This window comes from Mauremys mutica, chromosome 16 (assembly GCF_020497125.1).
Source record: "Mauremys mutica isolate MM-2020 ecotype Southern chromosome 16, ASM2049712v1, whole genome shotgun sequence".
NCBI classification, from domain to species: domain Eukaryota; kingdom Metazoa; phylum Chordata; order Testudines; family Geoemydidae; genus Mauremys; species Mauremys mutica.
Window position 1 is genome coordinate 30,375,341 of NC_059087.1, and position 60,948 is coordinate 30,436,288.

General features: G+C 55.2%; 2 protein-coding genes across 4 annotated transcripts; one reads left to right on the plus strand and one right to left on the minus strand.

Annotated features, from left to right (window-relative positions):
* The first annotated feature begins 25,626 nt into the window (after positions 1-25,626).
* On the plus strand, positions 25,627-43,927 carry DDX54 (DEAD-box helicase 54). 3 transcript variants are annotated; one of them, XM_044989877.1, is made up of 20 exons: positions 25,627-25,786; positions 26,965-27,094; positions 27,548-27,618; positions 28,003-28,191; positions 29,412-29,461; positions 30,148-30,189; positions 33,381-33,476; positions 34,031-34,152; positions 34,661-34,722; positions 35,574-35,705; positions 36,442-36,652; positions 37,372-37,506; positions 38,442-38,663; positions 38,982-39,070; positions 39,641-39,826; positions 40,180-40,322; positions 40,416-40,529; positions 40,879-40,983; positions 41,525-41,622; positions 41,959-43,927. In XM_044989877.1, the coding sequence occupies exons 1-20, from the start codon at positions 25,685-25,687 to the stop codon at positions 42,198-42,200; spliced, it is 2,541 nt and encodes an 846-aa protein (XP_044845812.1). In that variant the 5' UTR covers positions 25,627-25,684; the 3' UTR covers positions 42,201-43,927. The 3 variants fall into 3 exon arrangements, with proteins under 3 accessions (XP_044845812.1, XP_044845813.1, XP_044845815.1); XM_044989878.1 differs by having other exon boundaries at positions 26,968-27,094; XM_044989880.1 differs by having other exon boundaries at positions 25,629-25,786; positions 38,997-39,070.
* A 147-nt stretch (positions 43,928-44,074) lies between these two features.
* On the minus strand, positions 44,075-59,352 carry CFAP73 (cilia and flagella associated protein 73). The gene is made up of 8 exons (XM_044989881.1): positions 59,026-59,352; positions 54,821-54,926; positions 52,970-53,074; positions 50,543-50,743; positions 48,229-48,450; positions 46,522-46,680; positions 46,000-46,136; positions 44,075-44,489 (listed from the first exon to the last, which is right to left on the minus strand). The coding sequence occupies exons 1-7, from the start codon at positions 59,310-59,312 to the stop codon at positions 46,038-46,040; spliced, it is 1,179 nt and encodes a 392-aa protein (XP_044845816.1). The 5' UTR covers positions 59,313-59,352; the 3' UTR covers positions 44,075-44,489; positions 46,000-46,037.
* Between the last annotated feature and the right edge of the window lie 1,596 nt (positions 59,353-60,948).

The window sequence follows — 60,948 nt, forward strand, 5'->3', positions numbered from 1 at the left end:
ATAAGGCTACATTTTAGTCATGGGTATTTTTAGTAAAAGTCATGGACAGGCCCGTGACCTCTCCATGTCTTCTACTAAAAATATCTACTGTGACTAAAACTTGGGTGGGGAGGGGGCAGGATTGCACTGGGGGGTGTCTGGGGGCACCGCGGGTACTGGGGGAGGGTGTCAAGGTGACCCGGGACCCACTCTGGTGCTGAAGGAGAGGGGGCCCAGGCCGTGGGTGCTGGGGGAGGGTGGGTTGGCGGGGCTCCCTACCCGGCTCCGCATCCTGCAGCTTTGGATGGCCAGATGTCCCAATATAATCGGGACTGTCCCAATATTTAGGCATTTGTCCCAACCGCAATTTGTCCCGATATTTCGCACTTTTTTTTTTCTCCGCCGGTGTCCCGATATTTTCTTCCTCTCATCTGGTCACTCTACTGCAGCTCCTAGGCGGCGGAGGCACTGGCAGGAGCCAGGGCAGGGGCTTCTCCGCTGTTCCTGCCACAAGCGCCAGCTGCCGCAGCTCCCGTTGGCCGGGAACCACAGCCAATGGGAGCTGTGGGGGTGGAGCCTGCAGGCACCAGCAGCACGGAGCCCCCGCTCCTACACTGCCTAGGAGCTGCAGCAGGGGGGCCCCCATCCCAGGTAAGCATCCCCCCAAACCCCTGCCCCTAGCCCCCTCCTACACACCCAAACTGCTGCTGCTGGCCCAGGGGCTGCCTGGCTCTGTCAGCCCCTGGGCCAGGACCAGCTGCTGCAGAAGTCATGGAGGTCATGGAAAGTCACGGAATCCGTGACTGACTTGCAGCCTTATTTAAAGCTATGACTCTACGAATCTATGTACATAAGACCATAAGAATGGTCATGCTCAGTCAGACCAATGATCCATCTCACCCCATGCCAGATGCTTCCGAGGGAATGAACAGAACAGGGCAGTTATCGAGTGCTCCATCCCGTCATCCAGCCCCAGCTTCCCACAATTAGAGATTTAAGGAGCATAGGGTTGGATCCCTGACCATCCTGGTAAATAGGCATTAAAGGAGCTATCATAGAATCATAGAAAATTAAGGTTAGAAGAGACCTCAGGAGGCCATCTAGTCCAACCCCCTGCTCAATCCTCCATGAACTTATCGAATTCTTTTTTTAACTTAGTTATACTTTTGGCTTTCATGACATGCCCTGGCAATGAGTTGCACAGACTGACTGTGCATTGTATGAAGTACTTCCTTATGTTTGTTTTAAACCTGCTGCTTATTAATGTCATTGGGTGACCCCTAGAGCTTGTGTTATGTGAAGGGCTTAATAACAATTCCTTACTCACTTTCTTCACACCGCTCATGATTTCATAGACCTCCATCATATGCAACAGGACAAAACCTCAGTCAGTGTAAATCTGTGGGGATCCATTGGTCTCAAAGAAGCTATAGGTCTCTGCACCATTTGAGGAGATGGTACATTGAATACGAACCCTTGTATTGCATATTTGTGATGATTTCTCCCATGTCTGCCTTAATGCAGGCTTTCCTCTGGTTTTTAAAATGATGTTTAAGGTCATAATCCCCACCCGCAAATGTTAAATAAAATTAGGGAATGGGACCAGCTGGTTTAAATGCACATGCCTGCATGGTAGAGTCAACGGATCTGCAACACTCCACACTAGCTGAGGATTTAGCCCATAAACGTGGCAGTTCTGGAGGGGACCTGTAGTCCATTTGTGACATTAAACATAATTTAAAAACCAGAGGAAAGCCTGCATTAAAGCAGGCAGAGGGAAGAAATAATCAGAAATATGCAGTACAAGTGGAAGAGGAGACAGCCTGGGTACAGATCAACAAAGGGAGGAATACACCGGAAAGAATGAAAGGATATTGGGCAACACAAAAGAATTTGGTCTCAGCACAACAGCTGCCTAACTCGGCTCAGCATCACGTCAGGCAGGTTTTACAGCTGGCTACCATGGCTGGAGTGTTATAAAAGAAACCGTGTTAGCGGCTGAGGAAGTTCCCCCACAGATGGACCACAAGAGGGTTCTGTTTTACCAGCCACTCACCCAAATGCAGAGCGGTCATTTCACAGCCTGCTGCTTCATGTGGTCCGATTCCCCCCGCAATTTCTCCCCCTCCCCTTCCTCTCAGACACCGTGCAGGAGCCAGGGAGCCTAGCTGAAGGGCAGTAGCAGGCTGCTGTGTGGTTAGCACCGTAGGCACTCAGCGGAGGAGAGCTGCGCCACAAAGAAAGTGGGTGGATCTATATTTTTAAGACATCTTTCCCCACTCCTCTTCACAGCTGGGGAAGGCAAGGGAGAAGCTTCCCTCTGCATGTTGGGGACAAGGTTCTAGCCCACCTGATCCCTGGAAGATGTTCCTCACCTGGGTTTCAGTTGTTGCAATATTTTACACACTCGGTGAGCAGGATTTCAGGTCTATTGGGCCAGATCCTCAGCTGGTGTGAATTGTCACAACTCCATGGAAGGCAGTGGAGTTACAAGTCCCATGAGATGCAGAGTTAGCCCTAATTTCTAATTTACAGGTTTAGACGTTTGGAAGGTAGATAAACATCCCAGGTTCAAGCCAAGAGCCGTCTGTATGCATGTGATATTTTATGTTTGCCAGAAAAGCTAATGGAGAGCCAGTGACCCAACCTGATGACAGAGTGACTGTATCCAAAGGGGAACCAGTGCTTCTGAAATGCATCTATGACCCTACCCAGTCTCCAACACTCTGGTGGTACGAGCACTACGCAGTGCAATCTGCAAGGATGGGCCGTATATTGTCCAAGGTAAATGAACACACATAAACGTGGCAGATTCAATCATATTCCTACATAAAAATGGTTAGCCTTGTCTAAAGAGAAAAATACTTAATACATTTCAAACAGTAATTATCCCATATTAAACTGCTGTCCAAGAGGGGCTTAAAACAGGTCTTTGAATAAAAAAGTTGTCCAAAAATTGTCACACAGTGCTTGTGTCCGTGCCACGGAGTCCCCGGGCGATGCTCTGGAACTGCTCCCCACAAAGCCAGTCAGGACTTTGGGGAGCCTCCTCTCCCTTGGAGCAGACTGTCTTCAGGGCAAGAAGCTCCCACGGCTTCACCTCCTGGGTCTCTCCTTGGAGCATTCAGCATCCTCTGCCCCTCCGTGCGCTTCCCACAGCGAGTCCGTCCAGACAGGGTCCTGAGGAAGCCACAGAGTCCTGCACCCCCCACTGCGCAGTCAGACGTGACTCTCAGCCAGCCAGTAAAACAGAGGTTTATTCGATGACAGGAACACGCTCTAAAACAGAGCTTGTAGGTACAGAGAACCGGACCCCCACTTCTGCCCTCCCTCCTCGTCCCCAGCCAGCTACCAAACTGAAACCCCCTCCAGCCCCTCCTTCTCTGCTGAGTTCCTACCCGAGCCAGGAGGTCACCTGACCTTTTTGTTCTCCTATACCTTTAGCATCCCCTTGCAGGGGGGAAGGGCCTGGCCATTAGATGCCAGGCGACAGAGGGTCGGTCAGAAACTGAGGCACCCACACAGTATTCAGAGGAAACATTAAAACCAGTCCCACTTCGTCACATCTCTCTCGCCTTCGAGACCGAACTGAGCAAGGTCACTTTAGTCAGTGACCTGGGGAAGTTCGAACCCACCAAGGTTCCCATGGATGACCCAGCATCTCTCCTATTCCTTGGAGGGAGTTACACCAGGACAGTCCAGTTTCAGGCCCTGTGTCTGAGGTGTCGGTGAACACCGCAAAGGTCTGGGTTTACCAGATTTACCAGGCCCTGGATTAGAGCCTCCTTCAGTATACAGAGAACCCTCTGGCACTGCTCAGTCCAGACCACCTTGTCTGGCTAACCCCTCTCACGCAAGGGCAGCTCTAGGGATTTTGCCGCCCCAAGCACGCCTGCGGGAGGTCCACCGAAGCCGCGGGACCAGCGGATCCTCCACAGGCAAGCCGCCAAAGGCAGCCTGCCTGCCGCCCTTGCGGCGCCGGCAGAGCGCCCCCCACGGCTTGCCGCCCCAAGCATGCATTTGGCGTGCTGGGGCCTGCTCTCATGTAGCTCAGGGATGGGGGAAGCTCCGGTAGTACCCCGCCATCCTGATAAAGGCCTGGACTTGTTTCTTGGTCTGGGCCAATCTCTGATCATCTCCACCTTGCACTTTTCGGCTTTTACCATCAGTCCTGCCTCCTGGAGGCAGCCCAGCACCCTTTTCACCTGGGACACCTGTTCCTCCCAGGTCTGGCTAAAGACACACATGTCATTGATGTACGCCAGGGCCACGTTCTCCATCCCCCTCAGCTTGTCTAGAATCTCCCCAGGCCTGGGCATGGGGTAGACATCGGACACCATGATGGCTTTAAGCTTCCAATGGTCCCCGCTAAACCAGATAATCCTGTCTTCCTTGGGGACCAGCCCCACAGGTGAGGCCCATGGGCTGTTGAATGGCTGGATCACATCTAAAGCCAGCAGGTCCTTGACTTCTCTCTCCAGGTTCTGGGCTGCTTTCCCAGTGACTCTGAACGGGGAACACCTGATGGCGAGATGGATCTCTTCCCTGAGGTGGAAGCCAACCAGGGGGTCTTCCCCCTTCTCCTCCCAATCATCCCCTTCCAGGTCCAGGGGTCCCCTCACTCTCCTCCCATCCAGCAGCTCGAAAGGGAAGAACCCTGTGGATTCCTGGGGCATCACCAGCTACCTCCCGATTCCCCCCAGTTCTACTTCCCCTTGGGGAGCCCATTCCCGGTACAGGAATCCCTTCTCCCACAGGACTCTGTCCCTGCAGCCTTCCCAAAGGGGGTTTGCAGTGCGGTGGCCAGCAAGTTCCCTCAGCTTCTCCAAGGAGGGATCCCTCTGCAGCTCGGTGTGGAATTCAGCTGCTGGGGCAGGGAGTGGGACCTACTCCCTCTCGCTGGCTGGGCCTGGGGTCACAGCCCCCCTGAGCCCTGTCCCTGGTAGCTCCCTCCCTGCTGTGTAATCACTTCCCAGCAGCACGTCTGGACCAGGCAAACCTGGTTGGCAGCCGACCTGCCCTGCCTGGGTGTCCCCCCACTCAGCTGGGGTCTCAGCTCCCCCCGTGCTCAGCGCTGCCCTGGCTGTCCCAGTGGGGGCAGGCAGGGAGCTCTCTGCTCTGGTCACAGCATCAGAGCCAGCGTGAGCCCCCTCTCCGGTGTGCAGGGGGGTGGGGAGCATCTCTCCCTCCAACTCAGCCCCAGGGGGCTGGTTACAGACAGGCAGGCAGTGGTGAGCTGGAGCCAGTTCCCACAGGTTCCCAAGAACCGGTTGCTAAAATTAGACCTCCATGGAGAACCGGTTGTTAAAGGGCCAGGGGGTGGGCAAGGAACTCCAGTCCGTGGACCGGACCATCCTGTTGCTCCTAGGAGTCCCAGCTGGGGAGGCTGAGGCTCCCCCGGCCCTTCCCCTGCTTCCCCCCAGCTGCAGCATGGCCAGCCGCTGGCACCAGCTGGGCAGCTCAGCTGAGCTTGGGAGTCGTCCTGCTGCTGCTTTTTGAGCGGCCGGGCAAGGTGTGTCTGTGGGGGTGGGGGGTGTCCTGCTGCAAGCTGCAGGGCTGGCTGGAGGGGAGGGGGCAAGTGGGGCAATTGGCCCGGGCCCTGCAGGGGCCCCTGGCCCCACAAGGATGTCTCCCCCGGGCCCTCCTCTGTTTCCCCCCACCCCGAAGAGCTACAGCATGGCCAGCAGCTGGGCAGCTCAGCTGAGCTCCTGAGTCATCCTGCTGCTTTGAGCTGCCGGCAAGGGAAGGGGGGAGGGGGCTGCAAGCTCTAGGGTTGCCAGGGGGGCAAGTGGGGCAATGTGCCCCAGGCCCTGCAGGGGCCCCCGGCCCCACGGGTATGTCTCCCCCCGCCCTGGCCCCTCCCCCACTCCCACCCCCTTAAATCAGAACTTTTTATAGGGAACCGGTTGTTAAGATTTTGGCAGCTCATCACTGCAGGCAGGTATCCTGAGCCCAGCAGCCCCTCCCCCCTGCCAGCCAGCTCATTTGTATTTTCACTGACCATTTCCATCCTAGCCAATTGGTTCCCTGGATTTGAATTCAAACCCTCAGCCCTTACAGGAGCAGGGCCTGGATCCTGTCCCAAAGAGACATAGTCACCCCCGAACAGGACCTCACAGCCAATATCCTGGAAAACCCCAATGACCAGCCAGCCCGATCCCTCCTGGGTCTGCAAAGGGATCCGGGCCATAGACAGGGCGAGGGGCTTCACCCCGGGGGGCTTCACCCAGGTCCCACAGCCCCTCAGCATCTGCACCTCCAGTTCTCTCTGTCCCAGGGTCTCGCCACCCCAGGCGTGTCTAGCCACTGACCACCACCTTCTGCTCCCACTGGGGGTCCGAGGAGCCTGAGCCCAGGATACTCCACGCAGACATATAGGCCAGAGCCAGGAGTGGGAGCCTGTCCACCACCCCACCCATCTGGCTGACAGCGTCTATGGCCTTGGGACCCAGAAAGGGAGCTAGATACCAGGGCTTTTCCGCAGGGTCCCCCTGATTCAAGTCACCAGCCTGCTCGAAGGAAGTACGGTGGGCATCCACATCCCCCCACCCCTTGACCAGGGGCAGCAATTTAGTGTTGAGGTTCCCTGTGGAACTGGCAGCCCAGGGTCTATCCCCACTCACCCCTGGGCAGCCCCCTATGCCTCTCCACTCCACCATTGCCAGTCCATGCTGCTGCTGCTGCTTCTCCTGCAGATTTTCCTCGGGCTCTTGCTCTCTCTCACGGTCCTCTCGCTCTCTCGGACTCTGCTCCCATCCCATCCGTCTCCAATCCCCTGATGGGGAACCTGATCGTGAAGACCCTCATCTGATTGGGGACCAGACTCTCGGGGATGCCTGGCTGCTGCTCCAGCTGCTCCCAGATCCTCTTGTAGCCCCATCTGGGTCAGGAATCTGCTCCTCAGAGCAGTCCTCCTCCTCCAACTGCATGATTAACTGGGCCTGGGTGAACTTCCCCATGCGTAACCCTCTCTGTGTGCACAGGATCACAATGTCCTTCTCAAGGAGATGGTGATAGGCCATCACTTCACTGTTCCCAAGTGGCTCTGGACTCACAGGCCTGTGTGCTCTTGGCTCCCCATGGTTTCCAGGGAGAACCCCTAGTGTGCCAGCCCTTCTCATGGTCACCACCTCTTTGCCAGGGTCGAGCTGCAGACTCCTCCGCCCCGGGACTGCTCCTGCAATCCCCAGGGGAACTCTGCTACTGCAAAAGTCCTTCTCTCTCCCAGGGTTGAGCGGCCAGCACCTCTGCCCCGAGACTGCTTGCCGCAGTCCTCAGGGGGACCCCGTTACTCCAACCGTCCTTCTCGCTGGTCACACACTCCCAGAGGTTAATCGCCCCCTGAAACCGTCCCTCTCTGAGCCTTCAGCACGCCTGGTCCTCATCATCCCTCCTTTGTTTTACTGCTCCCCAGTCACTTACTGCAAGAAGCGCCATTCACGGGGTGCAGTACATCCCACCTCTGCCACCAGTTGTCATGGAGTCCCCAGGTGATGCTTTGGAACTGCTCCCCACAAAGCCAGTCAGGACTTTGGGGAGCCTCCTCTCCCTTGGAGCAGACTGTCTTCAGGGCAAGAAGCTCTCACGGCTTCACCTCCTGAGTCTCTCCTTAGAGCATTCAGCATCCTCTGCCCCTCCATGTGCTTCCTACAGCGAGTCCGCCCAGGCGGGGTCCTGGGGAAGCCACAGAGTCCTGCACCCCTACTTTGCAGTCAGACGTGACTCTCAGCCAGCCAGTAACACAGAGGTTTATTCGATGACAGGAACACGGTCTAAACCAGAGCTTGTAGGTATCGCGATCCGGACCCCTCGGCCGGGTCCATTCTGGGGCCCAGTGAGGCAGACCCCCACGTCTGCCCTCACTCCTCGTCCCCAGCCAGCTCACAAACTGGAACCCCCTCCAGCCCCTCCTTCTCTGCTGAGTTCCTTTCCCAGGCCAGGAGGTCACCTGACCTCAGGGGTGAAAGTAACTTAAAGGACTTATCGGTACTGCTGGAGTCCTGAGGGGGCGGAGCCTCAACCAGAAGAGGTGGGGCATCAACCAGAAGAGGCGGGGCCTATCAAGATTTAAAGGCCCTGATGCACTGGCTGTGGCAGGGAGCCCCCGGAGCTCAGGGGCAAATTAAAGGGCCTGGGGCTCCAGCTGCTGCGGAGCTCCAGGCCCTTTAAATCCCCACAACCCCGAGCCTTGCCGGGCTGGGGCTGGGATTTAAAGGGCCTGGAGCTCCTGCCAGTGCGTGGTGCTCTGAGCCCTTTAAATCCATCCCCAGCCCGGCCACCAGAGCTGCGGGCGAGATTCAAAGGGCTCTGGGCTGCCCGCAGCCGTGGGAGCTCTGAGCCCTTTAAATCCCGCCCCCAGCCCGGCCGTGTTGTACTTAAAGTGCTGCACAGGATCTTTTCAGGAGGAATAAGGCAAAATGCCCCATTTATTAGTAATACATGTATTCATTAACATTTTATCATATGCATATGATATATAGATATATAGTACATTCACACACACACACACTCTGTCTTGTTACCACCAACTAGTTGCTCCCCTTAACTGCACTGGCCAGGTGAGTTAGCTGGGGGAGGGGTGGAGCCGGGCTTCTGCCGATCCGGATCGATGCTCCGATGTTTAACAAGACGAGACCCGGGGTCCTCTGCAAGACACCTCACATTAATAGCAGCTTCCCTCTCATGCAAATCTGTACCAGATTCAAAATCAGTGTCTGTGTCCGTTGGTCCTTTGTGCTGCTTGTCTCTGGGTTGTCACACTGCTGTTCAAAGAGGGTGTTTTCAAAAGAAGGTGCTGACTTCTAACCCCCAAGGCCGTCAATATGTCTGATAAAAGCAGCAAAGAGTCCTGTGGCACCTTATAGACTAACAGACGTATTGGAGCATGAGCTTTCGTGGGTGAATACCCACTTTGTCGGATGCAATATGTCTGATCTTCTTTAATGAGCCCACTTTTGACAGGTTTTATTGTCCTTGGGTTTGGCTTCCATCCCCTCTCCAAGGGTTGCAGCTGTCTGGACGTGCTGCCTTCCTCATTTACACCTCGTTCATTCAATAGGGCAATTGATTAAGGGAGTGGGGGGAAGATCTTATTCTACTCCTAGCAAAAAGACATTTTTCTTCTACTTTGGGCTTGGCTACACTTACAAGTTGCAGCGCTGGGAGTTACAGCGCTGGTCATGCAGCTGTGTAGGGCCAGCGCTGGAGTGTGGCCACACTGACAGCTACCAGCGCTGCAGTGTGGCCACACTTGCAGCACTTTCCAGCGCTGTATTGAGAGGTGCATTGTGGGCAGCTATCCCACAGAGCACCTCGTCCCGTTTTGGCGCCGTTTTGGCGCTGAGTATTGTGGGAAGGGGAAGGAAGTGTGTGGGTCATTCCGCTTCCTGTTCCAACGCCCCGTGGTGCATCGCTTCACATCCCAGCATTCTGTCTTTCCGGCAACGTTTGGCGCCATTGTGAGTGTCTTTCTGTTTTACTCTGTGTGTGAATCGCGATTTCTGTGGGAAATGGAGCCCGAGCTGCTGAGGACTGTGCTGATGAGTGTCGCCAGCACAACACGTTTGGCAGTCGAGCTATTCCTTCAGCTCCAAAGTGACAGCGAGGAGTCTGACGATGATATCGATTCTCCTGCCGCGTGTGACACCAAAGTGCTTGTGGCATTCACAGAAATGCTCAGCACCGTTGAACGCCGCTTTTGGGCTCGGGAAACAAGCACTGAGTAGTGGGATCACATCGTCATGGAAGTCTGGGATGACGAGCAGTGGCTGCAGAACTTTCGTATGAGAAAAGCCACTTTCATGGGACTGTGTGCTGAGCTCGCCCCCACTCTGCGGCGCAAGGACACAAGATTGAGAGCTGCCCTGACGGTGGAAAAGCGGGTGGCTATTGCAATCTGGAAGCTGGCAAATCCAGACAGCTACCGGTCGGTCGGGAACCAGTTAGGAGTGGGAAAGTCGACCGTTGGAATCGTTTTGATGCAAGTTTGCAAGGCAATTAATCGCATCCTGCTAAGAAAGACCGTGACTCTGGGGAGCGTGCAGGACATGGTGGATGGCTTTGCACAAATGGGTTTCCCTAACTGTGGAGGGGCAATAGATGGGACGCATATTCCTATTCTGGCCCCCCCCACCTGGCATCAGAGTACGTTAATCGAAAGGGGTATTTCTCTATGGTTCTCCAGGCGCTTGTGGATCACCGCGGGCGTTTCATTGACATTTACACAGGCTGGCCTGGAAAGGTGCATGATGCAGTGGCCTGTTCAGTGAAGATGCAGGCAGGGACTTTTTTCCCAGACAGGAAGATCACAGTAGGGGACGTCGAAATGCCCATTGTGATCCTTGGAGACCCCGCTTACCCGTTACTGCCTTGGCTCATGAAACCCTATACAGGGAAGCTTGACAGGAGCAAGGACCGGTTCAACTACAGGCTGAGCCGGTGCCGAATGACTGTGGAGTGTGCTTTTGGCCGTTTAAAGGCACGCTGGCGTTGCTTGTATGGGAAGCTAGACTTGGGGGAAAGCAGCATCCCCGCGGTTATATCCGCTTGCTGTACCCTCCATAATATTTGTGAAGGGAAGGGTGAAACATTCAGTGAGGCATGGACCACCGAGGTTCAAGTCCTGGAGGCTGAATATGCACAGCCAGAGAGCAGGGCTAATAGAGAGGCCCAGCACAGGGCTTCAAGGATTAGGGATGCCTTGAGGGAAGAATTTGAGGCTGAAAGCCAACAGTAATGTTTGCTGACTTGCATGGGAGTGAATTGCACTGTTTTCACTGTTATTCTATTATCCCTAAAATGATTTGCAGTGCCTCTTTCTTTACTGGGCTAAGGTATCTTTCACTATCTGCTATAATAAAGACTGTTTTCAAAGCCAAGAATTGTTTTATTGTAAAGAAAAAAAATTCCTTGACAGACAGACAGACACACAACATTTCATGAACACAAGAGGGAAGGGGTGTGGGTTGGTGAACTGTACAGTCACAAGTTTGCATATGTCCTGTCTGGAGTGCTGTTTAACGATTCCTGCACTTCAGGGTGCATATACTGCATGGTTATGGGGGTTGAGTGCAGAGGGTAAGGGTGGTAGGTATCAGGGCTGGTTGGTGAACGTACAGGTGTTGGAGGCAGCTGGTGGTGGTAAGAAACTGAATGCTGGGGAAAGGCGGTTTGAGCTGACATTGGGGCACAAGGAAAAAAGCTTTGGGACGGGGGGGGGGCTGTGGGGCAGCACGGGACTGCTCTGCCTGCATGGCTACGATAGCCTTGAGAGAGTCCGCTTGGCTCGACAGGATCTCTAGCAGCTGGTTTGTGCTTTTCTTCTTTGCCACAGCGTTTCTACGCCAATGTCTCTGGCGGATCATGCTTTCCTTCTCTCGCCACTCCTTCAATTCCTTTCTCTCTGCAGCAGAGTGATGAAGAACAGTCTTCAGCATGTCCTCTTTGCTCTTTCGGGGATTTCTTCTCAAATTTTGTAGCCTCTGTGCTGTGGAACATCTGCCCACTCCAGGAGTCAAGGTCACTGTAGAAACCCAGAAATGAAACATTTAACAGGGGCAGCATTGTATCCACTATCTCCAGACATGAATTGTTACACTGAGGGAGTTCGCACTTTAACATTCTTTTCCCACACGCATAACACAACAGAAGCCACGAAATGGTGAGTGAGGGGTGCTTATAGAAGGAGAAGTGGGGCTTGATTGATAGAGGGGGGCTGGTTGCTTCGGGTAATCTGGAGTGATAGAGGGGTTGAGTGAAGATGCAGCTGCAGGGGTGATCTTCACTATCTACCTATCTCTTCACTAAAGAGTCTCCCAACATTTTTCACAGGAGTTAATCCTGCAAGATATCTCCCTGCTGCGAGTCACTAGGGGACAGCGGGAGGCTCTTTTACAGCAATGTGGATTCCGCCCGGGACCCTACGCGGCTTGCCTGTGTTCAGAAATGATCCCCCCCCACTCGCGGAACAGTGGCGCGGACGCGTCAGCGTGACTGGGACAAGAAACACAGTGGCTCTCCCTATAAACCTGTGCAGGCATATTGCCCACGCTCTGGCTGAAACTTTTGCTGAGATAACTGAAGCAGATTACCGCGACGTGATAGACCACATCAACGGGCTATTCCACATCTAGAGGCTGGCATGCATGCAGCCATAACCCCCCTTCCTCTCCAGAAACATTTCCACCCAGAAAATAAAAGCCGCTTACCGTTAACCCGCTCCTCTGCTTGTCCTTCTGCAACTGCTGGCTGCTGCGATTGGGTACTTTCCTCCTGGCTTGAGAAGAGCTCCTGGCTGCATGCCCACTCTGGGGTGTCTTCCCCCATCCCAGTAGCTTCACTCGTGGTTTCCTCCCCCCCCCCCCCCCGGCCTCCGCCGCCGCCGCCGCCTCCTGTCCCCCAGCCTGCTCAGAAGTGTCCATCGTTATCCTGGGATTGGCAGTGGGGTCACCCCCAAGTATCTCGTCCATCTCCCTGTAAAAACGGCAGGTCGTGGGGGCAGCTCCGGATCGGCGATTCCCCTCGCGGGCTTTGTAATAGGCACTCCGCAGCTCCTTAACTTTCACCCTGCATTGCAGTGCGTCCCGATCATGGCCCCTATCCAGCATGGACCTTGATATCTGCTCAAAGATATCGTAATTCCTACGGCCGGAGCGCAGCTGTGCCTGCACTGATTCCTCCCCCCAAACACTGATGAGGTCCATCAGCTCGCCATTGCTTCATGCTGGGGCTCGTTTGCCACGTGGAGGCATGGTCACCTGGAAAGATTAACTGATTGCACTCCACACCTGGCTGCAGCAAACAGGAAGGAGATTTTTAAAATTCCCGGGGCATTTAAAGGGCTGGTCACCTGAGGCAAGAGCAGTAGAGTGCAAACTGATGAGCAGAGTGGCTGAACAGGAATTCTGGGATAACTCCTTATTCCCTGGAGGACACTTAAAGCGCTGGTGAGTGTCCACACCTGCTGAGCAGCGCTGGATCACCAGCGCTGCACTCCTTATACCCCTGCCGGGATGGGTTTTCAGCCAGCGCTGCAACCAGGGAGTTGCAGCGCTGGTTGTGCCCTGCAAGTGTGGACGGGGTGTAATTGCAGCGCTGGAAAGCCTCCACCAGCGCTGCAACTTGTAAGTGTAGCCAAGCCCTTTAACTGTCCTTAGGGGCTATCACATTATACCAGGGCTTAACACAAAGTTTTCTATAAGTTTTTCTACATAGGGATCTGATACAAAGTTCCTATATCTAAGGACTTGATACAAAGTGAAAATAGCTTAATACAGGGTTATACAAAATAACTTAATACAGAGATTTATCTACAGCCGCTGGAGCCGCAGGCGGGATTCAAAGGGCTCAGGGCTGCCCGCAGCTGGGGGAGCCCAGAGCCCTTTAAATCCCCGCCGTGGAAGCCGGTGCGGTCCGGCACGGTGTACTGGCTCTTGTACCAGACCGGACTGGTTTACTTTCACCTCTGCCTGACCTCTGTTCTCCCACACCTTTAGCATCCCCTTGCAGGGGGAAGGGCCTGGCCATTAGTTGCCAGGAGACAGAGGGTCGGCCAGAAACTGAGGCCCCCACACAGCATTCAGAGGAAACATTAAGAACAGTCCCACTTTGTCACAGCTCTCATGTGCTTTCCACTTCACCACCACCGAGATGGACTCTGTCCCCACCCCCCAACACACACTTCTTTTCCCTTGGTGCCAAACACACCGCAAGAAGGAAAAAACAAAGTTCATCACAATCTGCCGTGATGGCTAGACTCTCCTTCTCACACCCCTGCTCCACTCCAGCCCCACCCCCACCCCACCACTTTCTCTGAGCAACAAGCGCCCTGCACTCACCAGGCGGCGGGAAGTGGAGCGACCCGGCACCAGCCCACCGGTGAGTGCTGAGGGTTTCCCCCCTGCCCCCCAAGCCTGGGGAGGAGATGGGGCAGGGGGGAAGGGGCATGGGATGGGGAAGAGAAGGGAATAGGGGAAGTGCGGGCAGGGGGGATGTGGGGGCAGGGGGAAAGGGGGTGAAATGGGGAGGAGATGGGGCAGGGGGGAAGGGGCATGGGATGGGGAAGAGGAGGGGATAGGGGAAGTGGGGGCAAGGGGGTGAGATGGGGAGGAGATGGGGCCGGGGGGAAGGGGCATGGGATGAGGAAGAGAAGGGGACAGGGGAAGCGGGGGCCCAGCATGCAGATCCCCTTGGCAGCAGCTGGGACTCCCCAGTTAAGCAGGCCCATCAAACCCTCACCCTGACAAATCCCACCTCCCCTGCATCTGTACCACCCCCATGAGCCTCCCCCCAGACATCCTCCCCACTGAGCCCCAACCACCTGCACCTGGACCCCCACCCAAATGAACCCCACCTCCCCTGCACCCAGACACCCCACACACACACACTTTCACTTGGTCCCCCCTGCAGACTCCCATTGCCCCTGCACCTGGAACCTCCCTGTGCATCCAGATCCCCCACTGAGCTGCCTGCACCCAGACTGCCCCCCACAGAACCCTCTTACCCCCCTCTGGATCCCCCCACACTAAGTCCCTCTGCATGTGGATCCTGCTGCCGGGCTGAGCCTCCCTGCCCACATCTGGGGTGCCTGGCACAAAAGGGGCAGGGCCCCAGGGTGTTTCTGTGCCAGGCCTGGCCCTTGTGCCGTGTCAGGGTCAGGTTCAGCCTCACTGCCAAGTCCCTGTCCCGGGGGGTGGGGGAGGCTGCAGGGTGACCTCCCACCTCCATGCAGGCACTGGCCTGTGCTCCCCCCTGCCGTGGTGGAGCTTCCACATTTATTAATTTTAAAATATTCTGCACAGAATTTGTTGCAGACCCTTCCCTCAGGAGTATGGGGCGCTGTACAGCTGTGATGGTGGGACGGTGAAGGGGATCTGTGGGTGGGGGAGCTGGGCAGGGGTATGGTGTGCAGGGTGCTGTGCAGTTGTGGTGGGAGGTCAGCGGGAGGGGTCTCTGGGCAGGGGGTGCTGGGCATAGGGATCCGTGGGGGAAGTCTCTGGGCAAGGGGGCGCTGGCATAAGGGCAGGGCACGGGGGCAGTGTGGAAGGGGCACGCTGGCAGCACAGGGCTGGGCGGGCCAGTGTGCATCTAGCAGTTGTTGGTTTGTAAACAGTGCCCTTGTGCTGGGCTGAGTGGGGCCACTCCCACTGCGCTGCGCCTCATTGCCCCCAACCGGCCCCTCGCTCTGTGGACCACCCCCCATCACAGGCCCTATTTCCCCAATGGGGGCCCACAAATATGTTTGGTGCCAGGCCCACAAAAAGTTAATCTGGCCCTGGTGAGGCCACATCTGGAGTATTGCATCCAGTTTGCCCCCCCTCCCCCCTCCCCTCTACAGAAGGGATGTGGACAAATTGGAGAACATCCAGCAGAGGGCAATGAAAATGATTAGGGGGCTGGAGCACATGACTTATGAGGAGAGGCTGAGGGAACTGGGGTTATTTAGTCTGCAGAAGAGAAGCGTGAGGGGGGATTTGATAGCAGCCTTCAAATACCCGAACGGGGGATTTCAGAGGGGGTGAAGCTTGGCTGGTCTCAGTGGTGGCAGATGACAGAACAAGGAGTCTCAAGTTGCAGTGGGGGAGGTTTAGGCAGGGGCGGCTCTAGGAATTTGGCCGCCCCAAGCACGCTGGTCCTGCGGCTCCGGGGGACCTCTTGCAGACGTGCCTGCGGAGGGTCCGCTGGTCCCGTGGCTCTGGTGGACCTCCCGCAGGCATGACTGCGGAAGGTCCGCCGGAGCCGCCTGCCACCCTGCCGGCAAAATGCTGCCCCAAGCGCGCGCTTGGCACGTTGGGGTCTGGAGCCGGCCTGGGTTGGATATTAGGAAACACTATTTCACCAGGAGGAATGGGTTACCTAGGGAGGTAGGTGGAATCTCCTGCCTTAGAGGTTTTTAAGGTCAGGCTTGACAAAGCCCTGGCTGGGATGATTTAGTTGGGGTTGGTCCTGCTTTGAGCAGGGGGTTGGATAGATACCTTCTGAGGTCCCTTTCCACCCTGAGATTCCATGATCCTCTCCCCCAGTGACCAGTGAGGAGACATTCCTCATCTCCCACTATGCCTTTCCCAGTTTTCTCCTCTGGGCCCCCCCTTTAAGGCACATTTCTCTGTGCTCCCTAGGAAGGGGAGAGGAGCCACCAGCAGGGTTGGCGCTTCCACTAGGCGACCCTAGGCAGTCGCCTTGGGCGCCAGGATTTGGGGGGCGGCATTTTGTGCACTCCCCATGGGGCGCGCGGGAGCTTCCGGTTCTGCTCCCGTCACGCCGCCGAAGGAGGACCTTCTGCTGACGTGCCGCGGAAAATGGAGGCGGGCAATTGAGCAGCTCAATGACTGCCGCTGTCGCCTGCAGCATTTTGGCGGAGGGTCCTTCTTCGGCGGCACGATGGGAGTGGAACCGGAAGCTCCCGCGCACCCCTGAGGAGTGCACAAAATGCCACCCCCCGAATTCTGCCTAGGGCGCCAGAAACCCTGGTGCTGCTCCTGGCCACCAGTGAGGAGAACCTGAGTCTGCTATCCAGGCCCCTGTGAGATTTGAACCTGTGATGCTGGCACTCTACTTCAGGGGGTTAGGGTAAGGTCACAGAGCCAGACTCCATCTCCCCTTGGCCGAGGGAGGAGATAGTTAATGCTGAGGAGAGACAAGCCACTAGCGAGGAGACTGGGAGTCTGAGGCTGCTACCTAGGACCCCGCAAGATGTGAACCAGCCACCCCTGCATTCTGAGATCACTCCTCTTACCCCCCCGAGATACAGAGCCAGGCCCTGAGTGTGATGGGATCCCTGGGGTGCAGCCTGGGACTGTAGGATCGTTGTGCCCCCTTAACTTTCCAGCCTGAGCGCTCTCACAATGCGTTGTTAGTGACAAGCAGCAAACCTGTGATCACTCAGCACAACAGCACGTGTTGCCCCACACCCAGCTATGTTGTATGAATGCTCCTGGAGCCACTCCTGAACCACACAGTGACAGGCACTGGCCGAATCCCCCCAGCTCCCAGCCTCAGGGATACACTGTCTTCAAGTTTATTAATTGGTTCACCACTTCCTCAATGGAAAGTGGACATACACCGGCCTTTGTAAACCAGAGCAGATTTACCAAACACTTCAGGGAAACTCACTGGTAAAGATAAACAGTAAAACAAGTTTATATCTTTCATAGTCAATAATCACTTAAAATCTAAGTAATAGGCAAAAAGTCAGAGTGGTTACCAAAATAAAATAAAATATAAGCACACAGTCTAAATTCTCAACCCCATTAGACGGGGCAACATCTAGATTAAGCAGTTTTTCCTCACCCCATTGGATATTGCAGTTCATAGTACACAGGTTTCACCCTTGAAACCTGGGCCAGTCACCTCTGTTGGAGTCTTCAGTCCTCTCAGTGTCCTTGTTGCTTGCAGCATAGGTGGGGGGAGGAGAAAAAGAGACATATGGGGCCACTGTGCTCTGTTTTATACCCTTAGTCCCATGTACTTGGAGAACACAAGTGCAGGCATGTCTGGTGAGCATTGCTGGGTCCCCAGGCACGGTTGAGCAATTCCCCTGGTGTGGCCTTGTGCAAGTGAGTCATTGCATTGTAGCTCCCTTGATAGACAATGGTTCTTGATGGTTGTTTGACACCTGCCTGGGCATCGGTTACTTTCTTTCCTATAGTCTCTAGGAGATAATATCTGACCAATTCCCCAACTTACAGCATGTTTTAGTCACAACCATACAACACAATCTCATAACTTCATATGCACTAATGACATACATATTTAGTATGTCAAAGACTGTGATTGGCTAGCCAACTACAAAAACAGTTTCTCCTCCATTGGTTTTCATACCTCAGCTGCTAGAAGAGGGCCTCCTCCTCCCTGATTGAACTAATCTCGTTATCTCTAGCCTGCTTCTTGCTTGCATATATATACCTGCCCCTGGAAATTTCCACTACATGCATCTGACGAAGTGGGTATTCACCCACGAAAGCTCATACTCCAAAACGTCTGTTAGTCTATAAGGTGCCACAGGACTTTTTGCTGCTTATACATATTTAGATAGGTTATAATCTGCTGAAAGTCACTGTTCTTTCTCCTGATACCTCACGTGGCATACAATTATATATAAATGAGGAATATGGAGGTTAGAAGGTATAGAATGTCACACTGAGTCTCTTTGGAGAAGGAGGATGTAGGTTAATGCTGAGGAGAAACGAGCTACCTAGGAAGGGGAGACGAGCCACCAGTGAGGACATTTTGAGTCCAAGACCACCACTGAGACCTCTCTGAGCTGGAAATCGCTTCATTCTGAGAGCACTGCCCTAACCCCCTGAGCTACGGAGCCAGGCACCAGAAGCAAGGAGGTAGGTGGGGGGGGCAGTGGGGTGAGGTGGGGGTGGTAATGGGGAAGCTTGGGGTGTGCATGCAGGGCTGTGGCGACTCCCCCAGCCCCAGGGCTGCAGCACGACAGGGTGAGACGCCCCCCAGCCCCGGTGGGGCGAGGCGGCTGGAGGGCACACCTGCTGACTCCGTGGGCCACAGAAAAAAAAATTAGCAGGTGCTTAGCACCCACCAGCAATAGTCAGGGGCGGCTCCAGGCCCCAGCACACCAAGTGAGTGCTTGGGGTGGCATGCCGCAGGGGGCGCTATGCCGGCCGCCGGGAGGGCGGCCGGCTTCTCCGGTGAACCTCCTGCAGGTCCACTGGAGCCGCCTGCCGCCCTCCCGGCGGCCGGCATAGCGCCCCCTGTGACATGCTGCTGTGCTTGGGGCGGCGAAATGTCTAGAGCCTCATCCCTCCATTCCACCCAGCATCCTTTATTCAAAATACTCATTTGGCACTAAAGTTAAATAGGTGTTAACAAAATCAGACAAAACAGAGTTTTTCAAAATATGATTTAGAATCCCTTCCCCTCTCCATTTCTCAATTTTCCATCTCTTGACTTGTGAATGTTGGTATCATTTCACTAGTTCGGTTATCATAGGCTTTGTCTGGACTAGCATTTGTCCTATTGTAATTGATTGCCAATTGCTTATTAAGTGACTACAAATGCTAATCTAGACACAACGGGGTCTCCTAGCCATCACTTTCAGCCCCCAACTAAGACCTCTCCAGCACATCATCAAGGATCTACAACCTACCCTGAAGGATGATCCCTCATTCTCACAGGCCTTGGGAGACAGGCTAGTCCTCACTTACAGACAGCCCCCAAACCTGAAGCAAATACTCACCAGCAACTACACTCCACACAAAAAAACCCTCACTAACCCTGGAACTAATCCCTGTAACAAACTCTGTTGCCGTCTCTGTCCCCATATCTACTCTAGTGACACTATCATAGGACCCAACCACATCAGCCGCACCATCAGGGGCTCATTCACCTGCACATCTACCAATGTGATATATGCCATCGTGTGCCAGCAATGTCCCTCTGCCATGTACATTGGCCAAACCGAACAGTCTATGCAAAAGAATAAATGGACACAAATCAGACATCAAGAATTATGACACTCAAAAACCAGTTGGAGCACACTTCAACCTCCCTGGTCACTCAGTTACAGACCTCAAAATGGCAATTCTTCAACAACAAAACGTCAAAACCAGACTCCAACGAGAAATTGCAGAACTGTAATTAATTTGCAAACTGGACTGGGAGTGGATGGGTCATTACACATGTAAGCAGTCAGGATGAGCTCTACCCTGACATCTGGTGGTGAATTATGGTGAGTGTGGAAAAGAGTTTCAGGCACTGATCATGTTTGCATAGGCACACCCACCCCGCCTAGCATAGCCCACAGCAGCCTAAAATGGTGACTTTGACAGCTGTGGGATCCCCAATTTCTTTGTTATTGAGGCATTTTGAATCCTTTAGGAGTCCATCTAGAGGCTGCTGAGCTGAATTCACCTTGGGCCAATGGTGCACCAGCACTGGGGCTCCCCTACTACAAGCTGAAATCACTAAAAGACCTAAGCTTATTGAGCTGAGATCACTGAGTGCTGTGTTAACTAGTGGGGGAGCCTGAAGATCTATCGCTAAGCGGCTGGCAGAGCGGAGCAGTTTGCAGCGTGTTGGAGCAGCCCACAGAACAGTGAGTGGAGTGGAGTGGTTTGTGGGGACGGCTGAAGCGGCTCACGGGTCGGCTGGAGGAGCGGCACAGCTGGTGGAGTGGAGCCAGTCGTGGTGAAGGCTGCAGCAGAACTTCACGGAGAGGCGGGGCAGTTGCTCCCGGCCCACGTAAGGTGCCCCTTAACACCCTGTGTGCCCCCCCATTTCCACCCAGGCTGGGGGGGTAAAACTCTGCAGATAAACTTTTGAACTCTGGGGTGGCACTGACCAGAGACTGAGACTTTTGGGTTGTTGGACTTTGGGGTGATTGGACTTAAGACCCTAAGGGGGAAAGGACATTGCCAAATGTACTTGGAGGTGGGTTTTTTGCTTATGGTTTGTGTATAATCCTGTTTGTGGTGTTTCTTCAACATGATGCCGCATTGTTTCCCTCCTTTATTAAAAGGATTTTGCTACTCTCGGACTCCATGCTTGTGAGTGGGGAAGTATTGCCTCCTAGAGGCGTCCAGGGGGGTGGTATGTAATTGTCCCAGGTCACTGGGTGGGGGCTCGAGCCAGTTTTGCATTGTGTTATTGAAACGGCACCCCTGGATACTGAACCCGGACCTTGTTGCTGCCAACTCAGAGGGGCAGAATGGTTACACACAAACTAAAAACTATTCCCCCATGCAAATTTTCCCCCTACTGTTACTCACACCTTCTTTTACCTGGACATGGTGGCTCAGCCTCAGGCAAACCACAAAACGTGCCCCAGAACAAACATCTGTGGAGAGCCTCAGTTATCAATACAATTAGCGTTTACGATCAATTAGCTCAAATTATAACAGGACCACCAACTCTAGTCTAGACAAAGCCGAAGCATGAGTCCCCCAGGCTAGACAGAAGTGTTCTCCTACAGGTTGTCCTACAGACAACGTGCCAACCTGAAGCATTCTCTCACCAGTAACTGCACACCACAACATAGTAACTCTAACTCAGGAACAAATCCATGCAACAAACCTCGATGCCAACTCTGCCCACATATCTACACCAGCGACACCATCACAGGACCTAACCAGATCAGCCACACCATCACCGGTTCATTCACCTGCATGTCCACCAATGTAATATACGCCATCATATGCCAGCAATGCCCCTCTGCTATGTACATCGGCCAAACTGGACAGTCTCTACGGAAAAGGATAAATGGACACAAATCAGATATTAGGAATGGTAATATACAAAAACCTGTAGGAGAACACTTCAACCTCCCTGGCCACACAATAGCAGATCTTAAGGTAGCCATCCTGCTGCAAAAAAACTTCAGGACCAGACTCCAAAGAGAAACTGCTGAGCTTCAGTTCATCTGCAAATTTGACACCATCAGCTCAGGATTAAACAAAGACTGTGAATGGCTTGCCAGCTACAGAACCAGTTTCTCCTCCCTTGGTTTTCACACTTCAACTGCTAGAAGAGGGCTTCATCCTCCCTGATTGAACTAACCTCGTTATCTCTAGCCTGCTTCTTGTTTGCATATATATATATATATATATATATATATACATACACACACACCTGCCCCTGGAAATTTCCACTACATGCATCCAACAAAGTGGGTATTCACCCACGAAAGCTCATGCTCCAAAACGTCTGTTAGTCTATAAGGTGCCACAGGACTCTTTGCTGCTTTTACAGATCCAGACTAACACGGCTACCCCTCTGATACTAAAATAATCATGTAATATCAACATTTTATACTTATGACTTTTTTTATACATATACTTGGAGCTCAAACTATGGCTCTAGTCCTGATATTACTCTCTCAGGATCAATTGTGGATAATTTCCACCACCACTTCCCTTTTGGGGAAGCAATAATTAAAAAGCTATTCAGGGACTGGGGTAGAATTTATGGTGCAAATTTAGGTCATTTGATCAAGAGGTTCCCAATATATGATGATTTAGTTGGGGATTGGTCCTGCTTTGAGAAGAGGGTTGGACTAGATACCTCCTGAGGTCCCTTCCAACCCTGATATTCTATGATTCCCCCTGCATTATGAGCTGCTTTTAATGTTCAAAGTGCTCTAAAATCCACATGCATAATGAGATTATCTAAGATATTGGTATGCCACAACAGGGGCAATGGTGCAAGTTTGGAATAATTTGGTTCAGGAGTTCCTCGCATACTGTCCCCTCTCCCCCAATATGAAGAAAAATTTAATATTCCAGTTGCTCTAAAACTGACCTGCATAGTGAGATTACCTTGAACAGTGGTATTCCACAACTGAAACTGAGGTAGAGGGGAACTCCCATTGAGATGAATGGGTCTATTCACACCACCCAGAGCTATTGTGTTAGGGTTTGGCTACGCTTGCGAGTTACAGCAAAATAAAGCAGCCCCAGGCGCCCTAGCTCACTCCCTGTCCATACTGGGAAGGCACATAGACTGCTCTGACTCCACGGCTACACCACTGCTGGTGCTCCACCTCGGCCAGTGGAATAACGTTTGCTGCGCCTTGGCTACAACGCCCGGGCATCAGTGTGAACAAGATGTTGGGTTACTGCGCTCTGATTGGCCTCTGGAAACATCCCATAATCCCCTTAAGTCAAGTGGCCACTCTTGTCACTGTTTTGAATTCCTGTAGGAATGCGGAAATGCCCTTTCAACGCTCTGTTTCTGACAGCCGGCATACAAGCCGTTACTGTGGAATGCTGTTTTTGAAGGGGGGGGGGGGAAATGGGGGTCTGCTGCTGTCTGAACTTACAAGACAGCATGCTGACATGCTCTCAGCCCCCCAAAACCCACTCTCTTTCCCCCCACATACACACAACAAACCCCTGTCACACTCCACCCCACCCCATTTGCAGTCACTTGCATGCTGGAATAGCTACCCATAATGCACTGCTCCCAATGCTGCTGCAAGTGTCGCAAATGTGGCCACGCCAGTGCGCAAGCAGCTGTCAGTGTGGTCATGCTGCGCTCTCCGAAGGCGGGTTTAACTCACAGCGCTCTACATCTGCAAGTGTAGCCAGGCCCTTAGACTATTCATCTCTCTGGAGCATCTTAATTCATCTGCGCAGACCCCACTGAGGAGAATGGGCCATTCCACACATCAGCACTCCTGTACTGCAGAGGGCTGGGCAGAGCCCCTTCCTTTGCACTAGCTCCCTGAAGTAGATACGAAGTCTGGGGCTCCCTGCTGTTCCTCTTGCTGCCTCCCTCCAGCTGGTGGATGTGCTCCTCATGATCCATCAGTTACCATCCTCCTTTCTTCCCATGGCCCTTCCAGCCCTACGGGGGGCATGGTGGGGCCAGGAGGAGGGCAAAGCTGGTAGTTAAAGAGGCAGATCATTCCTCTCCCATAGGTGCCCTCCAATCATGCCCCCTCACTAACACCCTTCCTCAGGAAACAAGGGAAACTAACTGCCCAAAACCATGGTTAATGCTGGTCTTGTTTACACTACAGCGCCTTTGCCAGGATAGCTCTGCCAGCTAGACTCACCCCTGCTTAGTACCTCTTCAACTCACATGGTGTGTTTCAGATTCCTGCTGGCACGGCCAGTCTGATGAGCCTCCTCTGGCCTGTCAAACTGGGTTTATATCTGTTGGTGAATCACAGCACCTCATTAGGCTGCTTCCAGGCTGGTGAAGCACCTGTGGTTCATTAGTTTTATCAGTGTAACTCCACTGATTTCCTTGGAGTTGCTCCTGATTTAAGCTGCTACAAGTGAGGAGAGAATCAGGCATAGGCACCAACTCCGCAGGTGCTCTGGGGCTTCGGCACCCATGGAAAAACATAGGGGGGTGGTCATCTCCCACCAACCACAACTGTTCAGCTGTTCGGCACTTGGCATGGGGCCTGGGGTGAGAAGCCAAGCAGGGACAGGAAGAGGCAGAGTGAGGATGGGGCCTTGAAGGAGGGGGTGGAGTGTGGTGGGGCAAAGCACCCACCAGGAAAAATAAAAGTCAAAGCCTAGGCTGGTGGGGGTCCTTTCTCCCCCCTGCAGCCCTAGGGCAGCCTGCACCCCAAATTCCTCTTCCCTGGCCCCACCCCAGAGCAGGCACCCTCAGCTGGAGCCCCCACCCCAATCTTCTGCCCCAGCCCTGAGCCCCTTCTGCACCCTAAACCCCTCCTAATCCCTGCCCCACCCCAGAGCCTGCACCCTCAGCCCTGAACCTGCTTCTGCACCCTGAATGCCTCATCCCCAGCCCCACCCCAGAGCTTGCACCCCCAGCTGCAGCCCTCACCCCCTGCACCCAATCCTCTGCCCCATTACTGAGCCCCCTGCCACGCTCTGAACCTCTGCCCCTCTCTCGCCACACTTCACCTCCATATTGGTGCACATAAGAAAAGCCATTCCACACATGGATGGGAAAAATTAGAGGGAATGTTGCCCTTCACAGAGGAGAATGTAGGTTAACACTGAGAAGAAATGAGCTACTGGGGAGGGGAGATTCTGAGACTGTTACCCAGGCCTCTGTGAGATTTGAACTGGTGACCCCTGTATTCTCACACCACTGCTCTAACCCTGGGAGCTCCAGAGCTTGGCAGCAGGTTAGTGTTGAGGAGAGACAAGCTACCTAGGAAGGGGAGCTGAGCCACGAGGTGAGTCCAAGTCCAAGATGGCTACCCAGGCCCCTGTGATGTTTGACCTGGTGTTCCCTGCAGTCTGAGACCTCTGCTCTCACCCCCTGCGCTACGGTGCTGGGCCCCAGGTGCTCTTGGCAGAGGGAGAAGGTAGGTTAACACTGAGGAGTGAAGTATCAGAGGGGTAGCCGTGTTAGTCTGGATCTGTAAAAGCAGCAAAGAATCCTGTGGCACCTTATAGCCTAACAGACGTATTGGAGCATGAGCTTTCGTGGGTGCATCCGACGAAGTGGGTATTCACCCACGAAAGCTCATGCTCCAAAATGCCTGTTAGTCTAAAAGGTGCCACAGGACTCTTTGCTGCTGTTACTGAGGAGTGATGAGACCTCTGCGGCGCTAACCCCTGAGCACATGCCGCTGGCTGGGTCCCCGCTGGGCTGCCAAACAAGGGCTCAGCCACGTAGGACGGGCTGGCCACGACCCGGTAGCTACCACAGCTGAACAGCCTGGAGTCCAGAACGGGCCAGCGCCAGCGGGGGCTCCGCGAAGCATCTCGGGCCAGGGTCCCTGCCCAGCAGTGACCGGCCCGAGGCGCAGGGGAGCCCCGCGAGGCGCAGCGGGGCCCGCTCCCGGGGGCTGGGAGGGGGGGGCGCCGAGGTCCCCCCAGGCTGCAGACCGGGGGGGGGGGGGAGCGGAGCAGAGACGAGCGGCAGGAGACGCCGTGGGGCGGCGGCGGCACGTGACGCACAGGCTGTTTTTAGGGCCGGGGATTGGCCATTGTCGGGGCTCCGGGGATCCTTCCGCGGGGGGGGCGGTGGCCAAAGGCAACAAATCCCGGTGTCTCGTCGCTGTGAGCCGGGCCCCGAGCACGGCCGGGCCCGCGGGAGAGGGTCCGACCGCCCCGCGCCCACCCCCCTCAGGAAGCTCCTCCCTCTCCAGCTGCGCGCGGCACCGCAAGGTGCCCAGGGCCCCGCCCACCGGCCCGTACCATCTCTCCAGCGGGGGGGGAGCGCAGGCTGCGATCCTGCTAGAGGTCGCGGTGGGTCAGTCCGCCCCGGGGGCGGGGCCACCTGGCGGGTCGGAGTCGGTCGCCTGCCCCGAGCCATGGCGCCGCGCCGCCGCCGCCGGCCCCCTCGGGGCCGCGAGCCCGAGTCCGAGCCTGGCGAGCTCCGCCTGGGGCCTACGGAGGGGAGCCCGGAGCGGCCGGTGAGCGGGGCGGGGGCGCTGCCTGGGCGGCGGGGGGAGGGGCGCGCTGCCTGCACGTGGTGTCAGGCCCGGTGCACGGGGCTGGCGGGGAGGTTACGGCGCCTCGGCGGCTTTGCCGAGGGACCCGTCACGGCCCGGGCCTGGCCCCGGATCAGCGAGAGGGTAAATGCCCCGGGGCCGCCCCCCCCCCCGTGCCGGGTCCCGCTCCGTGGCCGGATCCCCCGGCCCAGGCACCGGGTGCTGCTCGCGGGGCGCCGTGCCGGGAACGAGCGGGGCTGGCCGGGGGTTGGGCTCCCAAGGCAGGAGCGGCCCCCCCCCCCTCGCTAGGCCGGTGCTTTTCAAACGGGGGGTCACGGCTGGGTCGCTGCGCCAGGCGCTGGGCCGCTCTGCTCAGCCGACCGGGCTGTTAGGAGTCCCGGCAGTGCCGCCGCCTGGCTGGTGCCTGCCTGTCCGGGCACCGCACTGCACCCCGGAAGCGGCCAGCAGCGGCTCCGGCTCCTAGGCGGGGGCACCGCGGGGCCCTGTGCACTGCCCTGCGCCGAGCACCAGGCCGGAACCAGCCAATGGGAGCTGGGGGTGGGGGGTGCCTGCAGGTGAGAGCCGTGTGGAGCCGCTTGCATGACTCTGCCTAGGAGCCAGACCTGCTGCTGGATGCTTCCAGGGTGCAGTCCGTGCTGCCAGGACAGGCAGGAAGCCTGCCTTAGCACCACCACTGACTGAGAGCCGCCCAAGGTAAACCCATGCCCAAACCCCACGCCCCAATCTCGTGCCCCAGCCCGGAGCCTCTTTCTGCACCCGAAACCCCTCATCCCTGGCCCCACTGCAGAGCCTGCACCCCCAGCCCAGAGTCCTGACCCCTCACACCCCTGCCCCAGCCCCCCAAACCTGGAGCCTCCTGCACCCCAAACGCAGAGCCCCCCTGCATCCCAAACCCCTCATCCCTGGCCCCACCCCAAAGCTTGTGCCCAGAGCCTCCTCCCAAACCCCTCATCCCCCAGCTCCGTTGGGTTGTGGGCATCAACAATTTTCTTCAACTGGGTCGCCAGAAAAGAAGTTTGAAAACCTCTGCTCTAGGGCGTTCTAAAATAAGACTGGACTGATGATCTAAGAGCCCTCTTCCATCTATCGTGTCATGAAATTACATTGCTTTTGCACGTGTGCCCTTTCCCCATTGTCAGCAGGGATCCGGTAAGGTCTTACCGGCCTTTCCAACGCCTGATTACTCCTCTGACATGGAGCCAGACACTAGAGAGATGGTACGAGCACAGAACAAAAAGAAGAAGAAATCAGGGGGCTTCCAGTCTATGGGTGAGTGAAATGGATGGTCATAAATCTGAGGGCAGAAATTGAATTTTGATTAATATGGGGTGCTCAAACTTAGCTCGACTCAGGGCCACCTCAGCAACTGGTCAAGGCCTGAGTACCAGGCAGAGGAGCACATTGCAGGTGTATTCAGAAGAAATCACGTGTGCCAGCATGCGTTGAGGCTCATGCTTAGATCAAAATTGGGGGTCTTTTTCTTTGCCTTCTGGAATTTGAACCTCTAAGTCACATTTTTGAGCTTTTTATCTGCAACTGTTAGGGTAAGAAACTTTTTTAATGAAAGCTGATGTTATTCTCTAATCACATGACTCCAGAAGGTGGGATTTTAAGTAAAAAAACAATTATATTGCGAGACTTGCACTAAAATAGTTGGCAACACTGCACCCTTGTTATCCAAGGGCCATTTAATATTGTGATCATATTTGTCTTTTCTCGTAGGCTTGAGTTATCCTGTATTCAAAGGGATCATGAAGAAAGGCTACAAAGTGCCTACGCCAATCCAGCGAAGGGTAATGGACAGGCTCTCATTGCTCCAGTGTAACTTTTATGGGGTGTATGTTTGTTAAAGGTCCTGGGGGGTTTCCATAGGTAATTTCTGCAGTGCTTTGTGGGGTTGAGGTGGGAGGTGAATCTCACTGTGCTGATGAGCCTTAGCCACGTCTAGCATGTGGATTCCACAAGGCCCAGTGTTAGCAAAGGTTGCCCGACACCTCTGTAACCTACCTGTGGAACTCATTGCCACAAGATACCATTTAAGCTAAGAATTGTAGCAGGGTTCCCAAAAGATATGGATGTTTATGTGGATTATGAGAACATCCATGGATACCCCAGTGATTGGCACATGATAAGAATCCTCCAGCTGGATTGGAGCAGCATCTGTTCTTGTCTTGCAGACCATCCCTGTGATCCTGGATGGGAAAGACATGGTGGCCATGGCAAGGACTGGCAGTGGGAAGACGGCTTGTTTCCTCATCCCCATGTTTGAGAAGCTGAAGGCGCACAGTGCCCAGACGGGAGCACGAGCCCTCATCCTCTCGCCAACCCGCGAGCTTGCCTTGCAGACTATGAAATTCACAAAGGAGGTAGGGAGTGGAGGAAACAGCATCAGCTGATCAAAGAGACACTGGGACTGGAGTAGCTGGGAGCTCTCTCACGGATGTGACTTGAGAGCATGGTACATGGAGCTTGTGTTGATACGGAGAGGCAATATAGTGCAGTAATTGCTGCATTTCTTGCATGACATAACGAACCTCTGGAACTCATTGCCACAAGATATCATTGAAGCTAAGAATGTAGCAGAGTTCCAAAAAGATGTGGATGTTTATGTGGATTATGAGAACATCCATGGATACCACAGTGATGGGCACAGAATAAGAATCTGAATAGACTAGAACTAGACATGGTGAAAAACGAGGGTGAGATCATCAGGCTTCAGGGCATAAGCCAACAGGCTGGGGTTAGGCAGATGTGCCTGCAGGCAGGTTATTCCATACTTGTCCACTAGGAGGTTCTTTGCAGCTACCTTTGAAATATTTGGTCCTGGCAAGAGACTAGACTGAGGTGGGCAAATTTTGGCCCAAGGGCCACATCTGGGTTGGAAAATTGTATGCAGGGCCATGAATGTAGGGCTGGGGCAGGGGGTTGGGGTGTGGGAGGGGGTGCAGTGTCCAGGAAGGGGCTCAGGGCAAGGGGTTGGGGTGCAGAGGCCGCAGGGACGTGGTACTGGCCGCTTCTGGAGCGGCGCGGGGCCAGGGCAGGCAGGGAGCCTGCCTTAGCTCCGCTGCACCATGGGGCTGGCAATCCCACGGGCCGGATTGAAAGCCCCGAGGGTCCGGATCCGGCCCATGGGCCGTAGTTTGCGCTCCCCTGGACTAGACAAAGAGCAGATGGCCCTTGAGTGTGATCCAGTCTGGCTGCACTCCTGTGGTTTAGCTCACAAGGACAGTGCATGGGTACTTTCCGTAACGCTGCAGGTCACCAAGTAGCAGCAGCCACTGCACTCTGTCTTTTGAGCGCTGATGGCTGGATTGCTACGTGGGCCTCCTGCTGCCCCTATGGAGAGCCCCCCATGTCGGTGGTATTGCGGGGTTAAAGATGGAGGCAGGTTGTACAAAGGGAGAAGCAGCTTGATCCAAAGTCGTAGCAGCTTCAATGTGTTCATCCCTCCTGAGACAGCCAGGCCTCTTGCACTGGGGTAGCCCTGGCAGTTGAGGTGAAGAGTCCCATGATTGGGAATGAGGGGAGTGGGGAGCTGGAGGCAAGATTAGGATTGACAGTAGATGGGGTGTGTTTTGTCCTGCAGCTGGGCAAGTTCACAGGCCTGAAGACTGCGTTGATTCTGGGAGGAGAGAGGTAAGCCAGTTGCAGTCTGCCCCTAAAGTGCCGGCAGCTGCAGCAGATTGCAAGGCCTTGTGAACGTTTTGTCAAATGTATTTTTCCCTAGAATGAGTCAATTACAGTAGAAACTTATGAAACATTGGCTAGATCAATGCCCAGATGAAATATTGACCTGGCTCAGTGACGCTGCAGTGGGTAGAAACATCACAGCTGGGTCTAGAGCCGGATTGCCAGGATTGAGTCTGGGCCCTTCAGGGGGTTCCGTTAATTTTAAATGAATTTTTAAAAAAGTATATTGGCTCCTTTCAGCATCGGGACCTAGTCCCAGCCTTTGGCCCAGCTACTTGTATTTGTGCATGCACGGCGGGCTGGTGCGTGGCGGGCGGTTACCGAGACGGGCGCGGCCGGTGGACTGCTGTGCATTGCATTTGGGAAGGATGCATGGCATAGATGAAGGACCCCATTGGGCAGCTTACTGCTCTCTGGCCAACCTGTTCCTTTAGAACGATCCCTGGGAAGCCGGGCTCAAGGATCAGGCTCCATCTCAGCCTCTTTTGCAGAAACCAGGTTGAGGGCATGAGGTTATCTGCCTTGCAGCTTGCTGCTGGGCTGGGTGGAGTCCCTTGTTGTCACTAGGGCTGTGTTATGGCTCCCCCTGCTGGTCATTATTACCAGCACCTCCGATTCTCTTTCTCCCCTAGGATGGAAGACCAATTTGCAGCTCTGCATGAGAACCCCGATATGTGAGTCTTAATGCTGAGGGTTAGCGACTGTGTTCTCCAGATGTGGGTTGGGGGGAAGGGTCACAGCATGGGAATGGGGCTCGTGGGTGGGTTTTTTCCTTTTTCTTTGGAGCATTGAGACCCAAGGCACATCCTGCACAATCCATCCTCTAGGACTGCCCTGCTGCTTTTTTCTCTTCGGTAACTGACCTGGAGTATCTGTGGTTGGGAGAGTTGGGTTAAGCTGTTGTGACTTTCCTTTCCCACCCCTCAGCAGCAGAGTCTCACCTGTATTATTTAATAGAATCAGAGACCTGAAGGTCAGAAGGGACCATTATGATCGTCTAGTCTGACCTCCTGCACAATGCAGGCCACAGAATCTCACCCACCCACTCCTGTAACAAACCCCTAACCTATGTCTGAGTTACTGAAGTCCTCAAATCGTGGTTTGAAGACCTCAAGCTGCAGAGAATCCTCCAGCAAGTGACCCAGGCCCCACGCTGCAGAGGAAGGAGAAAAACCTCCAGGGCCTCTGCCAATCTGCCCCGGAGGAAAATTCCTTCCCAACCCCAAATATGGCAATCAGCTAAACCCTGAGCATGTGGGCAAGACTCACCAGCCAGCACCCAGGAAAAAATTCTCTGTAGTAACTCAGATCCCATCACAGGCCAGTGGGCATATTTGCTGCTAATAGTCAAAGATAAATTAACTGCCAAAATTAGGCTATCCCATCATACCATCCCCTCCATAAACTTATCAAGCTTCGTCTTGAAGCCAGATATGTCTTTTGCCCCCACAGCTCCCCTTGGAAGGCTGTTCCAGAGCTTCACTCCTTTGATGGTTAGAAACCTTCATTTAATTTCAAGTCTAAACTTCCTGATGGCCACTTTAAATCCATTTGTTCTTGTGTCCACATTAGTACTGAGCTTAAATAATTCCTCTCCCTCCCTGGTATTTATCCCTCTGATATATTTGTAGAGAGCAATCATATCTCCCCTCAGCCTTCTTTTGGTTAGGCTAAACAAGCCAAGCTCTTTGAGTCTCCTTTCATAAGACAGGTTTTCCATTCCTCGGCTCATCCTAGTAGCCCTTCTCGGTACCTGTTCCAGTTTGAATTCATCCTTCTTAAACATGGGAGACCAGACCTGCACACAGTATTCCAGATGAGGTCTCACCAGTGCCTTGTACAACGGTACTAACACCTCCTTATCTCTACTGGAAATACCTCACCTGATGCATCCCAAGACCACATTAGCTTTTTCCGCAGCCATATCACATTGGCGGCTCATAGTCATCCTGTGATCAACCAATACTCCGAGTTCCTTCTCCTCCTCTGTTACTTCTAACTGATGTGTCCCCAGCTTATAACAAAAATTCTTGTTATTAATCCCTAAATGCATGACCTTCCTCTTTTCACTATTAAATTTCATGCTATTACTATTACTCCAGTTTACAAGGTCATCGAGATCTTCCTGTATGATATTCCGGTCCTTCTGTGTATTGGCAATACCTCTCAGCTTTGTGTCATCTGCAAACTTTATTGGCACGCTCCCACTTTTTGTGCCAAGGTCAGTAATAAAAACCTTAAATAATATTGGTCCCCAAACTGATCCCTGAGGAACTCCACTAGTAACCTCCCTCCAGCCTGACAGTTCATCCTTCAGTACGACCCGTTGTAGTCTCCCCTTTAACCAGTTCCTTATCCACCTTTCAATTTTCATATTGGTCCCCATCTTTTCCAATTTAGCTAATAATTCCCCATGTGGAACCAGATCAAATGCCTTACTGAAATCGAGGTAAATTAGATCCACTGCGTTTCCTTTGTTTAAAAAATCTGTTACTTTCTCAAAGAAGGAGATCAGGTTGGTTTGGCACGATCTACCTTTTGTAAAACCATGTTGTATTTTGTTCCAATTACCATTGACCTCAATGTCCTTTACTTTTTCCTTCAAAACTTTTTCGAAGACCTTGCATACTACAGATGTCAAACTAACAGGCCTATAGTTACTCGGATCACTTTTTTTCCCTTTCTTAAAAATAGGAACTATGTTGGCAATTCTCCAGTTGTATGGTACAACCCCTGAGTTTACTGATTCATTAAAAAGTCTTGCTAATGGGCTTGCAATTTCATGTGCCAGTTCCTTTAATAGTCTTGGATGAAGATTATCTGGGCCCCCCGATTTAGTCCCATTAAGCTGTTCGAGTTTGGCTTCTACCTCGGATGTGGTAATATCTACCTCCATATCCTCATTCCCATTTGTCATCCTACCATTATCCCTAAGCTCCTCATTGAAGACTGAGGCAAAGTATTTGTTTAGATATTGGGCCATGCCTAGATTATCCTTAACCTCCACTCCATCCTCAATGTTTAGCGGTCCCACTTCTTCTTTCTTTGTTTTCTTCTTATTTATCTGGCTATAGAACCTTTTACTATTGGTTTTAATTCCCTTTGCAGGGTCCAACTCTACATGGCTTTTGACCTTTCTCACTTTGTCCCTACATGTTCTGACCTCAATAAGGTAGCTTTCTTTGCTGAGCCCGCCCATCTTCCACTCCTTGTAGGCTTTCTGCTTTTTCAGGTCCTCACTATTCACCAAAACCAAATCTAAAATGGCATCCCCTCTTGTTGGTTCTTCAACTGCTTGGTGAAGGAATCCATCAGCTATCGCATCCAGGAAAATCTGAGCCCTATTATTGCCAGCTCTTGTCCTCCAATCTATATTTGTATTGTGGTAGCACTTAGGAGCTCTTGTCAAAGAGCAGAGCCCTATCCGCCGAACAAGCTCGCAGGTGCTACATGCAGTGGGTCTGATTCTGCACTCATGGTGTAAATGGGAAGTGATGGCACTGAAGCTGATGGAGTCACAACCTGTAAACCGTGTGCTGAGCAGAGTCAGACTCAGAGCCTCTTCCTATGTGTATTTCTGGAGGGAGAGCAGAGACTGGAGATGGGTCTTCCTGGAGTGGACCTGTCATCTGAATGTCCCTCTTGGCCTGGCAGATTTGGGCTGGAGAGGCAAGTGGGATGGGAGGGGGTTGGTTGGGAAGAGCTGCCTTGTCCTATTTTTCACCAGAGTGGAGAACTGCAGCTTCCCCAGCTCCATCTCTCTCCACCAGGACAGGTGGGTGCCTGAGTGTGGGTAGCACTTTGGCCCTCGCATGGAGTTGTGGGCAGCTGGGTGCCTGCCGCCCATTGGTGTCTGTCATTCCAGAATCATTGGCACCCCGGGGCGCCTGATGCATGTGGCTGTGGAAATGAACCTGAAGCTGCACAGTGTGGAGTACGTGGTGTTTGACGAAGCTGACAGGTCAGTTCATGACGTTGCCGTAGCTGAGATTTCACCTTGGGGCATTTGTCAGCCCTTCTGTTCCCAGGGGCTCCCAGTAGGATCCTCAGTCAGCCAAGTGTGACAACTGCACCACCAGGGAGGAGCTGGGGCTTGGCGCCATGGCTGCATCCCGTGGACACAGAGGTGGGAGTGTGGCTTCCCAGCTACGACAGGCTCCGAGCGCCTGAAGAGTGAGATGTGAGGCCAGTGGGGGAAAACGGACCAGGTCAAGGATCTTGGGAAAGCAGCCAACTGGTGCAATGGTGCCCGTTCTTGTCTGCTGATGCTGGGCTAGATCTTCCACTTGCAGGGCCGGCGCAGGAGCTGGCAGGTGGGATTCTAGGTCTCCTGGGTGTTGGATTCAAGGGCTCATCCTGGGAGGAAGCAGCTTGTCCCGGTGCATGGGGATGTGCAGTCCCCATGTGAACACTGCTTTCCTGGGTGCTGCGTGGGATGGTAGGGCCCAGCTGTGGGGGTGGGGGTGGCTTGCTGGGTTGTGTGGCTGCTGACCTTGGTGTTGTTGGCCCCCTCAGGCTCTTTGAGATGGGGTTTGCGGAGCAGCTGCAGGAGATCATCGCCCGGCTCCCCGAGAGCCGCCAGACCCTGCTTTTCTCTGCCACACTCCCCAAACTGCTCGTGGAGTTTGCTCGGGCCGGTAAGGAACATCCCCCACCCAGCCCCACGCGGGAGAAACAGGGGCTAGATGGAGGGGGGGTAACAGGCTGAATGGCAGGTGAGCTAAGAGTAGTTTTAGCTGTGCTGACCTGTCCTTTTGGGGGAGGGGAAGGGATCCTCACCTGCTGTTGCCCCGTTCCCCCAGGCCAAGTGCAGCCACGCTGCCTGTGTCCCACCTACTCCTTTCCTCTGCAGTTCGGGGGACCGTGCCCCGGTCTCCTGCAAAGTGAACGTTAGTGCTTGTGAGAGCAGGCAGCTAATTAAAGCTGCGGCATGGCACGCTGCGGGCAGGGCTCTAATTCCTCCTCCTTGGCTCCGCCGGCACATCCCCCTCCTGACCTGCAGCACCCCCTGCTGGGCCTTTCAGAAGCTGTGATTGCCCCGCTGTACGTGTCTAACAGTGAGTCTGCTCCCTTGGCCTGTTCTTACTCAGTGTGAATTCAGGCGCCCCCTTGCCCTGGGCTCATGTTCTCCTGCCTCGTTCACAGGTCTCACTGAGCCAGTCTTGATCCGGTTGGATGTGGAGACCAAGCTCAGTGAGCAGCTCAAGGTGAGATGCGCTTGGGGGTCTTCAAGGCTATTGAGTTTGGGAGGGCTGGGGTAGAGGAGATTGGGGTGGGCCTGTACAGCACCTAGCACCTTGGGTCCCTGGTCCATGCCTGGGCCCTAGGCTATAGTGCAATACAAATAACAACTCCCCGTTTGTCTGAGCTCATCCCAGCAGAGCTCTCAAGCTCCAAAGAGCGCTGCTGTCCGTGCTGGGGAAGGAGGTGGAGGACCAGCAGTATGAGTTGTATGGCTGGGAGGGCCCCAGTGTGTATATGCCTCTGCCCTTCTCTGGACTGCTGCATTTCACAGCTGCAGGCAGTGTGCAGCGCCCCCTCCTGGGGCTAGTAACTGACGCGAGGGTGGACGAGGTGCTACCGGGAGCCTGATCCCATCAGTTAAGTGTGGCCCTGACAGCATTAGCTGGGGTTGGCACCAGGCAGTCTCGGGTAGAACCTGAGCCCAGGTGAGGCAGACGGACTTTCAGGGTGGTTCCCCCAAGCCTCCAGGGAACCAGTTTAGATTGGAGGGCAGGGGAAACCTTCCATCCCTTCCCGTTAGCCCCAAGAGGTGCTCTCCAGACAGGGCCAAAGAGCTGCCCAGCCAGCGGTGCCAGAGAAACCGCGGGTGGTGGGCTGCAGCACAGGCTGTGTTATTTCACTGGTAGCCCCTGGAGCCTCGGTGGTGGGTCAGGACACCGTGGTGCTGGGCGCTTCACAGCACCTGCCCCAGTCAAGTGAAGAGAAAGCACAGCTTGCGTTGTTAGCCCCAGCGTCTCTGGCTTGTGACGCATCCAGGGGGGCCATTGAGGGGGCAGAGAGGGGCTTCCCACCTCACCCCTCTCTCCGCTGGCAGCTGGCCTTCTTCCATGTGCGCGCGGATGACAAGCCGGCCGTGCTGCTGCACCTGCTGAGGAGTGTGGTGAGGCCTCAGGATCAGACAGTCGTCTTCGTGGCCACCAAGCACCATGCGGAGTACCTCAAGGAGGCAAGTCGGGGAGCCAGCGCGCCATGGGCCCGGCACTACCTGTGCGGCACAGGCTGGGCCTGGGCCTGGTGGAGCCATGGGAGATGTAGCAGGGGGTGGGGATACATGCAGGGCTGAGACCAAGGCAGAAGGGGGAGCTGCTGGGGGTTCTGCTTCCCAAGGCAGGGAGGAGGGGGAAGGAGCACTCTGCTTCTGTGGTGCTGCAGGCCTGTGGCTGAACTGGTGCCTGAGCAGCATACAGCAAGGTTGGTGTGCTGGGGGGTGCTCCTGCCACGTGCCATGCACAAGGTGGTGGGGAGAGCTGGGGGCACATCACCTGGGTCTAGTTGTGTGTGTGGTCGGAGTCGAGCCCGTTTCCTTCCCAAGACAGGCCCCTGCCTGAGCTTCCACTGATTGATTCCTGTGTCCAGGAGATGCCAGGGTGCTCCCTGTTGCCAGAACCATCCTGCTGCTGCAAGGGAGTGTCGGAGGCTGGTGCTGGGCTGCCAGGAGGAGGAGGGGCATTGCCGATGAACCTTACAGCTCTCCTGGAGGGTGGCGTGGAGAGGTCTAGCATGCTGCTGCTTGGCCAGCCTAGTACATGGAGGAGGCATGGATGCCGAGGGGAGGGAGGTGTAGCCTGTGGAATCTCTCCTCCTTTGGCTCTGACTTATGTTGAGGTCCCCTAGTCTTTGGGGTGGTCCTCCCCTGCTGGGGGCCAGGTGCTAACCTTTGCTCCACCCTCCTCCCCCTCCAGTTGCTGACAGTGCAGGGCGTGAACTGCACCCATATCTACAGCTCCCTGGATCAGACGGCCCGGAAAATCAACATTGCCAAGTTCGTGCACGGCCAGTGCGCAGTGCTGATTGTTACCGACGTGGCTGCCCGTGGCATCGACATCCCCATGCTGGACAACGTCATCAACTACAGCTTCCCTGCCAAGCCCAAGCTGTTCCTGCACCGTGTCGGTGGGTCTCTGGGGCAGGCCGGGCCGCGGGAGGGGGCTGGGCTCTAGGGCACAGCTGTCTGTCCTGCTTCAACTGATCATCTCCCTCCCGCCCTGGTCACAGCTCCACCCGGCTGGTAAATGCCATGGAGGAGGGAAGCCTCTCCACCCCCAAATATCCTCCCCACTGCCCCTGCTGGGCAGCCGCCTGCCATTGCCGTGGGAGCCATTGCTGCAGGGCGTGTCATTAACAGCTGTGCCAGCCTGGACTCCCTGCCGCTGAAAGCTCTCTGGGCTGGAGCCCTCATCCCTGCCCAGGACACTGGGGGAACGCAGCGTTTCAGGGAGAGCCACAGGAAGGTCTGGAATCTCAGTCTGCGGGGCCAGGCCCAGGTAGCCAGCCAGGCCAGGCCCAGTGGGCGGGCGTGTGCAGTTTGGGGGCTATTCCCATTAGTGGCACGGGCAGCGGTTGCCGGGTCCCTTGAGAGCAGCGGAGAACGTGCTGAGATTCACCATCTGCAGTGGGCACGAGAGGGCGAGAACGCCGTGCCCTTGTCCAGCCCTCCCCTGGATGAACAGCCTGATCCCCGCTGAGCGTGGGGGCCAAGCTTGGCTTCTTGGCCTCGGTCCCCTTAGCAGCTTCCCTGCCCCCGACCAGAGTAGGCCCATTAGCCAAACCCTGAGTCCGTGACTGTGGTTCCACACTGCCCCGGAGCTATTCTGTCTTGCTTTCTCTCCCAGGCCGCGTGGCCCGCGCTGGCCGCAGTGGCACCGCCTACTCCCTGGTGGCATCGGATGAGACCCCATATGTCTTTGACTTGCACCTGTTCCTGGGGCGCCCGCTCACCCTCGCCAGCCCCCACGAGAAACCCTCAGGTAAGGTCCATCTGGGTACTGGCCCCTCGTCCCCAGTGGTGAGGGGGGGGGGGAGCTCTCACTTGGCATTCCTGCTGGGGCTGGGCTTGCCTGGGGAGACCCACGCCGTGGCAATGGTGGTGATGCCGCCAGCCTCGCAGGAGGGCTGGGTCTCGCTGCCCAGCCCCGGGGTGAGGAAGCACCTTGTCTCTTGCAGGCCTAGATGTCTGTGCAGGCTAACAAAGGGGGGATGGGGAGCTCTGGCAGCGACACCGAGCTCCCCTGCACGGCAGGAGGGTGACTCTTGCTGCCAGAGGCCCTGTCTGCAGACACTCCACCCCGGCACAGGCCCTGTTTGCACTGTTACCAGGGCGTAGCTCTCTGCGTCCCTGAGCTGCGCTGACGTAGCGTGGCCCAAGGTCTCGGCTTAGGGGCCCAGTTAAGGTCCCATCTGCACGATGCAGTGAATCCCTACAGCTTTATCCCCCTGGACCTTCCCCTCCCTCTCCCCCTCTGTCCTCTCTGAGGTCACCCTTTGTGTGTCCAAGACACTATAGTGGCCATGTCCTGCCCTGTAGCCCAGCCGGGCTCACGCCTGTTTCTGTTCTGGAATAGCCGTTCAGAGGCATAGTGGGACTGGCACAGCCCTGGAGTGGGAAGTCTGGGACGTGGTGACCATAGGCAGGGGATGTTCTGGGTGGAGGCAGGGTGTGGGGAAGAGATCAGCTGTGTATGTCTTGAAAGGTTCCAGCTGCTCCACCCCTCTTAGCCTGAGCCTTGTCCCAGTGGGGCCCAGCCCCCCCATTGCAGAGGGCTGCTGCTAAGGCCACTCTCCAGGTCCCTGAACTGGGTGCAGTCTCTGTTCTCCCCATCCCAAGTGGACACGTGGGATGGGCTGAAGCATGGGACCCCTGGGGAGAAGCTGCCGGTCCCGAACCCCTTCTGTCCTGTTGCAGACGGGGATGGGGTGTTTGGCAGAGTCCCCCAGAGCGTCATCGACGACGAGGAGTGTCTGCTGCTCACTGACCACGAGGGCTCGCTGGACCTGCAGAGCCTGCGCAAGGTGTCGGAGAATGCGCACAAGCAGTACCTGAAGTCCCGGCCTGGCCCCTCGCCCGAGTCTGTCAAGAGAGTGAAGGAGCTGGACTTCTCCCTGCTGGGCATCCACCCGCTCTTCAGTGAGTGCCTGTCTCTGTCTGCGCCCTCCTGGCACGGCGGGAGCTGCAGGCTGCTCCCACCCTGGCCTCCTGCAGTGGGGCCCATTGGGTGAGGCTAGGGCAGGAGCTGCTCCTGCACTGCTCCCTTCCACACTTCCTGCTGGAGCAGCGGGGCGCTCCCCCCCATAGCCAGCGCTCGTCCAGCATTGCCTACAGCACCCCCTGCTGGGGGAGATGGGGCCTGGAACCCCTGCGGGAACGCTGGCGTTTCCTGCTGGAACTGGGAGCTTGGCTATGTATTAGGCACTCACTGCTCTGTGTCCCTTCCTCCCTCTCTGGGCTCCTGGCTTGAAGGTTCTTGCTTTGGGGAGGATGAGCTGGAGAGACTGAAGTTCGTGGACAACATTAAAACCTACAGATCCAAAGCAGTGAGTACGAGCCGTGATCTGACCCCAGGCCCCGGGCCTGTGCTGGGGGGAAGGGAGCTCGCTCCAGAGCTGCCAGCAGCACTGCCTCGTGTCAGAGCGAGGGGGCTGGCCTTTGCGAGCCCCTGACTTGGGCGTGCTGCCAGGTGCAGCGACCCAGCCAGAGTGCCACTGAACTGAATCTTGGCCATCCACCTTGGCAGCCCAGAGAATGAGGCTCACCCCTGGGGGGGAGGGGTAGCATTAACCCTCGCAGCACCTCTGTGGTGCAAGGGGGTGTGCTTTAGGGATCGCTGCCACTCCGCGGAGATGCAGCTGCCCAGGAGTTTAAGGTGGGAACCAAGGAAGCTGGGACTCAGCTGCACATACAGCTCCTCAGGCTCTGGGAAGATGCTTCCTGCCTGCACCAGGGCTGCTGGGCTGGCTCCCTCCATGTGTTACTGGTGCTGGATGAACAGCTCCACCAGCCCCTGGGACCAGAGCCCAGCAGAGAGCTCCACCTACCCCCAGGGAGAGCGAGGGGAGGGGTCTCCCAGGGTACACGTCACTCACGGGTTCCATCTCTCGGACCAGACCATCTTTGAGATCAACGCCACCAACAAGACCCTGGCCAGCGATGTGATGCGAGCCAAGCGGAGCCGCGACCGCAGCCTCATCGACAAGTACCAGAGGGGGCAGCAGGAGAGACGGGCTGGGGCTGCGCTGGGGGGCCGGGACCCAGCAGTCCCTGCCCCTGAGGAGGAGGAAGCAAACCTCCAGGTATGGACTTGGAGGGTGCCAGCTTCTCAACCACATCCACCCCAGGGCCTGCCTGGGGACTCTGGGAAGTGGCCGGCCCCGAGCCCTGCACTGTGTAGTGTCAGCCCATGGCTGGGGGCATCAAAGGGCTGGCTAATGTCACGGCCCCGGTAACACTTGCTGGTCTCTGGGTTGAGGTGGGGGTTGGTGTGACTGTGCCGGGGGCAGGGAACAGTTTGCACAGTTGGTAGCATTGCATAGCGGTAGGGGTGGGGGAGGTATCTGTACCCAAGGCACCAGCTGGGTAGGCTGGCGTAGCGGCTCCTGCCTGGAGAGTAGGTGCACCAGGCCCTCCTGTCTGATCCGTGTCCCAGGAAGTGTTCGCCGCCGTGGTGGGCAGGAAGCGGAGGCGGCACCAGGTGGGAGAGGGCATCAGGAAGAAGCAGCGGCATGAGGCGCAGCGGGACGAGGAGTTCTACATTCCCTACCGGCCCAAGGACTTGGAGAGCGAGCGAGGGTGAGTCACTTGACCAACGCCCCCAGCGGCGGGATCCCCTGCTGCTCCCAGCTCCCCGAACTCCTCTGACCTCTGCCTTTCCCCCGTGTCCAGGCTGAGCATTGGCGGGGAGGGCAGCGCCTTTGAGCAGCAGGCTTCTGGTGCCATGCTCGACCTCCTGGGGGACGAGACCCACAACATGAGCAAGACCAAGCAGCTGCTCAAGTGGTAAGTGCCTGACCTGTAGGGAAAGCGAGAAAAGGCTCCTGCTGTGGGGAGGGCCGTGGGGACAGCTGCCGCTCACACAGAGCCCTTTGACCCCCAGCAGGCAGCACCAAACGGTGGATTTTGCCTGATCATCCTGTCCTCCTCCCTCTGAAGACTGGGGGTGTGAGTGCCACGGTGCCAGCTGAGGGTGGGATTCTCTGCACCAACCAGCTGGGCTGGGGCTTGGTTGCTTGTGCCCCTGGCGCTTGGGGGGAGAGCGCTCAGTCTTCCAGGTGGGGCTGATCGATGAGCCCCCATTTCTCTCTGCCCCGCAACACCATTCCACCCCACTGCCCTGCCTCCACTCCAGGGACCGCAAGAAAAAGCGGTTCGTGGGGAAAACTGGCCAAGAGGACAAGAAGAAAATCTGCACAGAGAGTGGCAGGTACATCAGCGGCTCCTACAAGAACAACCTGTATCCTTCCAGACTGGGGATGGGCTGGGGGCGGAGGCGGGGCAGGGAGCGACGTGTATCCAGCCATGGGGCTCTTGCTCTCTGCCCTGCCAGGACTCCCTGACTGCAGGGCACCGTGGCGACTGCAGAGGGTGCGTGTCTGCGTGGCAGGGAGCAGCTGTTTCCAGCAGCAAGGGGCTGGGCCCTTCTGCGGCTGCTGCAGAGGGGCAGAGGCAATTCCAGTTTGCAATAGCGGGATGGCGTGGCTGCCTGCTGGCCATTGCCGAGCTTTGCAGCTGGGGATCTTACGAACTGGGGAGTAGGAGCCTGGGCTTCCTTCCAGGAAAGTCTCTGCTGCGGGAGAAACAGAGCGGCGGCAGGCACAGGGGAGAACGCTGCCACTGCCAGCCCCAGCCTGCGGGGCCCTCTTCCTTCGCGATGCCCTGCGGCCCCGAGTTTGAAGGGGGGAAGCGCGGGGATTGGGATTACGGTGAGGGGAGAAGTCGCGGAGGGCTCCCTTCCCCCCCCCCCCCCAGCCCTTTCCTTAACCCGCCGCCCCCAGCTATGAGAAGTGGAAGAAGAAATACAAAGTTGAGGAGTGGGACTCCGAGGAGGAGGCGGGGAACGAGCCGAGAGGCGGGACGCGCCGCAGGGGCAGAGGTGAGTGCCTGGGGGTGAAGGCACTGCCCTGTGCAGACATTGGTGCCTGGGGGATCCAGGCAGGCTGAGACCCACTGGGCGGCTGATATGCAGGATAGCGTCAGCCTCACTGCTGGCTAGAGAGCTGCTACCAGCACAGAGCCCAGCTGGCTGTGCAGGGCTCCGCTCTGTGTGCCGGGCTCCGCTCTGTGTGCCAGCCCCTGTTCCCCGCTAGAGGCCATGCCCCTTGGCATGGCTCTCTAGCGCAGCCCCTGGCCCCAGGGCTGGCTGCGTGTGGGGAGCTGAGCAAGGGGGGAACTCCTGGGGAGGGCTTTGAGTAACTCAGTCCCCCTGCAGGAGGCAAGCGGCTGGCGCCCTCCCCAGGGAAGCACGGCTCCCAGCAGGGCAAGGTGCACTCGGAGCTGAAGAGCAAGCAGCAGATCCTGAAGCAGAGGAAGAGAGTGGCCAAGCAGAACTTTCTGCAGAAGGGCGGCCTGAAGCGGCTGAAAGGCAAGAAGCGGCAGCGGGTGCAGGAGCTGCGCAGGACGGCGTTCGGCCGTGGTGCTGCCAGGAAGGGTCAAATGAGGAAAAGGATGTAAAGAATGGAGCGTGGGAGGGCAGCAGGCCGGATCTGAGCAAAGGGCTGATCCCCTTTCTAGGGGGTGAGCTGCCCCGTGCAGGCGCCGGCCTGGGCAGGAGCCATTAAATGACATGGTGGTTGGTTTTCAGTTTCTGTTGGATGTTTGTCTCGAATGCAGCTCGGGGGCGGGGGGAGATGGAGGGAGTGCTGGCCAGGGAATGGGGGGGCAGGGCTAGCTGCCTGCCCCTCTGTCAGTACCTCCGGAAAGTCTCCAGCACAAGCTGTTAAGGCTGCTGGAAGATGGCCCTTGGCAGTGCTAGAGCAGGGGGGGAGGGAGCTGGGGTGGGGGGTGGGCCTTGTTCCTGTTGCCTTGACCAGCTAACTCTTCTGAGAGTGCTGGAAAACCTGCCTGGGGGAACCACAGCTGTGCTGGCCTGTGCCACTGACCTGTGTCTCTGATGGAGTATGCAGGGGTCCTAGTCCGGACTGCTTTTCACCACTCACCCCATCTCCCAAAGGACGTTCCTGACATTGCATGAGGCTGCTTTTAAAAGCAGTTTCTCATCACAGCACCTTCCCTCCCCTTGTGGGCAGCAGCCATGCTTGCTGCTCCCTGATTTCATTTGTTCCTGGAGAGCCCATTCTCCAGAAAGCGTAAGCTAGACCATCCATGAATTTGACCGCAAAGCCCCCTGTGCAGAAAGGTAACAGCAGAGAGGCGTTTCAGAGAAGAGCACTCACTTTCCGGGCCTGGCTGCAAAATAGTATTTATGTAATAAGAGCTATAGATCTCAGAGCGCATTGCAAGGGAGGTCAGTATTGTCCCCATTTTACAGATGGGGAAACTGAGGCACAGGGGTGACTTGCCCAAAGTCACCCAGCAGGCCAGTGGCAGAGCCAGGACTAAAGCCCAGTCAGAGTCCCAAGCCTGTGCACTGTCTAATCATTCCTGTCCAGCTGTATTCACCTGGTCATTCTATTTCTCTTCCTCTGGCCAGACAGATGCTTAGTCTCAGGGCTTAGCTCCTTACCCTGCTGGGTCCTCCCCTGCTTCTTCAGGTACGTGACCATTGGAGGGAGCAGTAAGTGTCCTCCAAGCTCCCTCTTGCCTGTGACACACCATCCCCTCCCAGCTATGTCAGTTGTGTGGGAGGCAGTGCTCCCACACAGAGAAGCCAATGGTAGATCAAGAGATGATCAGAGAATCCCCCTTTTAATAAAGGTCCCCCAAAACTGCTGGTGAGAACCTGCACACATGCTTTCTACAGAGGAGCATGGGGGTGTTTTTCTTCTCTGATAATAGCAGCTGTGTGAGGTCCTCCACTCTTGGCACATAAAAAGATGAAGGGATGTCCCCAAAGGAAACTGAATGAAGGTGCAATGGGCAGCCACACCATGGCCAGTACAAACTGGGACAGTTAGAGATACTTTTGCCATCCAGTGTCACCTGTAACAGTGCAGGTGGCAAGAGGCAGCATGTGGAGTCCCTGAGCCAGCCACCTGCAGTGCAAAAACATCACTTGCTTGAGACTTTACATGCTTCCTGGGTCCCCTCAGCTGTTCTCTCCTGCTCAGGGCTGCATGGCAGTATGCAAAGTAGGGAAATTGAGCAGAGTTTGACTTACTTTTAAAAAGGGGCCTTTTTTTCCAGCCTAAATCAAACTAAGCTTTGTATCAAAAGTTAATGTAAATAATGGCCCCCCACTTTTTTTACTCCAATAAACATTTTTTCCTATTGTCTTTCAACCTCCTTGCTGTGCGCGCAACTCAGACAACCGCCTAAGGGGACGTGGGCTGGAGAAACTGACCCAGGCTAGTTTGGGCCCAGCTGTTGTGAACACACAGTCGGTTTGGATTTTGGAACCTTGTTTAAACTAAATCAAGGAGGCGATGTGTTTTAAAGTGGGTCAGGCCCTTGCTGCTTTAATCCCTGCGTTGCTCAAGGATGGAGCAAAGTATTTCCCCAGAGGGGCTGCGCGTTCTCCATTGGTCCTGGTGTTCCAGAAGAAGGTTGGAAGACTCCAGCCCTCGCGGTTAATGGTGCATCAGTAGGCAGACTTGATAGCTGCAAATACCTGAAGATCACTGCGACTTCTGTCCCATGCACTTCGGGAGCCTTCCCCCAGGCAGCGAAGTCCTGACGCTGAGGCTGTCCATTTGGCTGAGGTGGGGTCATGTCTGTAGACGTGGCCACAGCACGTGGCAAAGGCTGCAGGTGTGGTGATTCCATGGGGCAGCAGGAGAGGAAGCTGCTCTCACAAAGGTCTGGTGGTGGTTGGCACAAGGCCCTGGTCCAGCTGCCATGGAGCTGGAACAGAGAAGACAAATGGATGCTGTAGTGCAGGGGAAGCTGCAGCTAGCTCTGCCTTCTACTTGCCATGTGAGCCCTCCTGGCTTCGGCCCTTTCTACCACACAAGCACCGAGGCATAAACACTGCTGGGATAGGATCACATCCCAGCATGGTTTCTTTTTGCCAGTGTGCACAGGCCTAGGATCAAAGACCCAGCCTGTAGCACCAGGTATACAAACCCGGTTATTGCTCCACAGGCAGGAACCACCTGAGGTGTAGAGCAGGGTCTGACCCAGGGCTCAGGCTGTATCATAGGTCTGTGTGCCTGGGCCAAAGCCAATACGCGTCCTACAGCTCCAGCTTGGGCCCTTTGGGGGCTCAAGGTGGAGCCCCAGCTGTGGTCAGCTCCAGAGGGTTCCAGTTCAGTTATGGGGATGGTGGCCATCACATAGGCTCACAGTCACGGTTGAGTTGTTTTTCGAATACAGGCTGTGACCACAGTGGAACCTCCCACTGTTTCACTAGCACCAGGGTGGTACTCAGCCTGGGAATGCAGGCCAGTGGGATCAGTCACAACCTGCAGCACAGCTCCCCTGACTGGTGCTGCCAACACAGCTGCAGCCCGGGCTCGGTGCAGGGTATGGGGTGAACTGAGGCTGGAAGGAGAAGATGGTTTCTAACCGTCAGAGGAGGGAGGTTCTGGACCAGCACCCTCTCCCCCTTCCCCCCCCCCCCCAATAGGAGCAGGGGCCCAAACAACCAAACTGGGTTGAAGCTGGAGCTCTGGAGGTTTGTGAATGGGCTGATATGAGGGGGCTGCTGCACTAGCAGGGCCTGGACTTCGTGACCCAGGGCCCTTCTAGGCCACTGGAAACATGGGAGGAGCTGGCAGCTCCCAGCCATGGTTGAGCAGGATCGACCCCAGCAGGTTCCCTCAAACACGGGGCATTCAGGAGCCATGGCCCAGTCAGCCCCTGCCCATGGTTCCTGCGCCCCCAGCAGCTATGGTCAGTGGGGTGGGTTTGTTAATTTCAGGCATTACACCCCCCAGCATCTCCCTGCCAGCAGTGTCCGGCTGGAAAGAGCAGCTGTGAGTGTGACCTTCCGCAGTAAAAAGCAGGGTCACAAGTTTAGTGGGTAATTTGTAGGACATGTACTGGGGGGAAGCTCCCCAGTGCCTGCCCTCCACCCATTGGCCCATCTAACACTGACTTTGTTGGTCTCTGCACAGATTGGCAAGTGTGTCTGTGATCTTTGCATAAATTGAGAGGTGTAGGTGGGGAAATGCTGCCTTCATTCCTGCCTAGATCAGGCTGCTGGGCTGGTGCTTTGAGCCAACACAAGGTAAACTCCTATGGGGCAGGAGCTGTAGGTGATTTGGAGGATATAATGAGGCTTAGCCCCCTGGAAAGCAGCAGTAAGCCACAGGCCTGATCTCGTAACACAGGGTGCAAGCTACATTCAGGCAGGTGGGGGAAGAGGGTGGAAATCAGGGCTGCCCAAGGCCAGCCTCAGCAGCAAACTCACAGTGGAGGTGGTGCAGCTGGGTGCTGCGGTGCAGTGGCTTAGCTGGCAGCAGCAGGTGAGGGCTGTATGGCAGGTGCAGGCTCCCCTTTGCGGAGGTCAGCAAGGATGTCAGCCAGGTCGAGCATGCAGAGCTGAACCTGATGGAGACAGAGCACGGCTGCTTTAAAAAGGAACTTTACCTGGATCCAGCCAGCGATGTCCTGAAAACGCAGTGAGCGTTAAAAGGAGAAATCCCAGCAGGGGCGGCTGTAGCAAATAGTATGGCCCACTCCCTGTAGTAGCCTTGGGTACAGAGGGGCTCTCAACTACTAGGCCTGTCCTGTCCCAGGAGGGGCACTGCAGGGAGCAGGACAGGAGTATTGGCTACTCCAGTCCCAATCTCTTCCAGCGGGAGGCGCTGTACAGGATGGTGCAGAAGCATTGGCTGTAGGCTGCGTTCTAGCCTCCATAGCGAGCTTCTCAGAGCGTAGGGCTGGGGAAAGCCAAATGCCGCGAAGAAGAGCGGGCGGCTGCATCTCTGACCGTGTCGAGCTGGGTTTCCGTGTCCTCCAGGGGGACGTCCACCTGCAGCTTCATTTGCTTTGTCACCAGCTGGAAGAGGTTGAGGGCAGCCATCTTGATCTGCCCCAGTTGCAGGGTCTTCTTGGCGGCTGTGTTCTGGATCTCAGTCCACTTGGACTCCTGCATTGAGATTGAAGCAGAGGGTTATGGGATGTCTTGTCACATGCACTGCATCCCACTCCGCATTCCCCAAATGGCCTGCCCCAGCCAAGCAGCGCATCTGCCCTATAGCACTGGAGGAGACCAGTCCTGGAGGGCTCTCAGCACCCTCGCTAGAGCAGTGATACCCAGCCAGCACTCTCCATGCACCAGGACTAGGTTACGGCCCAGCGATAGGTGTCCCCTTCCTCCCTCCCACAGCAGATTCTTGGATCAGTTGCTCCATCCCCTGCAATGCTGCCTCGAGTTCCTGTTTGTGCCTTCTGACCATGGGGCGCTGTCTTCATTCCCCCTTGGCAGCATCCCCGTATGTGAACCAGGCCTCAGCCCGGCCCTAGGAAGTAGGGATGGATTATCCCCACTTTGTATAGGGTGGAAGGGGGCAGCTTGCTCAGGACCCGGCCGCACACCGGCAGCAGAGTTGAGAGCAGAACCCCAGCATCCTGGCTCCTACCTGGCTGAGCCCAGCTGTCCCCTTGCACTTCCCATCCTGTGGGCATGGCACCCTGCAGCAGCCCCATGGCCCCAGCTGTGAGACAGAGCAGCCTCCAGCTGGAGGGCACGCACGCGTCCCTACTCTGCACTCGGGCAGTCCTGAGTTCAAATCCTTCCAGAGGGGCACAAGTGCTAATACCTGGGGTGACCTCATTCTAGTGCAGCCCCCAGAGCTGTGCCTGGTGAGTAATGGAGACCCACCCCCACACCCAGTCCAGTGGACAACAGGGAGCCATTTCAGCTCACAGGTCCCTCGGGGGGGTGGAGGGTCCAGACAGAGCCTGCCCAGAAGATGCTCCTCATGCTAGAAGCTGGCATGACAGAGCCTGATGTGCACTGGGCCCCATCCCCCGCTCCAAGGCTTCTGAAGGCGGGAGGGGTTGGTGGATGATGCACCCTGCAGGCTCGTGCCTGGGCCTAGCAGAAGCGCTAGTGTGTTATAAACACGCCGAGTCGGTCTGATCCTACCCTGCAGGGTTTGCTCTGCACCTGCTGCACCCCCCTCCCTCCCTCCCTCCCTCAGCACCCTGCTCGCAGGGGCTGCATCACCAGCCCCCTGCTCGCTGGAGGCACCAGCATGCTGCATGGGCGAGGCTGGCGCCATCCCAGCAGGAACCAGGCCCAGCCCACTCACCCTCACCCCCCGGAGTCACACACGTTCTCTTTAGGGAAAGCGAAGGGGAGGGCAGGAGCCATTGTGGGCGGACTGCCAGCCCCGCCGTGCTGGCAGCGAGCAAGGGCCCAGCTGGGGAGGGACGGCAGCGTGGGGGTGTGGCCAGTACCTCCTCCAGCTCAGGGTAGGTCAGGCAGCAGGGCCCATCATGGACATGGGGTGGGAGAGTCACTGGGGCCACTGACGGAGGCTGAGAGCGCCCCGGGACTTGGCCACACATCCCTGCCCCACAAGGCCGAAGGAGCCCCTAGGAAACTGCCCCGGGCCCCAGTTTCATAGGGCCAGTGGAGCCTCCCAACAGTCCCCCACCCCTCTGCCCCTGGCATGCTCTCCCCACTTACCCACTGGTGCACCTTGGCCCGGGCCTGCTCCTGCTGGGCCTGCAGCACGGCCAGCTGGTTGTTGAGCTGCATGATCTCGTTGTTGCTCTGCTCCAGGTACTGCTGGAGCTGGGCCTGCTTCTCCGCCATGGCCTCCCGGCTCCCCAGGTCCTGCTGCACCAGCGCCACGTTGGTGGCAGTCAGTGTCCTAAAGCGGTCAATCAGCGCCTGCATTTCCTGGAACTGCCGGGGAGGGGATGGGACGGGGGAGGAAGGGACAATGGGGGAGGCAGAGGGTTAGGGGTGCTCATTCGGGACAGAGGGGCAGGCCTGCAGCCTGGGAACGGAGTCCCTTTCACAGGTGGCATACGAGAAGTTATGCTGGATTTGAATGAGCAGGGCTGTCCCGTTGTTATGCTGAGTGCATCTCTGCATCCGGTCAGGGAGCTCCCCCACCCTGTGATGCTTTGTTCCCTGCCTGCCCCCCGCCCCAACCCCTGCCCCAAGACTTCTGTGCACCAGCATCCCCTGTGCACCTTGTTCTAGCAGGTTTGGGTGGAGCGTCCAAGTCACCGCGGGTCACTGGGATCTGAGCCAGAACCAGCTGCCCCTGCCCCACAGACGAGGTTGCTGAGTGGCTGGGTTGTGCCTGAGGGACCTAGTGGCTTTCCTAGAGCGGCTGGCGCTGCGGGCGGAGCCTGGCGTGTTCCAGCACCTCTTCTCCCAGGGGAGGCCACCTCCTGACCCACAAAGGGGCAGGATGTGGGGGGCAGGGTTAACTTGTTTCAGCACCACCAGTTTCAGGCTGCAAACCTCCCCAAGGACATCAGCTGGGGAGGGATCAAAGCATTTGGCGGGGGTGGGGAGGCTGCTCTGGTTGAGAGGACCAGGGCAGTTGTGGTGACAGGTGCTGCAGCTCTGAGGAGTGGCGGGGCAGTGCTGTGGGGGGGTGCTGGGGCCGAGGGGGCACAGGACAGTTGTGGGGGGAGGTGCTGTAGCTGTGAGGGGGCACAGGGCAGATGTGGGGGAAGGGTGCTGCGGCCATGAGGCGCTGCGGGGTAGTGTGGGGGGTGCTGCAGCTGTGAGGGTGCGTGGGGCAGTTGTCAGGGGGGTGTTGCAGTCGTGGGGAGCAGTTGTAGGTGACGGGTGCCACAGCTGTGAGAGGATGCGGGGCAGTTGTGGGGGAAAGTGCTGTGGCCTTAATGAGGCACAGGGCAATTGGGGGGAGGAGGGGGAGTGCTGCGGCTGTGGGTGACGGGTGCATGAGGGGGCATGGGATAGTTGGGGAGGGGAGGGGTGCTGCAGCCGTGAGACACACCTGTGGGTGACGGCTGCTGTGGCCGTGAAGGGGCTTGGGGCAGTTGTGGGGGAAAGTGCTGTGGCCTTGATGAGGCACAGGGCAATTGTGGGGGATGGGTGCCACAGCCATGAGGGGACACGGGGCAGTTGTGGGGAGGGGTGCCACGGCCGTGAGGGAGCATGGGGGAGTTGTGTGCGTGTGTGTGTGGTGGGGGGTGCCATAGCTGTGAGGGAGTGTGGGGCAGTTGTGTGGGGGGGGGTGCTGCAGCCATGAGGGGCAGTTGTGGGTGACAGTGTTCTGTGGCCATGACGGGGTGTGGTGAGTTGTGGTAGGGATGGTGCCATGGATGTGAGGGGGCAGTTGTGGGTGACAGGTGCTGTAGCTGTGAGGGGATGTGGGGCAGTTGTGGGGGCATGGGGTGCTGTGGCCATGAGAGGGTGCAGGGTAGTGTGTGGCAGGGTGCTGCGGCCGTGAGGGGGTGCGGGGCAGTGCGTGGCAGGGTGCTGCGGCCGTGAGAGGGTGCGGGGTGGTGCGTGGCAGGGTGCTGCGGCCGTGAGGGGGTGCGGGGTGGTGCGTGGCAGGGTGCTGCGGCCGTGAGGGGGTGCGGGGTAGTGTGTGGCAGGGTGCTGTGGCTGTGAGGGGACACAGGGAAGTGGGGTGAGGGGTGCTGCAGCTGAGGGGAGGTTGTGGCCGTCAGATGCTGTGGCCTAGAAGCAGGACTCAGGTCACTTGTTACTGGCACTGGAGGTCAGGGTGGCTCGGTCACAGCAGTGGGCCAGGGCATTGGGGGAGGGGAAATGCCAGCACTTGCCTGGGGACTGGCAGTTGGGGAGGGTCTGAGCACTTGCAGGGGGTGTCAGGGTGCTTTTCAGCACAGGGAAGGTCAGTAACTGGGAAGGGGGCAGTGCAGAGCTGGGGAGGGGATCAGGTAGAAAATGGGGAGTGGGGAAGTTGGCATGGGGACATCTAGAGACAGGTAGTGCCCCCTGCTCCTGACCCTCCCCCCCAGCAGCTCCCTGCAGAATCCCCCCTCACCTGCTCAGTCTTCTCCAACACCCCCTGGAGGTAGCTCCGGAAGATGGCATGGGCTTCCAGGCGCCGCTGCAGCCTGTCCCTCTCCACGAGCAGCCGGGCAATCTCCTGGCGCAACCGCATGGCCTCCACGACCTTCTGCACCACCTGCTCCCGCTGTTCACTCACCTTGTGCAGCGCCCGGCTCCGCTTGGAGTCATTGTCCTGCCACCCACAACACAGGGAACCAGGTAACGTCAAAGGGCAACCTCCCCACCACGCTGAGCCCGCATGCTTGTTGTGTAGCACTGCTGCCACACCAGAGAGTTCTGTGTTAGCAGGGCAACAACCTTCTACTGACACCTTGCTGAAGAAGCTGCTCCTTTAGCTCAAGCTGTTGGAGCTTCTGCTTTAGATCCCTGATTCAATCCCCACTGATAAGCTGCACTGTTTGTGTATGTTAGGGAATCAGAAATGGGCAGAACCAGAACCCTGGATCCAAATGCACCTAGAGTCTGGAACCAAAGCATGTGGCTGAGAGCAGAGCCCAAACTGGATCCCTGTAGCTGCAAGACTCTGTGGCTGAGGTCATTAGTGGTGCCTGGATGTGCTGTGGAATTTGGATGATGAGGGAAATGGGGAAATGGCAGACGGGCTAAATGACTTTGTTTTAACCAAACAGGTTCATAGCAATTGAACATCTGACATCGTGAACGCCAATGAAAACAAGGTAGGATCAGAGGCTAAAATAGGGAAAGACCAAGTTAAAAATTACTGAGACAAGTTAGATGTCTTCTAGGATGGAATTCATCAGGCCCTGGTGAACACTCAAGGAGCTGACTGAGGAGACTGAAGATAATCACTAATGTCTCAGCTAAAAGTCATGGCAGACGGGAGAGATTCCAGACAACTGGAAAGGGCAAATCTAGTGCCCATCTATAAAAAGGGGAATAAGGACAACCCGGGGAATTACAGTCCAGGCAGTTTAACTTCAGTACCTGGAAAGATAATGGAGCAAATAATTAAGCAATCAATCTGCAAACACCTAGAAGATACTAAGGTGATAAGTAACAGTCAGCATGGATTTATCAAGAACAAATAACTTTCTTTGACAGGGTAACAAGCTTTGTGGATGGGGGGAAGCAGTAGACGTGGCATAGCTTGATTTTAAATGAGGCTTTTGATACTGTCTCGCATGATCTTCTTATAAACAAACAAACTAGGGAAATACAACCTAGATGGAGCTCCTATAAGGTGGGTGCATAACTGGTGGAAAATTGTTCCCAGGGAGTAGTTATCAGTGGTTCACAGTCATGCTGGAAGTGCATAATAAGTGGAGTCCCACAATGGATCAGTTTTGGGTCTAGTTCTGTTCAATATCTTCATCAATGATTTAGATAATGGCAGAGAGTACACTTATAAAGTTTGCAGATGATACCAAGGTGGGAGGATTTGCAAATGCTTTGGAGGATAGGATTAAAATTCAAAATGATCTGGACAAACTGGAGAAATGGTCTGAAGAAAATAGGATGAAAGTGAATACAGTCAAATGCAAAGTGCTCCACTTAGGAAGAAACAATCAGTTGCACACACACAAAATGGGAACTGACTGCCTAGGAAGGAGCACTGGGAAAGGGATCTGAGGGTTATAGAGACCCACAAGCTAAATATGAGTCAACAGTGTAACACTGTTGGAAAAAAAACAACAAACAAACAAACATTCTGGGATGTATTAGCAGGAGTGTTGTAAGCAAGACACGAGAAGTAATTTGCCTGCTCTACTCTGCACTGAGTTTGGTTTCAACTGAAGTATTGCATTCAGTTCTGGGCACCACATTTCCTGAAAGATGTGGACAAATTGGAGAAAGTCCAGAGAAGAGTAACAAAAATGATTAAAGGTCTAGAAAACATGATCTATGAGGGAAGATTAAAAAAATTGGGTTTGTTTAGTCTGGAGAAGAGAAGATGGAGAGGGGACATAACCGTTTTCAAGTACATAAAAGGTTGTTACAAGGAGGAAGGAGAAAAATTGTTCTCAATCTTTGAGGATAGGAAAAGCAGCAATGGGCTTAAATTGGGAGAAGGGCGGTTTAGGTTGGACATTAGGAAAAACTTCCCAAGTGACAGGGTGGTTAAGCACTGGAATAAACTGCCGAGGGAGGCTGTGGAATCTCCATCATTGGAGGTTTTTAAGAGCAGGCAAGACAAACACCTGTCAGGGATGGTTAAATAATACTTAGTCCTGCCATGAGTGCAGGGGACTGGACTAGACGACCTCTCGAAGTCCCCTCCAGTCCTGTGATTGATTCTATGATCCAGCGGAAATGGATTTGACACACGCCTGCTCTGCAGTTTAGTTTGGCAAGAGGAATACCTTCCGGGTACAGTCCATCTCCAGCCCAGCCAGCAGGCTTTCCTCCCGGCCCCGGGATCTTCATGTGGGACTTGTACCTTTAGGAACTTGTCAAATTTGAAGATAGCCTCCTTGAGCTGCCCTTCCTTGTGCTGCAGTTCCTTCTGGCGCTGCTGCAGGCTCTCCATCTTCATCTGGAACTCCTACAGGAGGCCAGGACAAGGCCAGTCAGGAGGTGGGGCCAGCCCAATCCTTCCCGAGCCTTCACCAGCAGGGGGGCAAGGACCCTCAGAGCACCTGGGCTTGGGTGAGGGGGCTCAGCGTCTGGGAAGAGAGGGCTTCAAGGCTGCATCCCCTGCAGTGCTGGAGCAGCAGGTCTGCCTAATGCTGAGCGTTCTGTAGAGTGAGGGTAACATGCTGCCAGAATGTGGGCATTACTGTCTCCTTCTAATGGCTCATCCACATACAAGGATACAAGCCTGCTAGTGCTACCAACTAAGGGAGTTAGCCCTTCAGCACAAGCAGCAGAGAATCATGCTTTTAGCACCGAAGGTCCCAGGTTCCTGCCTTGCTATCAGCCCAAGTGGCAGCAATTATACAGAACCAAGGAGCGGAGTGCTGACTAAATGCTGTGCAAAGCCCTCCCTGGCATTCTCGTGGATCTACTCCTGGTTTTGTCTTAATCCCCTGTGGCTCCATGTCCAAAGGATTGGCCAGCGTTATCAGTGCTGCATGGGTAGACCAGTGCACCGCCATTGTCACTGTCCCTGGGGTCAGCCGTAGCAGTCACAGTGGAGCTGAATATCCAGCTGCATTGCCTGCTAGACTGGGGGCTTCCATGGGAATTAGGCACCTAAATACTTTTGAGGATCTGGACCATTGTTAGTAACAATGATTTGTATTGTGGTAATGCCTAGCGGAGCAGGACCCCACTGCTAGGTGCTGTATAGTCACAGAACAAAATACACACCTTGGTCTATGCAGGAATACCTGGCCTGCAGCACAGAGCATGTGTGGGAGTCCGAGGGGTGGGGAGCCTGGGGACAGAGTGAGGGGCCTTATGAGTCAGGACAAACCCCTGTTAAACAACATTCTAGGTTCCATCCAAAACATTTACTGACACACTTGATCTAATACTGAGGATCCAGTGATGGCCACTGCTGGTGCAGGGGCCTTCTCCTCTGCAGCTACTGCCATCTCATGAGCTGACTTGCCAACTCTTAAAATCTCATCTGAAAGCTTTTTCCCCTTGCCCATCTCTGAGTCCCTCTCCCCTGCCACTGCTCGGCCATTGCATTAAATCTCTCTCTATATTGCACAATTCTCTAAATGTCCTGTTTGATTGTTCTCTGCTCTTTATTTCTGTAACTATTATTATATCGCCAACGTATTGTGTACTGTTCTCTCTCTCTCCCTTTCGCTACGCACATACTTGGCCACACTGTGGCATATCAGATTAATAGGCCGATCAATGCTGGGCAAAATCACATTTATTGTAATCAACACCGGCACACCAAAGTAACCCACAGTGCTTTACAAACTGCAGCACCATTTTTTGCTGCTAAACTTTTCAGGTTTGGGCCAAAATCTTTTGGTTATTTGAATTTTCTCTGAACAACTGCAATTTTCCATGGTGCGGGGCGGGGCGTGGGGAAGCATTTTTCCCCAACCAGCTCCAGTCCAGTGATGTTGGGTGTCTTTAAAGCAGGAGTTTTCTCCATGGATTGCACTGTGCATCTCTCCTCCTGCCCTTGAGCCCTCAGGAAGTGACCAGCCACTCCCCACAGTGCAGCCCCAGTGACATGAAAACAGTAAGGACTCGCTTTCCATTCTCAACCTCCTTCGAGGCTCTGATGCCCCCCCAACACCCCTTGCCCATCCAGGGACCCCACCATTTAGGAATCATGAACCTCAAGTTAACAGGCACAGCCCTGTGCAGCTGGGTTTACCTCCTTCTGTGCCAACAGGGCTTGTTCCACCTCTGCTAGCTCCCTCCTCTTCTCCAGCAGACGGGTGGCCGGGGTCAGGTAGTCATCTTCTCTTTCAGGCATTTTCCTGCAGGAGAGGAACAAATGGGAGAGTGGCAGCCCCATGCCTGGCCCTGGTGGAACACTGCTAACTCCTCTTCCGCCTCCATTGCCATCAGTGGCACCCGGGGTGCCGAAAAAGGTACGGAACCACTGAGATAGAAGGGCTCCACACTTGCTCTTACTGCAAATGCCACATGTTTACTTGGACCCCCTGACGTGGGCTGGGCCACGGCAGCTCCACAAGCCAGCACTTCTCCTCAGTGGCCACCAAATGTAACGCTTTCATGTCAAGGGATGCACACTCAGCAGGCAACCTAGCGAATTTCAGGGATGGGCTTGGGGGAACACAGAGCCAGGAGTACTAGTTCTTCCCCCAGTTCCATCCCGATCTATCCCAGAGGATGAGCTGAAAGTGGTTTCTAATCCAGAGCCTGCCTGGTGCCCAACCAGAGACTGTGATTTACAATCACAGGTTTCCAGTTTGTTTTAAACTAGTTTTTTCTCCCTCGTGTTACTGTTAGAGAAACGACAGGGAAAAGTGACTCCATAACAAACGTGCAGGGCAACAGCAAGCTCGACTGGGCCCAAAGCAACAAACTGAAACCAAAAAAAGGTGAGAGCTCTTTTCCCAAATCTCTTCCAATTTGTCACAGGGTGACTGGCCCTTTAAGAAGGAACAGGTCCAGCTCACCTCCAGCAAGGGCCTGAGTGCAGGGTTGGGGTGCAGGCTTTGGCTGGGGGTGCAGGCTCCAGGATGGGGCCAGAAATGAGGGGTTCAGGGTGTGGAAAGGGGCTCAGGGCTGTGAGGGGGCTGGGCTGAAGGAGGGGGTTTCGACCTGGAGCAGGGGGTTGGGGCCCAGGAGGAGTTCAGGACGCGGGTTCTGGCCGGGCAGCGCTTACCTCAGGTGGCTCCCAGAAGTGGCCAGCCCGTCCGTCTCTTAGGCAGAGGGGCTGGGGGGCTCTGTGCACTGCCTGTGCCTGTAGTTCCCAGCCAAGGTGAGCTGCAGAGCTGGCACTCGGGGCAAAGGTAGCACACAGGGGCCCCTTGGCCAACCCTGTGCCTAGGAGCCAGACATGCCGGCCGCTGGAGTTGCGTGGAGCCAGGCCAGGCAGGGAGCCTGCCTTAGCCCCACTGTGCCACTACCTGCACTTTTAGCCGTGCTGACCAGAGCTGCCAGGGTCCCTTTTTGTCCAGGTGTTCTGTCGAAAACCAGACACTTGGCAACCTTGAGTGAGAGCAACCGGCCTCTCTAAAGAGCCAGGCGGCAGCTCAGTGAGGGGAGCAAGAAGGAGCAGTAGTTGAGTGCGAACAGGTGAGAGCAGGAAAAGCCTGTTGAGTAGCTGGCTCCTGCAGAGGCACCTTGGTAAAGGGGAAGAACCAGCTCAGGCAGAGCAGACCAAGCCTGGATTTTGGAGGGAGATTCCCATGGGCAGGGGTAGGACTTGCAGGCAAAGGGACTGGGCAGTGGAGGGATACAAGGAGCCCTCTTGCAAGGACTTGAGGGCTGCAGGAGAGTTGTAAGCAGCACAGACAATTGCCAGAGGTGGGGGCCCTGGAATATGAGTGGGGCTGGAGAACTGCTGCATTTTTACTTATTCTGCTCGGAGGGGTAGAATGGTCTGACTTTGAGGGATCCGCTGGAGGCTGAAACTACTAAATGATGCCAGGCTGCAGGGTTTGGATTAGCCTCTGAGAGGGACAACGTTCTTTTCCCGGGCAGAGAGGTAACCATTGGTCTGGGCTGTGGTGGAGAAGATGGGCAACTCAACTTCAGCTTCCAGCCATTGGTTTCTCTTCACCCTTTCTCCACTAGGAGCCCTTAGTACCCAGGATTTTCTCCCTGCAAAGGTTCTTAAACACGAATCAAGTCACCCCCAATCTTCTCTGTAACTGAGCTCTTGAAAACTCTTGTTGCAAGGCATTTCTCCAGGCCACAAATGTTTTTTGTGGCTCTCTTGCACCCCCCCTATTTTCCAACATCCTTTTTAAACCGTGGACACCAGAACTGGATGTGGTATTCCGGTATTGGTCTCATGGAGTGACCTGAGCTTTACTAAGCTGTGTTCCCAACAGGTGCAATGTAGCTGCAAGTCTCACTGTCTTTAGTATATTTCTTAAAGCCACAGCTGCTGGAGTCATGAGATTGCCTGAGAATCCAGATCTTAAGTTTTTTAAATAAAATTTTTAATTAAAAAAAAAATTCCTAGCCTTTATGGCTGCTGAGCAAAGCTTGAGGTATCACTCAGTGGTTTGAGCATTGGCCTGCTAAACCCAGGGTTGTGAGTTCAATCCTTGAGGAGGCCACTTAGGAATCTGGGGCAAAAATTGGTCCTGCTAGTGAAGGCAGGGGGCTGGACTCGATGACCTTTCAAGGTCCCTTCCAGTTCTAGGAGATTGGTATATCTCCAATTATAAATAAAAATGAAGCAAGTGTGTCCTAAAGGCTCAGACACCAGAAAGCAAATAGGAAGGGCCCAATGTTAATTGGCTTAAAAATCACAATGCCTGACCCCTTGTTTTGAATGCGTGAGGCAATGTTGCACCCAAGAGAGGCAGCGTGATTGGGTGGACAGGACACCAGACTGGGCGCTAGGCAACAACGGTTCCAGTCTAGATTCTGCTATTAACCTGCTGCGTGACCTGGGGTAAGTCAGTCCCTCCACTGCTCTGGGCCTTCGTTTACCGAGCTGTAAAACAAGGCCGTGATACTCACCCTCCTTGCTTTGACATACGTGGATGTAAAATATGAAGCGTGGGCCTGGCTTAGGGAATTGCTTAAAATACACCACAGTGCAGCCAAGGGAAGCATATGCAGGCAGCAGATGGGATCATCACATGCTTCTAACCTGTTCTATAACCAGGCCTTCTGATTCCTGAGTGCAGACAACAGCTTGTTTGGTACAAGATCAAATGTTCACCATGTCCCCAGGAGCAGGAAGCAACACTCCTAGAAACCCTGATGAAGCTTTGTGTTTGCTTTTCTGGGGAGTGCTTCCAGTGCCCCATTTCCACTTCCTCTGACCGTGGTTCCATCTTCAACTTTGCACCCCCTGTATTGCCCACCCCAAATGTTTAAAAAGCAGGAGCCAGGCTCACCAAAAATCATGAGACTGGCTTTCAAATCATGAGATTATGTAAAAATAATAGGTTTGGGGATCTTTTTAATTGCCTTCTGCTTTTTGAGCCTTTAGGGTGCACTGGGGTCACATTTTGAAGCTTTCTCCACAGCCACAAGGGCTTGAAATTTAGTTTTTCTTTAAGAATGAAGGCTGAAATAATCACATATCCACTTGACTCCAGGAGCTGGGGCTTTAGGGAAAACAATAATTATCATGAGACTCATGACTAAATCATGAGAGTTGGCTGGAAAAATTCAATAGCTGGGTGGAATTTGCTGATTTGGCTAAGTTGGAATGTTTTGCAGAGGCAGTCTGATTACACCAAAGTACCGACAGCACCCAGGCAGGCTTCCAGCAGAAACCTGCCTGCGTTCTTGCCAACTAAGCCCAGGCTTCACCACTCTGGAGCAGCCAGCCATGCAGACTACTGTGTCAGGTGGAATTTCAGGACTTTGCAGGGTCTGCATCTCCAGGGCAGCCAGATAGCCCAGCCCCCTGCCACGGGGCCAGGTTTCCAGGGTTTGGGGCGCTGGGGCAGGGCTCCATTCACTTTCATGGAGAACTTCAAAGCTGTTGGGGTTTTTGTTCTGAATTGGAATGAAACCAAATGCTGTAATATTGAAATCCTCCACAAAACAGAATCTGCGTTCTCTGCACAGCTCTACTTGGGACCCTGTGTGGTGCTGGCAGAATTCCAGCCCTGATCAACAAGCAGGGTTAGAACAGGCTGCCCACTCCAGGAAGCATCTGTTAAGTGTTTTCTTGCTGGCACAAAACTGAAGAATTAGCCATCCCTCCAGCTACCCAAATAAAGACACCCACTGCTATTAGTATCAGCAGGAAGACTACTCCCCCGAGGGCCTGCGCCAAGAGCGGCCTACCCCTGCCATGCTTCTTGCAGAGATCCGCCAGTGCCTTCATATCTCTACAGGGGGCTGGCTATACAAGCGGAGACCCCTTCACACACAAGCAGCTACCTGCAAGCAGGGGGCAAAGGCTCTTACTCACGGCAGCAGCAGCTTGTCCCGGAAAGCTGCCCGCAGATATTCTTCCAGGTCGAAAGCCATCCTGGCCCAGCCCCCCGCAGGGACCCTCGGCTCGGGGAATGGGGAGCCGTGGGCCCCCGGCTGCCGTCCCAGCGCCTGCAAAGGGGCAAGGCAGGGAGCAGCGCCCGCCCGTTGCTAAGGAGACGGTCAGCACAACGTTCTGTTGCCATGGTCACGCGTTCCGAATCCCGGAGCCCTGTAAAGTTTCCCTTCCGCGCCTCGCTGCAGGAGAGGCTAGAGAACATCTCGTGCAGGGAAGATGGAGCCACAAAACCGTCCCAACCGTGCGGATTTATTTGCAGGAGGGAGGCAGCAAGGGAAAGCGTAGCCCCCTGTAAACGAGTCTGTTCCCTCCCCTGGCCGGGGGTTTCCCTCTCCTCTCTTCTGTCTGGTTTGCATGATTGCTACAGCACCTGGTTTAACTTGGGCTGCGGCTGCAGGACCTTGTGGGCGGCTCCCCTGTGACATGGCCCCCTCCTCCCCAGCGCGCCATAACACCAGGTGCCCCCCTTGGACCCTTATGGGCAGATAGCTGTGGATAAATATCTGAAAGAGTGGGAGGTGCCCAGACACTACAGAAATGGGAGGCATATGTGCTAAAGATAGATAGGTCCTGCAGTCAGATTTGTATGGGCAGAGCCCTGTGTGCCAGTACTGAAGTTAATGGGGCTCTGGTCTGCCGTTGAAATGTGATCCTAAGATCTGAGCCCATTTATCTGGCCCTCACTACTGGATTATCCAGGCAACTCACAATCTTCCATGTACACCCCTGTGAGGTAGGGCGGTGCTGTTACCCCCATTGTACAGCTCACACAAGGAGTCTGTAGTTTAATAGGGAACTGAACCTGACTCTCAGCCTAGTGCCTTAACCACTGGGCCGGCCTTCCTCCCATAAATCACTGGGATAAACTAACAAGACTGGCTCACTGCTGGCTTTGGGGCACCTGGCACTGGTCACTGTTAGCTGACAGGATACTGGGCAGGATGGACCTTTGGTCTGACCCAGTACGGCTGTTCTCATGTTTTTATTACCATATTTATTACAATATTACCATAGACATAGAAGCCCCAGTCATGGACCAGGGCGAGCCCCATTATTGACTCCTTGCAGGTCTATGCTGCATCCCTAGCCCATCTTAAAAATGCAGAGTGCTGTTAGCCGATCACTTTGTAAAGACTATTTCTCCACCTGGAGAATGTTTGTTTGATTTAGAACCCATCCTACCTATATATTGTGACATGTTAAGGAATCCTCATCCCTTGTTCTGTATTACATGGCATACTTGCATGCACAAATCTTGATCTGCATTGATCAGCCAATGCCTTCTCATGACTGAGTTGTCTCAGTTAGACACACTTTCCACTTAAAAATTACTCTTCTTTCACTTTGTTTGCTTGGTGCACTTACAAAAGACCTCAGTTTTGGGGCACTCAACCTGACTCAATCTGAGCCTGATTTTTCAGACATTCTGGGCATCCAGAGCTTCTGTTGATTTCTGCTGCAGTTGTAGGAGCTCAGGTCTAGAGCCACAAAGGTATTTAGGTTTCTAACTGCCAAAAAAGGTGCCTGGAATTGGTAGCCACTGTGTGTATAATGACCTGGGCTGTTTTGCTATTGGCGATTTCATCTCACTTGTGTGTTCTTCTTCTAGAAAGTGGGGAAATACAAAACTTCCTGAAAACAGAAAATGTGATTTATAAAGCCACAAAAATTGGCAAGGGGAGATCCAGTGCAATGAAACGAATAACTTTTTTTTATTAACTAGATTTCAAGTGGCTGGCATCCCTGCAGCTGCACTAGGGATGACTGTCAGCACAAGTAGAATGTGCTGGGTGCATTACAGCAATCTGAAGATGTGAGCTGTATGCTGGGGATTGGGG

Bases quoted from the DNA above. Each gene is read 5' to 3' on its own strand.
- CFAP73 (XM_044989881.1), bottom strand. From the start codon at position 59,312: ATGTTCTCTAGCCTCTCCTGCAGCGAGGCGCGGAAGGGAAACTTTACA. The intron at 53,075-54,820 runs GTAAACCCAGCT...GGCCTCCTGTAG, and splicing joins CCCTGTTGGCACAGAAGGAG to GAGTTCCAGATGAAGATGGA. The intron at 46,681-48,228 runs GTAAGTGGGGAG...ATCTCAATGCAG, and splicing joins GGGCCAAGGTGCACCAGTGG to GAGTCCAAGTGGACTGAGAT.
- DDX54 (XM_044989877.1), top strand. From the start codon at position 25,685: ATGGCGCCGCGCCGCCGCCGCCGGCCCCCTCGGGGCCGCGAGCCCGAG. The intron at 29,462-30,147 runs GTAAGCCAGTTG...TTTCTCCCCTAG, and splicing joins TTGATTCTGGGAGGAGAGAG to GATGGAAGACCAATTTGCAG. The intron at 40,323-40,415 runs GTGAGTCACTTG...CCCCGTGTCCAG, and splicing joins GACTTGGAGAGCGAGCGAGG to GCTGAGCATTGGCGGGGAGG.